Source organism: Salminus brasiliensis, chromosome 13, assembly GCF_030463535.1.
Source record: "Salminus brasiliensis chromosome 13, fSalBra1.hap2, whole genome shotgun sequence".
In the NCBI taxonomy this organism is placed as follows: domain Eukaryota; kingdom Metazoa; phylum Chordata; class Actinopteri; order Characiformes; family Bryconidae; genus Salminus; species Salminus brasiliensis.
Window position 1 is genome coordinate 2,800,364 of NC_132890.1, and position 63,226 is coordinate 2,863,589.

At 42.0% G+C, this 63,226-nt stretch overlaps 4 protein-coding genes across 4 annotated transcripts in view; 2 read left to right on the forward strand and 2 right to left on the reverse strand.

Annotated features, from left to right (window-relative positions):
* ddx11 (DEAD/H (Asp-Glu-Ala-Asp/His) box helicase 11) overlaps window positions 1-7,518 on the reverse strand; it is a 15,065-nt gene extending 7,547 nt beyond the window's left edge. Inside the window, exons 1-17 of the mRNA XM_072695199.1 lie at window positions 7,438-7,518; window positions 6,537-6,782; window positions 6,326-6,412; window positions 6,099-6,241; window positions 5,965-6,019; window positions 5,483-5,590; window positions 4,049-4,136; window positions 3,627-3,832; window positions 2,794-2,946; window positions 2,020-2,066; window positions 1,780-1,859; window positions 1,634-1,675; window positions 1,468-1,535; window positions 1,087-1,125; window positions 852-978; window positions 201-329; window positions 9-121 (exon numbers count right to left, since the gene is read on the reverse strand). Of these exons, the coding sequence (XP_072551300.1) occupies window positions 9-121; window positions 201-329; window positions 852-978; window positions 1,087-1,125; window positions 1,468-1,535; window positions 1,634-1,675; window positions 1,780-1,859; window positions 2,020-2,066; window positions 2,794-2,946; window positions 3,627-3,832; window positions 4,049-4,136; window positions 5,483-5,590; window positions 5,965-6,019; window positions 6,099-6,241; window positions 6,326-6,412; window positions 6,537-6,782; window positions 7,438-7,503 (1,797 nt within the window). The 5' untranslated portion in view covers window positions 7,504-7,518. The remainder of the gene's footprint in view (window positions 1-8; window positions 122-200; window positions 330-851; window positions 979-1,086; window positions 1,126-1,467; window positions 1,536-1,633; window positions 1,676-1,779; window positions 1,860-2,019; window positions 2,067-2,793; window positions 2,947-3,626; window positions 3,833-4,048; window positions 4,137-5,482; window positions 5,591-5,964; window positions 6,020-6,098; window positions 6,242-6,325; window positions 6,413-6,536; window positions 6,783-7,437) is intronic.
* A 528-nt stretch (window positions 7,519-8,046) lies between these two features.
* On the forward strand, window positions 8,047-16,633 carry fkbp4 (FKBP prolyl isomerase 4). Its single transcript, XM_072694790.1, has 10 exons — window positions 8,047-8,470; window positions 9,843-9,987; window positions 10,827-10,969; window positions 11,242-11,362; window positions 11,466-11,622; window positions 12,373-12,463; window positions 12,553-12,636; window positions 12,752-12,937; window positions 14,682-14,921; window positions 15,480-16,633. The coding sequence occupies exons 1-10, from the start codon at window positions 8,381-8,383 to the stop codon at window positions 15,561-15,563; spliced, it is 1,341 nt and encodes a 446-aa protein (XP_072550891.1). The 5' UTR covers window positions 8,047-8,380; the 3' UTR covers window positions 15,564-16,633.
* Window positions 16,634-20,462: 3,829 nt separating this feature from the next.
* Window positions 20,463-52,578, forward strand: b4galnt3b (beta-1,4-N-acetyl-galactosaminyl transferase 3b). Its single transcript, XM_072695383.1, has 20 exons — window positions 20,463-20,755; window positions 30,578-30,633; window positions 32,004-32,087; window positions 33,810-33,905; window positions 34,003-34,093; window positions 34,177-34,277; window positions 34,870-34,937; window positions 36,768-36,846; window positions 38,435-38,501; window positions 39,147-39,290; window positions 40,587-40,696; window positions 41,008-41,108; window positions 42,965-43,032; window positions 44,271-45,687; window positions 46,532-46,791; window positions 47,720-47,873; window positions 48,380-48,452; window positions 48,540-48,693; window positions 49,390-49,516; window positions 50,085-52,578. The coding sequence occupies exons 1-20, from the start codon at window positions 20,623-20,625 to the stop codon at window positions 50,191-50,193; spliced, it is 3,492 nt and encodes a 1,163-aa protein (XP_072551484.1). The 5' UTR covers window positions 20,463-20,622; the 3' UTR covers window positions 50,194-52,578.
* Window positions 52,579-55,124: 2,546 nt separating this feature from the next.
* tnni1c (troponin I, skeletal, slow c) lies at window positions 55,125-59,173 on the reverse strand. The gene is made up of 6 exons (XM_072694846.1): window positions 59,153-59,173; window positions 58,892-58,933; window positions 58,111-58,242; window positions 57,199-57,288; window positions 55,760-55,942; window positions 55,125-55,223 (listed from the first exon to the last, which is right to left on the reverse strand). The coding sequence occupies exons 1-6, from the start codon at window positions 59,171-59,173 to the stop codon at window positions 55,125-55,127; spliced, it is 567 nt and encodes a 188-aa protein (XP_072550947.1).
* Between the last annotated feature and the right edge of the window lie 4,053 nt (window positions 59,174-63,226).

Consider the following 63,226-nt stretch of genomic DNA (forward strand, 5'->3'; position numbering starts at 1 on the left):
ATACTCACAGGTTGCATCGTTCCCCCGGCGATAATGACAGCCCTGCATTCTTGGACAACCTTCGCAAAGTGAACTGCAGCATTCAGCATGAGGAACTTCAGACTGCCCTGAGCCAGACAAGCTGAGAGAGAGAGAGAGAGAATTATAGAATTTCCCTCAATGTGTAAGTGTGAATTCACGTGTACATGTGTGCAGATCACCTTGTTTGTCCATCACCACTCTCCCATCTTTGTTGGAGCTAGTGAGAGCAAAAAGGAAGCTTTCAACCAGCATCATGGGGGATGCCATAGAAGGTCTGTCGTCTACTGCTGCCTGCTGTTCTGGAGGAGCTACAACAGACACGCACAACAGAAGGGATACAAGTGACCATCAGCCCAACTTCTGGAGAGCCAGAATTCTACTTAGTTCCAACCTAAGCTCTCCACAGCTACTTTATATGAATGTATGTTTCTTCACATGTGGATTAGGTGTTCCAGAGCTTTGGGTTCGAAGCTGGTCTCAGCAGGAAGATGGATCTCCAGGCGGCAAATGAGAGACACTCTTAAAAATGAAGGTGCTTTAAATGGTTCTCTGAGCTCTGAAACACAGAAGACTCACCTCTGGCTTCATGAAGAACTTGGAGGAGAGACGAGTGTGAGTGGGAAGAGCCTTTTAAGCCTTTTAGGTCTAAAGAACCCTCGCATCAAGGTTCTTTGCACTCACATGCATCTCTACTTGTTTCATGGAACAAAAAGTGGTTCCTTTATTGCACTGATCAAAGAACTCTTTGAAGAACCTTATTTGTAAGAGTGTATGTGGTGCTCAGTGAGAGAGTGTCACGCAACATATCAGAGTTGGAAGGGTAACAGTACCTGCGGGTTTGGTCTGGAGGCTCTGGAGGAAGCGTCCAAGGCCTTCAGTATGGCGATTCTCCTTGTTCACAGCGCTTGAGTGTGTGCTTACACCACTCCCTTCATACTTCTCTACAAAACCACACAGCTACACACACACACACACACACACACACACACACACACAAAGCTCAACAGTGTCCAGTTTGCAGTGACCGTGTTTGAGAATGTGTGATAATGCCTCTCTACCACTCACCTTCCTGCTGATCATGCTCTTCTCAAAGTATTTCTGAACCTTCATCAGAGAGACAATTAGAAAAAGAGATCAATACATATGTATATTGCAGATTTTCAGCATAGAACAAAGTTTATTTATTTATTTGTTTACTAGAAATATCTAAAATAAAGGGTGTGACCACAGAGTTTTGGTTCTGTCGTCAAAAACAGATTCATTTTTTTTATATTTCAATATTTTAAAGATTATACTGGCCACGTACATGGTCATATATGGTACACCTGGCAGTGAAATGCTTAGGCGGCTGCCTGATCATATAAAACAAGATTAAAAACAAGATAAAAAGTTGTTAATTTTAGATTTGGAGGTTTGGCGTGACAGTAATGTACATGGCTGCTGTACCTTGAATAGGTTTATATTGTCAATCTGGGCTCTGAATAGGAAGTCATTGATGGTCAGCAGTTCAGTTCCTGTAGTAAAGACAAATACGTCAAATAAGTCAAACGTCAAATGAAATACTATTAAAAAAAAATAATGAAAGTAACATACATAGGTAATAGATAATTACCTGACTGAGTGCTCTGAGTAACAGGATTCAGGGCCACTTTCCCTGTAGTCAGAAATCACATGCATTAGCATCACAGCAAATGCACACCCACACTCTCTCACCTAGTCTAATACCCTCAAAAAACACACACGCCACACACAGCTGACCTCCAAGAGTCCGCACAAGCCCCTCGAGCACAAACAGGATCTGTTTGATGTACATCAGATTCTTGGCCTTCAGGCGGCTCCTGGAAGAGATGGGAACAGTGCGGTGCAGTTTCTTTCAATAATACAAATATAAAACTAATAATAAAATAAATAATACAAAATACAAATAAACATCTGTATCTGTGTGGGTTTTGCTAGAACAGTGAGTAAGTGTTAAAACGTCAGAGGGATTTAGTTTACCTGTAACGCTCACAGTACTGGGAGAGCTGCGAGTGAGCCCTGCAGAGCTGAAGCACAAGAGACGTCAAACCAAATGAACCAAGTGCTGGAGTTTATCTGTGCTTATCAGAACTGCACGATGTATCAGTACTGTGATGATGTTGCTGTTTTATTATGTTATATATTATATATAAATGAATTGGTGAGTCAGTCATGTGATTAAAGGCTACATCCCGTCTTTCAGCAGCAGTGAGAGAGTTTTACTGTAGAAGCTCCAGATCTCATCAGAACAGATAAACCAGCTGAACATAAATCCAGTAAAAAGGAGAAACAAGAGCTTCTCATTCTGAAGAAAGAAAATAGTGAGATCTTGTCGGTGAGCTAGTCTGAAGAACAGAGCTCGGTTCCTCCAGGGTTCTCCTGGGCGCCCCCCAGTCCAGCCAGCACAGCGTGGAGGATGTGTTCAACTCCATCAGCAGCAGCAGCAGCAGCAGCAGCTCACCTGATTTACCATCATTAAGCCCTGATTTACCACCAAACCAGGTGTTGATCTGAGGAGAACTATAAATAATACTAGACTCTGTGAGAGAGGAGAACTTTGGAGATGTTCTAATGATGAACACGGTGATGGAGAACCACCACCACTTTCTGTAGGAGTGTTATTATTAGTGTTTATTCTAATATCAGTGATTTAAAGAAAAGCAGATGTGGTGTGGCTTGGATTACACAAATACTGTGATACATAAAACACCGTTTCCTACTGAAGACTGTTAAGGTTAGTGTTTGCATGTCTACCTGTGCTCCATTGACCTCAGCACTGTGTAGGGCTGTGATTGTATCCGTTAGGTTGTGAGCCTCATCAATAATGACAATCTGGTCCTTCAGTTTGATTCCTGATGCTTTGCGAGTGGCTGCATGCAGCAGCGACTGATATGGCAGCACCACCACCTGAGACACAGTGACAGAGAATCACATTTAAAGAAAATACAGAAGGTCAGAATATTAGGAGATGGGCATAATGGTCCTTTGGTGATTTACGTATACAAGAACATGAGTTTAGGAGAGTGGGTATAGCACTATAGCACTAGCAATAGTACCACTAACTGCACTAGTTTCTAATCCCCGTCCTCCACCCTTAGTCTGCCTTTGCCAATTCCAACCCACTAATTAACACAATGCTACCAGCATGCAGGGAGGGGAAAATCTAGCAAGGGCTTTATCCAGGTCACCTGAAGTCAGCCTGCAGTTTTTGAGCAACTATGTAACTAACCATTCCTTCCAGCCAGAGAGAGCAAGGCTCACTTGGAGTCCCAGCAATGTTTGCGGGGAGCTCATTGATGCTCATGGAGGTCTCACCCACCTCATGACTTACAGGACTTACAGGATCTGCTGCTAACGTTAGTCTTGGTGCCAGAGACCACAGCAGGACACGTTCAGAGGTCTTGTGGAGTCCATGCCTTAGATATTAATATTAGGTACTAATGTTATGGCTGATCGGCTTACACACACAGCGCATGCAGACAATCAATAAAGTTTATCTCCTACACCTCTTCATTGATGGTAATAAACAACAACAATAAAGGTCAATAAACCATTCTGAGCGTGTCAGCGCATACACCTGTGTGTACCTGGGCTGCGGGAATAGCCAGCCGTGTGCTGTAATATGGGCAGGTGTGTGTGTCTCGGCCGTGCTGCAGGAGCTGCTCGATATCTCGCACTTTCACCAGCACCTCATCTCGCATTGCCATCATCTTCTCGTAGCCTGTAAAGGGGCAGGTTGCCTTGGCGACGCCGCGACGGCGCTTTGGCTCCGAGTCTGGCTTGCTCAGCTTGTCTGGGGACAGAGGTCAGAGGTCACCATCTTTCTGCGGGATCTGTGCAGCCACCCTTCTGATCATCACCCACATAATTTGTCTTTCTGGCTGTGTGTGGTCTGTCTGCTTTTAATGATGACCAGTAGGTGTTGCAGTTATAGTGTGTGTGTGTGTGTGTGTGTGTGTGTGTGTGTGAGAGAGAGAGAGAACAGTATGCTCCGTTTAAGATTTCTGACCATGTTTGTTTTTTTGCAGCTCCATACAGCGGTCATTGATCAGCTGAACACTGCCCAGCCGTGCCACATCTGGATTAACACACAGATTCTGAAGACACAGAGAAGAACACATGAATAATGATATAATTAAGTAATAATTTTTACGATAATAATAAAAAAATTAGGACACCCCATGAACACCTTTGTTCTTTCTGAACATATTTAAACATCTGGACGTTTGATCTTCATGTGATCAGCACTGAGAGATGGAGGTAATCTAACTAAACTCACACACCTGAAGAAACGTCTTTAATCATCATTTATAAAATAATGAAATTAATAGAAATATAATTTTCTTATAAGAACCCCCCACACACACACACACACACATTTATTACTTCTTCAAATGTGTAGAATTAGACTCAGCTGCAGAACATCAGCTGCAGATGATCAGAACATGGTTGGAGAGGATTATTCTGGAGGAGTCTGGAGTCTTATTTAAACCTCAGATGTTTAGTCTGGTCTGATCTTGATTGATGGTTGAAGTGAGGGGTGAAGAAGATCACCATGGCCAGATCCCATCATGACTTTTTAGGACTGTTGGAGTCTTCTTTACTCATCTTGTGGTTCTGCTGTTGGACTGAACTTGCTAGGATGGTCTGATCTGGTCATGCTGGTCAGCTGTTCCACTTGTAATTGATTTAGTGGACAGTGGAACAGCGTCTGATCTCTAACAGTTCTGAGATCTTTTTAAACCCCTTCCCAGACTCCTCTGCAGCTCCACCCTTCTTTCTGGAGGCCTCAGAGAGCTCTCTGGATCTGGTCATGATGGTGATCTTCTTCACCCCTCACTTCAACCATCAATCAAGATCAGACCAGACTAAACGTCTGAGGGTTAAATAAGACTCCAGACTCCTCCAGAATAATCCTCTCCAACCATGTTCTGATCATCTGCAGCTGATGTTCTGCTCCTGAGTCTGATTCCACACATTTGATGGAGTAATAAATGTGTGTGTGTGTGTGTGTGTGTGTGTGTGTGGGGGGGGGGGTGAACTTTTTTCTCATAAGAAAATTATATTTCTATTAATTCCATTTTATAAATGAGGATAAATAAAGATGTTTTTTCAGGTGTGTGAGTTTAGTCAGATTACCTCCATCTCTCAGTGCTGATCACATGAAGATCAAACATCCAGATGTTTTCAGGGTGCGCCCAATTTTTTCCCACATGACTGTATATGCTCAATTTCCCCAGAATGTAGAACTACTAGGCCATAATGTAGCAATAATGCAACATCAAAGCACACATCAATTACCAAGCAGGTCTGATCAATGGTGAGTGCCCTACAGTGTCCTTTTTCCTCCAGTCTTTTATGATCCAACAGCCTAAAAGCATATCTAACGGTCACTTAGTAAAGTAATCATGTGCAGGGTGTATATGTGAGCATGGGGTAGCACCTGTCGAGAGCCCAGATTGACCAAGCTGACTGTGCACCCATATGGGCTCTTCTGCACCTCATGCACAAACTGGGCCAGCTGGGAGTGTGTGCGGCTGCAGTAGTAGATCTGAAAAGACACACAAACATGTTACACTGCATGTAAAGACACACACACACACACACACACACACACACACACACACACACAGCATCCATCCAATATTTTAAAGCAGCAGTATGTAAAAAATGGTATTTTTGCTCCTGGGCTCCCCCTACAGTTTGGGAGTGTAATTCCCTTCCACTCCACTGCTGCAAATACAAATCAGGCTCTGAGCGCCCCCTCGTGGACAGCTATACACTTCTATGCATTTCTGGACAAGCTGATAGCCACAGAAGCTTTCATGTGCACTAAGGCTGTAGAGTAACCCTACAGTAATTTTACACTAACACTATTCTGGACTATTCTGGAGGTCTCATGCAGTTCATGTCACAAAAACACACCTTAGTGATATGCTCTTCCTCTAGATCATCATCATCATCGTCATCATCACAGATCCTGGAGGAATGCAGAAAGCATGAGCATTACAGGGCTGACAAACATCACAACACAGATGAAGGTGTATGTGAACACCTGCCTGGGTTTGGGTGTGGCTTCATCATCGCTTTCATAATCTGCAACAATAAGCCCCTCCTCTTCCTCCTCATGTGATTTTTCCTCCGAGCTAAGCTCCTGCTTACTGAGCTGCAGCAACTTCTCCGTCTCCTTATCCTCACTGGTCTACGTACAGAAGGACAAGCACAGTTTTCACAGCGCGAACACACACAGACGCACGCCAAGCAAACCACGAAGAAGTCGACAAACCCTTCTTTTCATAGCATATTTCAGCTGAGCATTGTGTCTGATCATCTCCAGCCTTTCTTCTCTCCTCTTCCGCTTCATCTCTTCATCCTAGGAAAGTAAAAAAAATAAAATAATAAATCAACACTGGACCTCACAGGTGCGTGACAAACAGGACACCTGACCCCATCCTGTACTGGACTCAGCTTTCCTCTCTTACCTTTTATTTAATTACCTTTAATTTATTCACCATCTCTCTCTCTGCTCTTTTCTGCACAAACTCAGACACCCAGTCCGGCTCTGCCGCAGCTCCCTTGCTCCCTTTGTCGTCCTCGTCCTCCTGGCCACTCTTCTGGACTCCTCCTCCTCCTCCTCCTTCACCTTCTCCATCCTGCAGAAGTCTGGCAGCCTCCTCCTTTTTCTTCTCCTCATTGTCTCTCAGCCAAGTCAGAGCTCCACAGATCAGACTGAGAGACTTGCCCTGCAAAACAGACAACTTAATGAAATGTCTAAATACGGGTATCCCAATCCCACCATCCAATTCAACCATACCGGGGGTCCCAAAGTCAGACTAAGCAGTGGGCTTTCCCTCATCTAGTTAATAATCTCATCATGTGTTGGGTCAAATGTGCAGATCATGGTGTATCCTTTGGGATTCCCTGGTCTACAAGAAGGTCCTTCACAGTTCAAAACAACAACAGTGAATTGGATGTGCTGCACATTACAGACTGTACACCACGTTTCACCCCCATATTCATTTACATTTGACACTCATTTCATATTTTTAAGAGATTCTTTGACATTATAAGCCAGAAACAAGCTGTTTACACACGCGTCCCCATAACAGACTACAAATATCTGTCGCGTTGTTACGTCACTCACCTATAAATCTGAAAGACGCGCCGACACAAGTTATGGGTATTGTAGTTCTACTGATATGTTAACCATTTCCAAGACAAATAGCTCATCAAAACAGTACGCTATGACATTGCAGCTGTAGATATAATATCTGTATGGTTGCAAAATGATGGTTTCACAAATGTTCGCAGCTTTAAACGAAGTTTAATTCGCTACCGATATGTCCCACAGGCAACCAGCAGATGGCGTAGTTCTGCGCTTTCCCTCCCCATACTGACCGTGCCGGTGGGGCTCTCGAAAATGCCCACTTTGCGCTGCTCCAGTGCGGCATACAGCGCCTCCATAAAGCTCTCCTGGATCGTGTAGGGTTTAAACGGGAACGGGAAGCGACTGCTGTGACCCCCGTCCTCCATCTCAAAGGCTATGCCGCTAGAAATAACGTTATATCTAGCTAACAGGGCGGAAATCTCATTAACAAGCTTTCCACACTTGAGTTGAACATTTATTATAAATAGAACTAAGTGAAAACTACGATATATTGTAAACCCTATATTAACCACAACCCTAAACCGACGTTTTACTGAAGAAAACAACGAAATCCTCCTTGAACGATCCCGCCACGGACGCTTCCGAGCCAATAGCCATAAGACCCCGTTTACTCGGCTTTAGGGATAGTCAACAAATTACAACCCGCTTTCTCACTGTCGTATTGAAACACAACAAAATTTAATTTCGCACATTACTAACTTACATTACTACGTAAAGCAGGACACTACAAGCATTTATCAAGCTTCTCGAGTATCTCCCTCCACAAAGCTCCCTCACTACCGGCTTGTTTTTTCTTGCTAATTTGTTGACGGTGCCTTAGTCCACGTTGCGCCTCGTCCCTCCTCTTCGAGCTGCTCTGGAAAGTTCGCTGCCCTTCCTTGCGAATCTGCCGATAATCGGTGCTCGCTTTAAAGCCACAGCTTGTTGCTGAAGTTCCCCAGAAGCCACGAGGTTGAGATATCTCCAAATAACAGCTTCGTAGACGCTGAATTTGAGATTTACCAGCCATAAACTTACTAGCTACACCTTACTTGACGCTGCGACGCGGCTTTGGGGAATAGCGGCCATCTGACTCTGCAGCAGCCCGGGATCGCGGTACACTACCTCGGTGTGTGGGACAGCCGTGGATTCGCCTTAACCCAGAAGATCTTTGGAAGACGTTGAGAGGCAAATATGACTGCAGAAGAAGTTGCGAATGATGCAAACAGCATCCCAATGGAGGGAGAGGACATAACTCCTAAGAAAGATGGAGGGGTTTTGAAGGTATTGGTGGTTTTTAGCAGTGCTGAACGCGATTCTTTAACATATTTGGACGCTTTCTGAACTTTTAGGACGGATCCGAGGCTGTGGAGGTGGTGGATATTATGAATGAGCTCGAAAAAGTGCCTTTACAGTAGAGCTGGCAAATCCAGTTCCAGAAAGTTCGAATCCACGCCAGGATTTTGTCCCAACCGCTTGGGCGGCTCTGCTGCAGCAGAGCCGCCCAAGCGGTTGGGACAAAATCCTGGCGTGGATTCGAACTTTCTGGAACTGGATTTGCTGGATTTGGAGGCGCTCGCTAGCTACATAGGTTAGCTCGCCTGTTTAGCGTAAGCAGGTGATCTACAGATCATTATTCCTCCCATTCCCTTATTTAAAACATTTCTAAGCAAATAAACATCACATACTGTCTGTTTTACAGGCGTAGAGCTGTTCAGTTAGCCGAAGTGTCACAACACAGTGATATGACTTGCCTAACGTGACTTGTCAGATAAGCTAAGCTAGGTAGCTGGCTAGTAGCTACACGACGTGTCCAAATATTTATGGACACCCTTTCTAATGACTACATTCAGAGAAGAAGTGCTGCCAATAGAATAGGACCCCCTGGAGCAGATAAGCACCATGCTGCCTAATAATGCCAGGTGAGGGCTATAGAGGGGTATAAAGCCCCCCAGCATTGAGCTGTGGTGCTCTTGAATGATGGTGGAGTAGTTTTGGGATGAGTTGGGGATGCTGAGGTGGGGTGGTGATCATCAGTCCAACATCCTGACCTCACTAATGCAGTTGTAGCTGACCGCAATCAAATCCTCACAGCAATGTTGCTCCAAAATCTAGCAGAAAACCAGACCACGTTCTTCCCTGGACAGTAGAGAGTGAGTTCCTCCAAGAAAAGCAGGAGAAACTCTTTGAATAGCTCTTTGAAAAGAAACAATGCATGAGCAGGTGTCCCAATACTTTTGTCAATTTCAGTTAGCTAGCATAGACCAGTCTAATAGTCATATCAAGAGGTTCAGGGTGGTGTTTTATGTTCTAGAAATGAGATGAGAACATCCACAGATCTAATAATGGACCAGCTGCTCATGAAGCTCGGTCCTGAAGTGAGTTTGGCCGGCACGTTGCTCGGGTGCGGGTTTCATGCTTCCAGAATTTGCTAGAGGGTTCCTGAAAGGTTCCCTTCAGCTGAAGGAACTACTCAACTAGTAGCCTTGGCTTAGGATTACTATCACACTGATCATTTTGATTATACAGCATATTCAAGAAAGGACCCTGACCTAGAACTAGTACTGGTTCTGATTTTAGAGCATTTTTAAGTGTAGCATGCTGTGGGTTCTGTGCATCGTGTTCATTGTCTTCTGGATCTTCTGTCTTGTTCTAGTTGGTGAGAAAGGAGGGCACGGGTACGGAGCTGCCGATGACCGGAGATAAGGTGTTTGTGCACTACGTTGGTACGCTTTTGGATGGCACACAGTTTGACTCCAGCCGTGACCGTGGAGAGAGGTTCTCCTTCGAGTTGGGCAAAGGTGGGTGGATGTTTGACAGATGTTTGACAGATGTTTCTTGTTGTTTGACAGAACAAGTAATACTAGCCAAAGTAGCTGGAATAGCTCCTAAATATCACTCTTCTATAGGTAAAGGTAAAGGTGCACGTATTTGTCACTGTACAGTGTGGACTGTACAGCGAAATGTGTCCTCCGCATTTAACCCATCTGGTAGTGAACACACACTCACACACACACACATGTGTTAGGGGCAGTGAGTATACAAACACACCCAGAGCGGTGGGCAGCCAACTCCAGCGCCCGGGGAGCAGAGAGGGTAAAGGGCCTTGCTCAAGGGCCCAACAGTGGCAGCTTGCCGAGCCCGGGAATCGAACCCACAACCCTGTTATCGATGGCCCGGCGCTCTAACCGCTTAGCCACCACTGCCCCTTAGCCACCACTGCCCCTTTGCTGACACCGAGGTGCAAATGCACACACACAGGTTGTCCAGTCCCTGTAGAGAAGAAGTACTGCCAATAGAATAGGACTCTCTCTGGAGCAGATCCACATCATGACCCTACTGGCACCATGCTGCCTAATACCAGGCGTGGGCTATAGAGGGGTATAAAGCCCCCCAGCATTGAGGAGCTGTGGAAGAACTGTGTTCTCTGGAATGATGGATAGTGCTCCATGTCCCAACCTTGCTGATGCAATCAAATCCTCACAGCAATGCTCCTCCAAAGTCTAGTAGAAAGCCAGTTACTCCAGCAGAAGCAGGATACACTCTGTTTATAATATCATTGATTTCAGAAGGGGTGATGAGCAGGCGTCCCAATACTTTTGTCTCATATAGTGTGTCTGCCTTGTATCTGGTCCTGCAGGTCAGGTGATTAAAGCATGGGATATTGGTGTTGCCACGATGCGCATCGGTGAGATCTGTCAGTTGATCTGCAAACCAGAGTACGCCTATGGAGCTGCTGGCAGCCCACCCAAAATCCCACCCAACACTGCCCTCGTATTCCAGGTAGAGTCTAATTGTGCACCAGCATGATGTTGCTCCCACGCAGAACCTTATATCTCCACAATGGTCTTTTTTTTTGTTTGTTTGTTTTTTTAACCTGGGAAGTCAATTTGGAGCATTTCTATTGGTCGTCATGAAATTTAGACAGAATGTAAAGAATAAGGGTCAGATTCAATATGATAAAGTGAAAAATGACAGAATTGGAGATACGCGGTTTTTGCGTGCCGGTGACACGGCAGCATCGATTGCTTATTGAGCTCGTCTTTGTGTGACAGGTCGAGTTGTTTGAGTTTCATGGTGAAGACATCACTGATGATGAAGACGGTGGAATTGTCCGTAGAATCATGACCAAAGGAGAAGGATACACTAAACCCAATGAAGGAGCGTCCGTGGAAGGTAAGCCCACACACAGTCGCCGGAGGGGACACGATACCGCTGGTAGCCCTTCCTAGTTTTTCACCTCACGCTCTCTCACACTCACTCTCTCTCTCTCTCTCAGTGCACGTGGAGGGCCAGCATGAGGGTCGCGTGTTCGATGATCGGGAGCTGAAGTTTGAGGTGGGAGATGGAGAGAATTTTGACCTGCCGCCAGGTGTGGAGAAAGCCCTGCAGGCTATGGAACAGGGAGAGGAGTCTCTATTCACCATCAAGCCGAAGTGCGTGCACCCGTCAGCACACACACCTCCGTTGATGATCAGTGAAGTTGTTTATTTACGCCTTGCTTTCACACAAGGACTCGCTTGTTATAGTCTGTAATGAGCGTAGACTCGTTTTAGACATGCTGAAGTCTAAAACTTGCAGTACTTTTGGGATGAGGTGGGAAGTTGGGTATGATGTGGGGTGGTTATCATTCATCCAGCATCCTGACCTCACTGATGCTTGTCACTTGTCGCTGACTGCAGTCAAATCCTCACAGCGATGCTACTCCCAAATCTAGTGAAAAGCCTTCTTCTCTGGACCGTAGAGACAGGAGAAATTCTTTTTAATACTCTTGATTGCAAAAGAAACAATGCATGAACAGGTGTCCCAATACTTTTGTCAATTTCAGTTAGCTAGCATATACCAGTCTAATAGTCATATCAAGAGGTTCAGGGTGGTGTTTTATGTTCTAGAAATGAGATGAGAACATCCACAGATCTAATAATGGACCCGCTGCTCATGAAGCTCGGTCCTGAAGTGAGTTTGGCCGGCACGTTGCTCGGGTGCGGGTTTCATGCTTCCAGAATTTGCTAGAGGGTTCCTGAAAGGTTCCCTTCAGCTGAAGGAACTACTCAACTGGTAGTAATACTAAGCTAAGGCTGTCACACTGATCATCTTGATTATGCAACATATGTAAGACAGGACCCTGACCTAGAACTAGTACTGATGAACTCGTAGTGATCAAATATTTTAATATTCATTTTCAGGTATGGATTTGGGAGCGCTGGATATGCCAAATTCAGCATTCCACCCGGTGCTACGCTGCAGTACAAAATCAAACTGACCGCTTTTGAGAAGGTGAATTTCACTCTGCCTCAGAATCCGCAGTACTGCTAAACGTATGTGCACTTAAATGTGGTGTTTACTGTGTTTCTATTCCCTTCCAGGCGAAAGAGTCTTGGGAAATGAACACTAGTGAGAAGCTGGAGCAGAGTGCCATCGTCAAAGAGAAAGGAACCCAGTATTTTAAAGTAAGAGTGCAAGAGGCTGTAATGGAGCTCTGAGATATTTTAGGAGGTTTTTGCTGTAATTGGGTTTTTTATTTTTTTGTTTTTTTTTCCTCACCCAAACTGCGTCTCTCTGCAGGACGGCAAGTATAAGCAGGCAGCAGTGCAGTATAAGCGCATTGTGTCCTGGCTGGAGCACGAGTCCAGCCTGCAGGGGGAGGACGAAGAGAAGGCCAAAGCTCTGCGGTTGGCAGCTCACCTCAACCTGTCCATGTGCTACCTAAAACTACAAGAGCCCAGCCCTGCCCTCGAGAACTGTGACAAGGTATAGAAGCTTTTTTTTTTCTGCTGTTGTTGAACACATTCATTTACATTTTATTTATTATAGTGTTTGATATGTAATAAAATTGTTAATACAGTGGGGTTATGCTTCAGGCAGCAGATTTATTTATGTACTTATTTTAGTTTTTGCTTATAATAATGGAACATGGGGGATATATATAAAATAAATAGTGTGTGTATAATACATTATATATTAATATATAATTATATATTAAATGTGTATATATAATGTAAATATGTGTGTGTATATATATATATATATATATATATATATATATATATATAAAAACATATTTACATTATATATACACATTTAATATATAATTATATATTAAATATGTGTATATATAATGTAAATATGTGTTTTTATATATATATATATATGTATATATGTATATATCACACACACACTTATACACAATATATATATATATATATATATATATATATATATATATATATATATATATGATAAATATGTTAGAGCTAGATATGACTATTTTATTGTATTGTGACAATTTGGTTATTAAGGATATTGTATTTATTGTATCTAATAAACACTGATCAGCTGCAGGTTTCATTAATAACAGTGTAATAAAAAAAGAGTTCAGCAGATATTGAGTAAAAATCGCTGTACTCAGAATGGAAGAGTATCTGAGTAGTAGTTTTTGATAATCTGTCTGTATTGATAAATTTATTCTGTGATTACAAGTACAGGATAAATTTTGTGCCTTTTGTCTGTCTTTAAATGTCTTTAAAATGTCTTTAAATATCGCCCAGCTCTACTAATATATATATATATATGTGTGTGTGTGTGTGTGTGTGTGTGTGTGTGTGTGTGTGTAATATAAAAAATATATATTAATTATAATTTTATATAATAATTAGTGTGTGTGTACAAAAAGATCATTACAACATCTTGTGTTTTATCTTCACTGCTGTGATAAACCACTTTAAACCACTTCAAACTACAAGATAACATCTAATCTAGTTATTTAGTCCAGATAATATTTTATTATACACTTTATTATTGATTAGCTGGCTGACATTTGTGCATCCGTAAACGAACGGATGGTGGGGGGCTTGGGGGCCAGGTCTTCAAAGCTGAGCCCTATACACTATCCCCTACATGCGAGATCCAGATCACTGTCAAAGGCAACAGAATTCAAACAAGATCGTGAACCATTTCGGACACATCGCCACATGTGGGACGCCAGAGTGCATCGCATAAACCGGACTGATGCTATGGATTATGGGTATTCAACACTTGTTTAGTGTGCATTGTTTGGAAACTACATTACAGTGCACTGTGGGGTTGTTGCAGGGCGCTGAAAATTCAGCAGTATGTTTTTGGTCACCACTACAAAAGAGTGGAACCCTGATATAGTGCACTATAAAGTGAACAGGGCACGGTTTCGGACACAGAAGTGGGTCTGCTTTTGCTGGTTCTGTCAGCAGTGTAGGTTATCATGGTGTCAGATTGGTTGTAGCTAATGCACATAGACTTGCTCATATTATGGGTCTTAGATTCATGTTTCTGGCAGTTTCTAAAACTAGACGCTCGCAGATGTCTGAGTGTTTTTAATCATTCAGATCAGTGACTGAACATGGAAGAATTTGTTATTTTGCGATTCAGCAGATGTGATATTTTAATGCACCTGTGCTCTCGCGCTCTCTCTCTCTCGCTCTCTCTCTCGCTCTCTCTCTCGCTCTCATTCTCTTTTCAGGCGCTGGATCTGAACGCGAATAACGAGAAGGCTCTGTTCAGGCGGGGTGAGGCTCTTTTCGCGATGAAGGAATTTGAAAAGGCGAAAGATGACTTTCAGCGCGTCATCCAGCTCTACCCATCCAACAAGGCCGCGAAGAGCCAAGTGCTGCTGTGCCAGAAACACATCAAGGAGCAACACGAGAAGGACAAGCGTCTGTACGCGAACATGTTCCAGAAGTTTGCAGAGAGGGATGCTAAAGTAAGTGCGTCTGTGGGTGTGACGTTAGTGTGGAATCTTTTATAAAACAAAAAAAATAAAGATTAACTATATAAGGTAAAGGTTCAGTATGTCCAAATGTTTGTGGACACCACATTCTAACACATGCACACACACACAGCTTGTCTAGTCCCTGTAGAGAAGTACTGTCAATAGAACAGGACTCTCTGGAGCAGATGAGTATGAACCTATTGGCACCATGCTGCCTAATGCAAGGCGTGGGCTAGTAGAGGGGGTCCCCCTAGCATTGAGGAGCAGTGCAAGAACTGTGCTCTCTGGAATGATGGTGGAGCAGCTCCTTCCAGTACTTTTGAGATGAGTTGGGGAGCTGGGGATGATGAAGTGCAATCAAATCCTTAGTAGAAAGCCTTCTAGCCTGGACAGTAGATTTTAGTTACTCCAACAAAAGCAGTTTTTTATTACCCTTGATCTCAAACGGAACATTAAATGAGCAGGTGTCCCAATACTTTTGTCCATGCAATGCCTTGTTTAAAGTAATTGCAAGTAATTGATATGATTTTTTTATTTTTTGTCTTGCAGAAAGAAGCAGATCAGGCAAAGAAAGACCCTGACAGTTCAATGGAGATCGAGGAGAACGGAGCTCAGGAGCAAACTGCAGCATAAGAGTGTGTTGACTCGGGTGTGCTTGTGTGTATATTTCATTTTTTTTAAAGGGTTGTTTTTTTTGTTTGTTTTTGTACCTGCTATGAATCGTTCCTCAGAGATTGGTGCGCGAGTATGCTTGTGAATCCGAATGTCTGATCCTGATGTAGAATATCATTTGCTTTGACCCTTTCTCTGGCAGAGTCTGCATTGGAACTGTTTGTAAATGTGTTTGTGAGGCAGCTAGTTGGCCCAGCTGTGTACTGTGCTGCTGCTCCGTGGCGTGAGAAAGGGTTTAGGATTGAAGGTTGTAAATGCTGACTGCAGCACTACTCATCCAATAGCCAATACTGCAGCCTCCGATACCGGCCTGACGCCGATGCTGATGCTAAATGATATACGGGAGCATCGTTACGTAGCGCTGCTGTACTGTTTAGATCGTTTTCCGTTTCTGCTGGTTAACCTAAAATGCATGGAAACCTACGGCAGGGCAACGAGACTGTTTATTTGTTTATTTGTTTGTTTATTGGGTATTCATGATCTGTATGGTTTGTATACATTTGATAGCTCTGTATTTCTATCACTGTTCACTGTCCATAGAGTTGTTAAGCTGTATGATTTTTGCATTCTCATATTTGGACATGCGGTTCAGGTGAAGCTCCTGACTCTCCCGAGCACTCGATGATGGGACAACCCTACACGCAGGAGCTCTTCCCCCGAGGAGAACTTGGGAGGGACTGCTCTACTGGTTCCTCTGAGCGCGTAGCACGTTTACACTATGTTTTGAAGGCCATGTGAGGAGAACCTCCAGTCAGCTTCAACATTTCGCTCTACGCAGTTCCATCGAGTGCATCGAGTCGACCTGGACCAGCTTCTTCTGGAAATGAAAAACCTTCTTAAATGTATGGACCAGACTGGAATTGACCATATAACCATGCCTCTCAGCAGTCCTGTATGGTAAACATGTCCCTGCTGGCCACAGGTTGTGTGGAAATGCATTAGGAGAAAAGAGGGCGAGGGACACAGGGATGACTAGTTCTCATCAAGTGTCACTGTTGCTCCACAATGTTGAATTAAAGGATACAAGCTGACTAATCTGGTCTTCGAGTCTTACTTCTGGCTCAGCGTGAGGGAGGATATGGTGTAGCTTGTCTTGTGGATCGTTGAGAAGATCCTGAAAATAATCCAAGAACTTATGTTTGATGTTTCACCTTGTAAAGTAACTCTTAGTAGTCATTTTAATTAAGCTCACCCATTAAGACCACCTTCTTTCACCACTGACCATACAGGAGCACTCTGTAGTTCTATAATCCCAGACTATCCATCTGTTTCTCTGTAGACTCTGTTATTAGCCTCTGTTCACCCTGTTTGTTCAATGCTCAGGACCCCATAGGACCCCACTAACCAGGTTAGTGTCTGTTGAGCTGATTGGAGTGGATCAGGCACGCCTGCCAGCATCGTCCAGTGAGCTCCACTGATGAAGGTCTAGAGGATGACCAACACAAGCTGCAGTGTGCAGAGCTTCTGTCTCTGACTTGGGTGGACCAGCTAGGTAGGAGTGTCTAATAATAGAGTGGACAGTGAGTGGACAGACAGACACAGTGTTTAAGCACTCCAGCAGCCCTGCTGTGTCTGATCCACTCTTACCACCACCTGCTGCACAATACACTCTCCACCACCACCATGTCAGTCAGTGTCACTGCAGTGCTGAGAATGAGTGACCCACCACCCAATTACTACAGTCTGCTCAGTGAGGTCCTGACCATTGAAGATCAAGCAGGGTGAAAGGAGGCTGATAAACAGATGGACACAGTCTGGAGTTACAGAACTGCACAGTGCTCCTATATGGGAAGTGGAGTTGATAGAATTGATTTCTGCTATTAGCTGTAATGACCTGCCTTGTCCACGAGAGGGAGCCAGAGGGTGTGGTGAATGGGCTGTTCTGCAGTAGTTCAACATCATCAGAAATCATATTCAGCTAAATTCCACACTGCAGAAGCACAATGGAGCTGATTGAATTTCTAAATCAATCAGTAGGAAGTTGAATGAAGATTAATTGATTGATTTATTATTTATTTTATTTATTAATTAATAAATTGTTATTTATTTATTTATTAAGTAAATGCAGTAAAAATATATATTTATATTACATTATATTACTGTTGGATCTGCTTCTATTACTACTACTACTATTACGAATATACTAATACTAATAACAATTGATAATACTAAAAGACTAATAATAATAATAATAATAATGATACTGGTACTAATACTAATTAACACTACTAATGATAATAAAACAATTGCTACTACTAATATTAATGCTGATATTAATAAAGAAAATCTGTTTCTACTACTACTAATAATAATAATAAAATAATTGCTACTACTACTAATAAACATACTGGTACTAATAATAAAACTATTGCTGCCACTACTAGATTAATAATAATAATAATAATAATAATAATAATAATATCAGTACTGATATTAATAAAAACTTGCTACTACTAATACTTATAATTATTATAAAACAATTGTTACCACTAGACTACTACTAATAATAATATTAATACTGATACTAATAATAAAAATGTTAGTCTACTACTAGACTACTATTATTATTAATAATCATCATCATCACCATCATCATCATCATTTCTGAAAACATTTACTGAAAGGTCATTAAACGTATTTTGCTTTGCTGGCTGTAGGCTGCGCTCTCCCTTGTCTGATTAATTGTATTATCAAATAATTGCAATCACTGAATAATAACTGTGTTAAGATCCTGTTTAGTGTGAGTGCTTTTCCTCACACCTGCTGCAGACTGATGTCACCCAGTAACACCGTAGCAGAGCAACAGGTCCCCTGGTAACAGCAGCGCAGCAGCCCTCTGGATAAAATTACACACACGCGTATATAGAGATACAGCCAGAGAGAGAAACGAGGCCCCGAGCCCATAAGCAAATCCCTCCGTTTCTGCTTCAAATCTCTGTGCGTGTCTGAATATTCAGGGCATTTGCACAGGCAAAATGTGTTTGCACAGTCTTGAACATGCAAATTGTCTTAGTATGATGATTTGACTACACTTGCCACATCATCTCAGGGCCCGGGGCCTGTGATTGGTTCCCCAGGCCTGCTCCTACACTGCACACAGGATCCAGTGGGTGTGGTAAATGTGCCAAATTGGTGCTCATACAGAATATTGGTTTATGCAAAGATCCCGAGTATAATGTTGTTTCTTCTTGGACAGACAGTTAAAGAAACATGTCAACATGGGAGTTTCTTATGAAATATAGTTTATTAATATGTTATTAGAGGCTTTTAAACTGTACCGCTTGAATACTGTGATGAATTTTTCCAAAGCTAAAACGGACTGCTTTCCCCATGGTGTAAAACAAGGCAGCAAATTGCTACAAGATACAAAGCTTTTGTGTGACATCATGCATGATTATTTATTATTATTATTATTATATTTATTATTATTTATATTGTTATTGTTGCTTTATGGCTAAAATATATGTTGCATATTTGAAAATGACCCGTTTCACACACTGATCTCACTGTCAACTGTGCTTTCAAGTGTTGACCACACTTCTACACTCTGGACAAAAGTATTGGGACACACCTCTTAATCATTGAATTCAGGTGTCTGATTCAGTCCCATTCAGCCGCAGGTGTATAAACTCCAGCCTCTAGCCCTGCAGTCTGCCTTTCTTCCACACATCAGTGAAAGAACGGGAGGTTCTGAAGAGCTCACTGAACTCCAGCGTGGTTCTGTATGTAATAGGAGACACCGCTGCACCAACAACAACAAGTCAGCTGGAGAAATTTAGACCTTCCCTCCTAGATCTTCCTCCATCAGCTGTGAGTGGTGTTATTATTGAACAGTGGAAGAGTTTAGGAGGAACAGCTCACAGAGAGCAGCTCAATGATCACGTAAAGGAGGCAGTGGTGGCTCAGCGGTTAGAGCGCCGGGATATCGATAACAGGGTTGTGGGTTCGATTCCCGGGCTCGGCAAGCTGCCACTGTTGGGCCCTTGAGCAAGGCCCTTTACCCTCTCTGCTCCCCGGGCGCTGGAGTTGGCTGCCCACCGCTCTGGGTGTGTGTGTGTACTCACTGCCCCTAACACGTGTGTGTGAGTGTGTGTTCACTACCAGATGGGTTAAATGCGGAGGACACATTTCGCTGTACAGTCCACACTGTACAGTGACGAATACGTGCACCTTTATCCTTTTATCCTTTTTTAAGTTACAGAGCGGGGTCAGGGCCGAGTGCTGCAAAGGGAGACCAGCTCCATATTAATTAAGCCCAAATTGGGTAGCGACAGGCCTAAGGTGTTGTTGCCCTCGCTGAGCTCTGAGCATATATATATATATATGGCTATAGCAGACAGTGGAGTCCCGTCCCATCCCCATGCCCCTTAAGGCTACTTAAGCCACGCCCCCTGCTCAGTTTGTACTGCGCATGGTGCGAATTGGGTAGCGATGCCCAGTAACACACACAGTCAACCAGTCAAACACACACACACACACACACACATACAGTGACAATGAGCACGCATGCCCGGAGGGGTGGGCAGCCATTGCTGCAACGCCCGGGAAGCAGGGAGGGTGAGGGGCTTTGCTAGATAGTAGATCTTTGAGTATACTCTTTAGTATTTCCAATTATTTGGCAACTTAGCCACGCCCACAATCAGCTTCACTTTGGATCAATCGATTTTCACTAATAAAGTCAACAACACGTTGCATTCACACTCCCCCCGCCCCAACGACCACCCTATTAAAAACATAGGGCTACGCCTTTAAGTACCTGGCCCTGCTCTTGGGGGGCGTGGCGAACCTGTAAACCACACCCCTCCAGCAAAGGGGCTTCACCTCTGCAGCAGTCCTCCGCTTAGTCCTAGCGTGTGTTAGGGTGTGTTGTGGTGGTCCTGGGCTGCAGGATGGTGCGCTTCCCAGCGGGAGACACACACGTTCGTGGCCGCCTGGCGTGGACGTGACACTCGCTGCGCGCCCCGCTGATAGCCGGACTTCCCTGCGGAGAGACGGAGCGCTGAGAACGGCGGCGCTCAGGATGCTGCTGCTGCCCTTCTTCCCCCTGAGGAAGATCAGGCGGAACGGAGGGTACCTGCTGTTCGGGGCGGTGCTGGTGGTCGCGGCTCTCGCCACCTATCTGGAGTTCGTGGCCAGACGTTCGTGGAGAAGCAGTGAGTTCAGTTCAGCACTTTACTGCCAACTACTTTCCTGAGCACACACACACACACACACACACACACACACACACACACACGTATTTACATACACACTTCCCTGCAGCACATCAGCACCGGCTTCTGCTGGTAGATGGTCTGAGATGGTCTAAGCTGGTCTTTGATGGTGAAGCTGATCATCCAACTAATCCATCAGACTCAAACATACCTAGAACTGGTCAACCAGTATAACCAGTATAACCAGTTTGAGCTGGCCAGCCACTGTTTTTTTTTTTTTCAGTAGTGGGTGAGTCCAGTAAGTGGTTCTGGACACAGCTGGAGGTCATGGCAGCAGTGAGGTTCTCTGTTTAGGAGTTTTAGGAGGTCTGTTTGCATCGCAGACAGTGTGGGAAGCCTGAAGGCTGGCTTGGTTCTACAGGTGGGGTTCTCCGTACCACGCCCAGAATGTACTGAGTTATTGTACTGGGCCATAAAACCCTGTGGGGGCGAATGGACAGGGATATAATACAGTAATAACTCATATCAGCATGGTTCTCGCTTCTGAGGTGTAAATGTTGATATATTTATATATATATACCCCCACCGGATAACTACGTGTGTGTCCTCTGTTTTGAAAACAAAAGTATGGCAGCCTAGCATTTGCATAATTTTTAAAAGATATTTATCAGCACACATTCCACCAGGTATGTATGTATAACTATATTACATTTCTATTATATTATATCTTACATATCATATATTATTCTTATATATTATACATTTCTGTTGCACAATTCATAAATTCCTCAATACATGAAAAACAACAGTAATTTGTATATCGTAAAATATATTTACAAAAATATATTATAATATATTAATATATAATATTTATATATGGGACTGTATTATAGGTGCATTCAGTATATTCGGTATTCCTAGAGGTGTAACCAGTACACAGTGTTATTTATAAAAAACATAAAAACAAATAAAAACATAGCTAAATGTAAGTTACAAGTATGTATTTTGCATATAGTACACCACACACACATTTATGTGTATATGTATATATATATGTTTTTATATATATATATATCACAGTATTACAATAAATAAATACATGTCAAAAAACTATATATATAAACATATTTATTATTTATTATATTTATTATTTATATATATATATATATACATATTTATTATTTATTATATATTATATATGTATATAAACATATTTATTATTTATTATATATATTATATATATAAACATATTTATTATTTATTTAATCGGCATACAAAAGCATTGCCTGATACCTGCATTGTATGATACCTGACCTCACTAACGCTCTCATGGCTGAATGCCAGCAAATGTTCACAGAAATGTTCCCAAACAGGTCCTTGCAGACGGGTAGAGGCTGTTACTGCCGCAAAATGAGAACTAACTTCCTGTTATTGCCCAAATAATAGGGCAACTCTAGATAAGCAGGTGTCTGCAAACTTTTGGACAAATACAGTGTATATTACGTAATATTTCCCAGTATATATATCAGGTGTATTTCTCGTGCTTGTGCTGTTGTGTGTCACGGAAGCAAGACAGACATGAAGTGAGGCATAACCAGCGGCTGGACATGTGTTCCCCCTCTGCAGGACCACAGTCTGGTCTGACCAGTTGCTCCAGCTGAGTGTCGGAGTGTCGGCTGCGTATGGAGGCAAGTTTGGGGCGACTGTGTAAAACTCCAGGGATCTTTACTGTCTGATTTCTGGACGGTTCAGAGTGGTTAGATTTGAAATGCAGAAGTTTCTGCAATGCCCTATTAATTGGATGCTAATTGGACGGTAATCATCACCCTAGTAAGAAAGCATGCTGCACTGCTCTTCACCAGTAATGGCTACTGTCGCCACAAACACGTGTAGGTCCCTCTCCTGCTGCCAGGACAGCTCTGACCTGTCAAGGCATGGAGCATTTCTCCTGCTTCCAGCACATAAACATGTTTAACCCTGGCACACCACACTCAATAACAATCACTGAAAGTCAACAACAGCATCATGAATAGTATCATGAGTGTGTGTGTGTGTGTGTGTTGGGGTCTGGTTCACGTCTCTTCGTTGTGGCAGTGAGTCTCTGATGAGGCGCTGATGTCATGTTTGGGTGGCGCACACAGAGCAGCCTGGATCACTGTACTCTGTGGCTGTAGAACCAGCTTGTGTGTATATGTGTGTGTGTGTGCGGTTTGTTCAGTATTTCTGGGTTTGTGAATGTCCAAAAGTATTCAGACACCCCTTGTAGTGAATTTTACACACATTGCTGACACAGGCATTCATTGGCAGACACACACACAGAGGGCTACAAGCCCACCCCCCCCCCCCCCCCCCCCAAACATCAGTTCTTCACTCATGCTCTTGTGGCAGTCAAATCCACACAGCAATGTTCCATCATCCACACTTTGCAAACCTGGTGGGCTCTAGAAAGCAGCTCTAGAACCACAAGAAGTTCTCTTGTTCCACTGTAAGCTGGAATAATGACCGGTAATGGTGCCTAGAGGGCGCCAGAGGGCACTGAGCTAGAACACAGCAGTAAAAACAAAGGATCAGAGCTGGATTGGGCTTAACAGCCAATACCCAACCCATTACAATATGCCTGGTTCTGCCCTGATTTCACTCACAGAGTCTACAGCAGTTAAGCCCCGCCCATTCACACTGACATTCTAATATTTCAGCCTGGGCTGCTTTCTAAAAGCTGATATCGCTAACAAATGGTCTGCAGTGGTCAGTCAGGCTGACCTTACTGGAAAATAAGGCCAGTTTGTAGGAAATTGCAGACGTCCAAATGCTGTATGTCCCAATGTTTGTGGACACCCCTTTCTAATGAATGCATTCAGCTTTTAGCATTCAGCTAGTCTTTGTAAAGAAGTCCAGCCAATAGAATAGGACTCTCTGCAGCAGATAAACTTCATGAACCTATCGGCACCATGCTGCCTAATGCCAAGTGTGGGCTATAGAGGGGTATAAAGCCCCCCAGCATTGAGCTGTGGAGCAGTGGAGCAGCTGTGTTCTCTGAAATGATGGTGGTGGTGCTCCATCTCATGCTTCTGGGATGATTTGGGGAGTTGGGGGTGATGAGGTGGAGTGGTGATCATCAAACATCCTAACCTCACTAACGCTCTCCTGTTGCTGATTGCAATCAAATCCTCATAGCAATGCCCCTCCTCAAAAATCTAGTAGAAAGCTTTCTTCTCTGGACAGTAGAGACAGTTACTCCAACAGAAGCAGGATCAGCTCTATTAATAGCCTTGATTTCAGAAGAAACTGTGAATGAGCAGGTGTCCAAATACTTTTGCCCATACAGTGTATGTGTGAAGAATCTTTTAAAGGTGTAAAGAAGTCGATGTACAAACCTGTGTAGCACCTCTCTGTAGCGCTGATTTTAAGAGTGTGCTGCTTCAATGGCAGCCAACTCCGAGGTCTCAGGGGTTCGAATGTTGTCGGAGATGGTGGTGATAGAAGGGCTCGGCAGGCCTAAATAGTAATTTTTTTTTATCCGCCTTTTGTCCGCAGAATAGAGACAATCCCACCTCCTGGAATGCTGCTAGACTCTTTTGAACTTTATCTGGTGGGAATGGACGCCGTTCTGCGGCGACAGACCCGCTTCCCTGTTGAGCAGTCTTGCGTGGGCAGTGTGGATTGAAGGGTTCCTTTGACTGTAGAAGGAATGGACAGTAATGGACAGTCCGTCACAGCTTGCATTTCTAATGTTTATGCAGCGCTCTACTTGCACCTGCGCACTTCTTCTGGCTCTGGGTTTGTGGCTTCTTGATTGACGCGCTCTATAAATATGACTTCCATGAAGATAATGGCTGTTTTGGTTTGGCTTGTTGGATGTGAGCACAGTCGTGGTTTTTAATGTCAGTCTTTGAGGCCTGAGGTAAGTTGTTTGGTCGACTCGATTCCCCCTAAATGAAACAGGAAGTGTCTGTAACCTTAAAAGGCCTCTCTTTTTACACTTTGATGTGAATCAGCACGTTCCTGTGATCCCACTCCCCCTGGCCCCCCAGATCAGGGTGCGTCTGACTATGTAAATAATCAATAGTGATGGGAGTGTATGAAGATTTCCAGTGATGATTGGGGCTGGTTCTTGTTAGAACTACTAATACCACTTCACTTACTGCCACCGTCGCTTCAGAATTGTATGAAATTTCATGAAATTGCAATTACAGAATTCAAGTGTTCTATTACTTTAATAATAATATAATTATTTAACTTATTTATAGAACTTATTTATAGAAAATAATTATATCATGATATTTAAAGGCATTTTTTACAATATTTATCACAATATTTTGCAAAATGCAAAGACAAATTGCTTTTCAAATACTCTCCCGTGATTTTTACTTAAAATATGTTGCACTGCATTGAATTAAATAAGACCAATAGCACTCTTTGTAACGAAGCGTGCAGATAATCAGTGCTCTTTAAGCACTGCCGATATCCACGATACACTTATAAATGTGTATCACGATAACCCTCACATCCTGGACACCTCCTCTTCCAGACACTCCCCTCGGGTAGAAGACTGCGGTCCATCAAAACCAGCACAACACGTCATGCTAACAGCTTCTTCCCCAGAGCGGTAGCGCTCCTCAACCACAGTGGACACCTCCCACTGTAAACCTCAAAACATACAACTGAGCTGTACCAAACCGGACTGAACAGCTATTTGCACTCTGCTATTTGCACTCTGCTATTTGCACACCTGTACAGATGTTCTCTCTCTTTCTGTAAATATTCAGGTCATCTGTAACTTTCTATATATAATATGTTTCAACTAAATCAGTTTCACATCTCTCAGCTTCTTCAGCTCTTGTTACCCTTAGTACTTTTTACTTTACTTTTTTAATTTATCCCCTGTCCTATTTATTGTTTAGTGTAATTTTCTTTTAGTTCTTTATAGTGAAATAAAGAGATTCTGATTCTGATTCTGAACAAAATTGATCAGGATACGATAAAATATTGTCATATCGCCCAGCTCTACTGTAGAATGATATGAACTGTCCTGGGCTGATTAAGGTGTATCAGGTTAGTGGTGTTATGAGGTAGCTATGTTCGATTTTCACATTTTACAGTTAGCTTTGACTTTCTCTGCGATTAAATCGACGACATGTTTACTATCGGCTCCCATGAAAATTAAGTAAAAGCTGCTTTTTTTAAAACACTAATAATATCACTAATACAGAAAGTGGTGGAGATTCTCCATCACTGTGTTCATCATTAGAACATCTCCAAAGTTCTCCTCATGGAGTCTAGTATTATTTAGAGTTCTCCTCAGATCAACACCTGGTTTGGTGGTAAATCAGGGCTTAATGATGGTAAATCAGATGAGCTGCTGCTGCTGCTGCTGATGATGATGATGATGATGGAGTTGAACACATCCTCCACGCTGTGCTGGCTGGACTGGGGGGCGTCCAGGAGAACCCTGGAGGAACCGAGCTCTGTTCTTCAGACTAGCTCACTGACAAGATCTCACTATTTTCTTTCTTCAGAATGAGAAGCTCTTGTTTCTCCTTTTTACTGGATTTATGTTCAGCTGCTTTATCTGTTCTGATGAAATCTGGAGCTTCTACAGTAGACACTTTACAGTTTTTATTTTAATCAGGGCTTAATGATCTCTAGTGATTATGTTTATAATTGCTGGAAGTGCTCAAAGACCATCTACCTGTTTTTTAACGGACTCCGCATTCCACGGGAGAGCAGCTGTTGACGAATGATCGGGTGGAAATGTGGATGTAAGAGACACGAGAGAGAGAGAGAGGAACTGACACACCACATCAAATACACAAAAACAGTGACAACACAGTGCAAACTCACACACACACACACATCCTGAGAGTCTCCTAATTATACCTGTTTACTTTATAACACAGTCAGTTTTACACACTGGCAACTGAGCAAATACACCTGATGACACACACTCCCACCCACCTCCCGTCTGTTTGTACAGAGCCCATTGAGATGCTCAGTAACTCCTCCCTCCTGGATTTTAGGGTGAGGGGTCGGTTCTGTGGTGTCTCGTTACTGCAGTGTAGGCCAGGCCCCCCTTTACCCTTCTAAAGTAATCCACTGGGGTTCACACAGAGGGAGAGAGAGAAAAGTAGAAAGTATTAAACACTAGTTATTCTGTCATATTTATAAAGGGTGGGTTGTGCATCCATTTGGGGGGGAAATAAATTGACCCCATCTGTCCAAAACTGCAAACGTTATTGTATTTATTCTCTGTTTTACTCTCTGCTGTACAGAATATATACTGCCTGGGTGATCTGCATCTGCATGATCTTAATATATCACACCGTTACATAATTCTATGGGTATATAATGATCTTGGTATATAATTATATGGGTATATGATGCTATTGGTATATGATGCTAAGGCTAATGTAATGATGTTGGTATATGATGGTATGGGTATATAATGATGTCGGTATATGATACTATGTGTATATAATGCTATGAGTATATAATGATATTGGTATACAGTATGATGCTATAGATATATAATGCTATTGGTATATAACTCTATGGGTATATGATGCTATTGGTATATGATGCTAAGGCTAATGTAATGATGTTGGTATATGATGGTATGGGTATATAATGAAATGGTTAAATGACACTATGGGTATATAATGCTTTGAGTATATAATGCTATGAGTATATAATGCTATGAGTATATAATGAAATTGGTATACAGTATGATGCTATGGGTATATAATGAAATTGGTATACAGTATGATGCTATGGGTATATAATGGAATTGGTAAATGACGCTATGGGTATATAATGCTATGAGTATATAATACTATAAGTATATAATGAAATTGGCATACAGTATGATGCTATGGGTATATAATGAAATGGGTAAATGATGCTATGGGTATATAATGAAATGGGTAAATGACACTGGGTATATAATGCTTTGAGTATATAATGCTATAAGTATATAATGCTATGAGTATATAATGAAATTGGTATACAGTATGATGCTATGGGTATATAGTGAAATTGGTATACAGTATGATGCTATGGGTATATAATGGAATTGGTAAATGACACTATGAGTATATAATGCTATGAGTATATAATGCTATAAGTATATAATGAAATTGGTATACAGTATGATGCTATGGGTATATAATGAAATTGGTAAATGATGCTATGGGTATATAATGAAATTGGTAAATGATGCTATGGGTATATAATGGAATTGGTAAATGATGCTTTGAGTATATAATGCTATGAGTATATAATACTATAAGTATATAATGAAATTGCTATACAGTATGATGCTATGGGTATATAATGGAATTGGTAAATGATGCTTTGAGTATATAATGCTATGAGTATATAATACTATAAGTATATAATGAAATTGCTATACAGTATGATGCTATGGGTATATAATGAAATTGGTAAATGATGCTATGGGTATATAATGGTATGAGTATATAATGCTATAAGTATATAATGAAATTGGTATACAGTATGATGCTATGGGTATATAATGAAATTGGTAAATGATGCTATGGGTATATAATGAAATTGGTAAATGATGCTATGGGTAAATAATGATATGGGTATATAATTCTATTGGTATATGATGTTATATATATATTATAAAAAAGTAAAGGTGCATGTATTTGTCACTGTACAGTGAAATGCGTCCTCCGCATTTAACCCATCTGTGGTAGTGAACACACAAACACACACACTAGTGAACTAGGGGCAGTGAGTACACACACACCCAGAGCAGTGGGCAGCCAACTCCAGTGCCCGGGGAGCAGAGAGGGTAAAGGGACTTACTCAAGGGCACAACAGTGGCAGCTTGCTGAGCCCGGGAATCAAACCCACAACCCTGTTATCAATAGCCCGGCGCTCTAACCGCTGAGCCACCACTGCCTAATGATATCAGTATATGATGATAACGGTATAGAATAATATATTGACCAATATTGTAAACAGGTTATTTGAAAATAGAAAAGTGTTTGGGGGATATATACTGTATATCGTATCATATATCTTACTTAGATTCATTTTAGATTAGTTTTAGTGTTTAAAGCCCTCCATATATGAACTGTAATGATCTCTTCTGTAAGTGTGAACATATGGGAAATGATTCCTTTACAATTGAAATTGTTTATTTACACCTTACATAATGAACAGGTTCAGGTGCTGAGATTAGAGGTTTAGTTTCCTAAAGAATCATAATTTAATTGATTTTCGGTTCTACTTTTCTAACGTAGTAAATTAAACATTAACACACACTTTGCATCCTGTACACACACAGATAGAGCAGAGCAAAGCAGAAGCTGCTCAATAGTTATGGAAATAAGGGAGGCTGCATATAAAGGGCATACTGTGTGTGCGCGCGAGTGTGTGAGCGCGCGAGTGTGTGTTGTGTAAGCCTGCCTTGTCTTGACAGCTCCAGAACTTTGAATGACCCTCATTGTCTTTCTCTCCGCCCACTTCAACACACACACATGTACCCTCTCTCTCTCTCTCTCTCTCTCTCTCTCTCACACACACACACACACACACTCATACACACACACTCTCATACACACACACACTCATACACACACTTTCATACACATACACACCGGCCAGTTTTGGTCTGGTGGGTGTGGCGAGCGAAGGTTGGCCTTCTTTGTTTACCCTCCAGACTCACACACAAGACAGGGTTTCAGAGGGGTAGTGCCTCGCAAACATGAAGAAGTGAGCAGAATGTGGCTGCATTCAATAAGTCCATCCATTTCCATGCTCACACACACACACACACTCACACACAAACACACACACACACACACACACACACAATCCCTTCTGTTAGTACAGTCACAGGCACAGGTGTGTGCTGCAACAAGAGTGAGTGTACTGTTACTGTCACTGGAACACACACCGGGACAGTCTATATAAACAAACTCTCCTCCTTTGTAGGGTCCATGTGTGTGTGTCTGTGTGTGTATGTGTGTGTGTGTGTCCATATGTGTGCCATAGGCAATGGCTGTCAACAGCATTTGAAGTGTGTGTGTGTGTGTGTGTGTGTGTGACTGTGCAAACTCTCACAACACACTTCTGAAGACCATGAGGAACAAATTCAGTTTCCTGTTAAATCTGTAATGGAGTCTAATGAGCATTTAAAGGGGAAGTACACAGATTTTTCAAACTTTCTGTAAAATTTAACCATAATAAACAAAGTCATCCAAAGTGATTTGGTGTGAAACAGTGAAATGAGGCACTGTAGAGAAACTTGCGAACTCCGGTTTCAGTTGCGGTGATAGGAACCAGAGGTCGGAAAGTTCACAAGCCATTTTATTTACGATCCAAATGAGGGGGGGGGGGTCGTTACCTTGCCCAATATCCCATGACATCTGGTGCCATTTATTATTATTGTGAAAATCTTTGATTCTGTACATTTTTCAAGAACATGTAATTTTACCTCAACCAACTTTGATTGATTCTGTTTATTTATTAATAATTGAATATTGCAGATAGTTTTATAAATTGGTGGAATGTCCCTTTAAAACACTGCCGCTCTACACCAGTCCTTTTTAGTCCTTTTGGAGAAAGCTTACACTATCAGTAGTAATCCAACACTACCGTCACTGATCTCTCTCTCTCTCTCTCTCTCTCTACCTCTCTACCTCTCCCGCCCTTTTTCTCTCTCTTCCACATGTCCGCTCACCCAACATGGACCAGGTGGTAGTGAGATGTTTGTGGAGTGACAGTAACTAGATCATACAGAGCTCTCTATTTAATATTTAATATCTCCTGATTTTGTCTCTTTCTCTTCAGAAGATGATCTCCAGCAGGAACAGACAACCTACAGAGCTTCAGCCATAAGGAGAGAGGTGAAAACTCGCACAGACACAGACAGCGCTCACCCCGTCATTGGGAACAGACATGCTTTCTTAGCCCCTAATTTCACTAATTAGTACACTTTTTGGACAAAAGTATTGGGACATCTACTCGTTCATCATTTCTTCTGCAATGAAGTCTATTAAAAAGAGTTTCTCCTGCTTCTGATGAAGTAACTGTGGCTTTCTACTAGATTTTGGAGGAGTTTGAGGTGAGGATTTGATTGTATTTAGCAACGAGAACATTAGTGTTGAGAGTAGAATGTTGGATAATAATGATGACCACGCTACATTATCCTCAGCTCACCAACTCATCCCTTTCAAAAGTACTGGATGGAGCTCCACCATCACCATTATCCCAGAGAACTCGGGGGAATGCTTGGGGGCTTTATACCCCTCTAGCCCACGCCTGGCACAAGCAGGACAAACTCTTTTTAATATCCTTAAAGAAACAATGCATGAGCAGGTGTCCCAATACTTTTGCCCACATGATGAATGTTGGTCCAGTGAGCCGTCACCGGTGCCATAAACCAGCCAATCAGCAAATCTTTGTTTATTTTTTTCACAAGGCCTTCATAAAACAAAAAAACGCAGAATAACAGGGTGGTAAACAGGCTTGTTAAATGACAGCTCAGCATTTCCTGAGGCTTATTTTGTGACTATTGTACAGTAACCACTCATGCACACATGTACCGGCCCTTTAAGGTGGATAATTAGTGAAATCTTCTGGGAGCTAGGCCGTGGTGAACTCCCTTTATGAACACAGTAGTAATGCAAATGTTCGTTTTCACCCATGAGCAGATGTCGGCCCATGAGTCAGATGGGTGACGTATGGGGAGAAAAACAACAAAGCATTTTAGATTGGGTGGGGCCAGTGTGTGTAATGTGGGACAGTCCATAAAATGTTTGCAGTCTAATCATCTTGTTTGAGTTTGGGTCATTTGGGTCATCGGGTGTGTTTATAAAAAGCAGACCTATTCCAGCAGCTAGGAAAGTAGTCGTTATACTACCATTAGCAACAGCACTTTATGGATAGTGCCGAGACCACACACTTACTCACACATAAGAGCTCCGTCGTCTGTGCTTTATATGGTTTTATAGATGGCTTGTGAGGGCAATCACTTTAGGTCGTAGAGGCACATCTAAGCTGGGCTTGAATACATATGCAGGAGGTAATTAGCACATGCAGGTTTACCAGCTGTGTAGATCTTGCTCTCACCACAGGATGGGGCAGTGGGATGTAGCGACTGTGCCCCCAGTTTGCTGTGGATCAGTATAAGAATTATAATGTAGTGAAGAACCTGAGCAAAGCTGTGGTGCAGCAGACGTGTAACCCTGAAACTGAGTCTGTGTGTCTGTTGTAGCTTCACAGAGACCAAGCTCCTGAAGTTCATGAAGAGGAAAATGACTGGGCGTCCAGATACACTCCTCAGCCCTGGAAGCCTGAGGTAACATTCATAAAATATAAAATATAGTAAATAAAACAACATAAAATATAGTTTATCGTTTGTATATATATAATGAATGTAATATGATATATAAAGCCAGGGTCTGATCTTAGGACCAGCCTGGCTACAGCAGCCCGGAGGCTGCTACAGAGGGTTAAGAGCCTTGCCCAAGGGGTAGATATGCAGACCTGGGTATCGAACCCACAGCCTTTTGACCGATCACAGTTCTTCCTTAATGATTAATCAATGCAATTAAGTGATCCAGTATAAAGAATTCTGGTCTGGTCTACTATATTCTGGAGGAGCACTGCTGTGAGAATTTGATTGATTGCATCAATCGATTGATTGCACTCTTGCAGCGACAAGAGTGTTAGTGAAGTCAGGATGCTGAATGAACACCACCCACCTCATCCCCCAAAAAAGTATTGGATAAAATACCTCCATCATTTCAGAAAACACAGCTCAATGCTGTGGGGGGCTATAAACCCTTTTAGCCCACGTCTGGCTGTGTAGTGTGCAGTAGTTCTGTTGGCAGTACCTCTCTACAAGGACCAGCTAAGCTGTGTGGGCGCATTTGCACATCATCATCTGTGTCAGCAATGGATGCACCTTAAAGTAGCCAAATGCATTCATTAGATGGGGTGTCCACAAACATTTGGACACATAGTGTAGTATTGTATGTGGAACTGTGTTGATTAAAGGGTTCAGAGTTGTTTTAATACATGACCGATACAACAGTATATGGTGGATATGGTGTTGGACATCTCCACTTTGCAAATCGTCAGAGCGAAGCTTCATTTCTACCCTTTAAAAAGCCACTCAGATAGTGAAAGGTGCTCCAGGTTTGTGTTGGATCAGATTAGGCTACTAATTAGGTTGTTTGTGTGAATCCGGCACTGTAATGTGATGCCTGTTGAAAGGGAGCCTTCTCAGCCTAGAAAGTAACTAGGGAGGACAGGATCCTGTGGAGTTTCTTGCCAGATTGTAAAGAGATCCAGGTAAATGCAGAATTGCAGTGCTCACCTGATTCGTTCAGGGCTGTTGAGATGCTGGAGAATGAAACACAGCTCCATGTATCACTATAACCTATTTACACTATACGTCCAAATATTTGTGGACAGCCTTTCTAATGAAGCCTTTAGCTACTTTCAGTTGCACACACACACAGCTTGGCTAATCCTTGTAGAGACACATTGCCAATAGAATAGGACTCTCTGGAGCAGATCAGCACGAACCTATTGGCACCATGCTGCCTAATGCCAGTCGTGGGCTATAGAGGGGTATAAAGCCCCCCCTCCAGCACTGAGCTGTGGAGCAGTGTAGGAACTGTGCTCTCTGGAATGATGGTGGTGGGGAGTTCTATCCAATACTTTTGGGATTTGGAGTTGGGGAGTTGGGGATGATGGGGTAGGGTAGTGATCATCATCCAACATCCTGACCTCACTACTGCGCTTGTTGCTGAATGCAATCAAATCCTCACAGCAGTGCTGCTCCATAGAAAGCCGTCTTCCTCCCTGGACAGTAGAAAGTAGACAGTTACTCCAACAAAAGCAGGTTCAACTCTTTTTTAATACTCTTTAATAAACAAGGAATGAGCAGGTGTCCCAATACTTTTGTCAATTGAGTGTCACAGCACTTGTAACAGCAGCATCGCACTGGGCTGTGTAGTTTTGGCGCGGATGGCATGATTAAACATATTCCTCTCTGTTCTCTTTGTTTCAGTATAAAGGACAGGCTAATCTTCATGTATTTGAGGACTGGTGCGGCAGCTCTGTCACGCAGCTCAGGAAAAACCTGCACTACCCCCTGTACCCTCATGTGAGTGCACGCATGCACAATAACACAAATATGGGACTCTTTAAAACTTGGAACTTCAGCACATCCTCCTTCTTTTGCCATCTTTCTGTTTCTGCAGTCACGTAGCACCGTGAGGAAGCTGGCTGTGGCCCCCAGCTGGACTAACTATGGTCTCAGGATCTTCGGCTACATCCACCCGTATACTGACGGTCAGTGAGACACGTCCACACACAGGCGTGAGTTATGGTACGAGTTGCTCTGGTCATCATTCTGTTTGCGTTGTGTTTTTCAGGTGAGTTCGTTTTCGCAGTGGCCTCTGATGATAACTGTGAGTTCTGGCTAAGTCGGGATCACTGTCCACACAACCTGAAGCTCAGAGCCTACGTTGGCAAGGTTTGTGAGGCTGGAGGGATGTGTGGGTATTTAGGGAAGGCACTGTCTTTTTACGTGGATATGAGTGAGCAGATTGTACATATTCAATCATATACAATTGCAGCGTAGCACTGAGCCACGTACGCTACATGTCCAAATGTTTACGGACACCCCTTTTAATGAATGCATTCACCTACTTTAAGGTGCACCCATTGCTGACATAGATGTGCCAATGAACGCACACACACACACACACACAGCTTGTCTAGTTCCTGTAGAGAAGCACTGCCAATAAAATTCCTATTGGCACCATGCTGCCTAATGCCAGGCGTGGGCTATAGAGGGGTATAAAGCCCCCCAGCATTGAGCTGTGAAGCACTGGAGAATGCTTATGTTGCTGAATGCAATCAAATCCTCACAGCAATGCTCCAGCTCCAAAATCTAGTAAAAAAGCCTTCTTCTCTGGACAGTTGAGACAGTTACTTCAACAAAAGCAGAATCTTAAGCTTAAGCTTAGCAGACAAAGCAACAAATAAGCAGGTGTCCAAATACTTTTGTCTTTACGTTTTAGTGTATTTGGCTATCAAATGAGAGTGTGTTCTATGAATTTCAGACTGGTAAAGAATGGACTGCACCAGGAGAATATGGGAAATATGCCAGCCAGATATCTCAGCCAGTCCAGTGAGTATTATGAACAGATGCCAACTTTCATTACTGACCCACTAAAAAAAATCTATGATTTTGAACTTATGAGCGTGTCTGTTCTCCTCCTGTTTCTCTAACTTCCTACTGATTTCCATCTCTACCTTCAGTTTCTTCCTCTACCATCAGAGTTCTCTTCCCTTCCACAGTTACACAGGTGCTTCTCATGCTGCAGCTATAGAAGAGTAGTTTAAGGGATGTCCTGATACAGTGTTTTACCATAATGCTGAGAATTGGCTGATTCTGATTAGATCTCAGTGTTTTCGTAGATTTAGGTGAGATATCGTCATTGTCTCGTGACAACCCTATATTGGAGCTTTCGTAGATTTTCACTTTTTAACATAATTTTCACATTGACATTAAAACTGCGTGATGAATGGACCAATAGAAATGCTCGAAAATGACTTAAATGGATAAAAAACTATTACATTGTCTTCTATTAAAACATATGAAGGTGTTTTGGCTGTTTTGGAGATTTTGGAAGGTTTGTGTGAAAACCAAGAAGCTAAAATTGATGTAACTTCATTCAGTCATTCTTCTGACCCTGTGTCAGTTCCCGGGGTACTGGAACACCGGTTACCCTCTATGTTGTTGTTTTTTGGTATTATGGTCTATGCAAGTCTATCATGGATCCTAAATCTGGCCTGGATAAGGTCTCAAGTGAAAGAAGGCAATCATATCAACACTACCCATGTGAGATTTCAAACTCAGTCCAAAGTCCAGGATCACGCCTCAGGCTTAACCTGTTATTCAGTAACAGTGGGAGGTATAGCATAGGCATAACTAGTATCTGCAGCTTTATTGGTTATAATAAATTAAATAAAATGTTCTAGATTTACCCCAGTGGCAGGATATACAAGGAAATCTAAATAGGGCCAAGAATTGATCCATGTGGAACACCTTAATGAATATTACTAGCACTGTGTTGCACATACACTATATGGACTAAAGTATTGGGACACCTACACATGGATTTTTGATTTATGACGTCTCATCTGGAGCTGGTCACCCTTTGCGGCTCTAACAGCAGGTCTTGAGACTTTTCTGCACTATGCTTTGAGCTCAGCACTCGCGCTCTGTAACTTTACATGGTCATTGAGCTGCTCTCCGTGAGCTGTTCCTCCTAAACTCTTCCACTGTTCAATAATAACACCACTCACAGCTGATGGAGGAAGATCTAGGAGGGAAGGTCTAAATTTCTCCAGCTGACTTGTTGTTGTTGGTGCAGCGGTGTCTCCTATTACATACAGAACCACGCTGGAGCTCAGTGAGCTCTTCAGAACCTCCCGTTCTTTCACTGATGTGTGTAAGAGAGACAGACTGCAGGGCTAGGGGCTGGAGTTTATACACCTGAGGCTGAATGGGACTGAATCAGACACCTGAATTCAATGATTAAGAGGTGTGTCCCAATACTTTTGTCCATAGAGTGTAGAAGTGTGGTCAACACTTGAAAGCATAGTTGACAGTGAAATCAGTGTATGAGATCAGTGAAACTTAAACCCACTAAATGTAAACACACACACACACACACACACACACACACTCTGCTTCTGTTAGGACATGCACAGACACGCCACTATTCTTTAGGAGGCCACAGGCCGCTTTGCAGAAGCTGATAACACAGCAGGAAGAAAACCGAAAGGCAGCTTTTGAGCTTTAAAATGAAGCACTTCATTTCACTGTATGGTTTCATGCAGTGAACCATTGCGAGAATGCTCCACAGAAACCACTGCTTTGCCAGTACTGGCTCGGTATGCTGGGCTGGTGGGTGGGGTAATGATGGAGGCTGCTTTCCCCTGTTTCCTGCAGACTGCAGCAGCAGATGAGATATTACTTTGAGCTCATCCACAAGCAGGACAATCATGGAACGGACCATGTGGAGGTGGCGGTGAGTGGTGGCGGTGTTTCTTGTTGTCATGTAAAGCCCAACCAACTTAAACGGGAGCAGTAACTGATTCCAGAGCAGTGTTTTGAGTCAACTCAACCTAGTTCAGTCTGAATTCTCCTAACTCACATTTTTTACTTCAGCATCTCAGATTGATCAGCAATCCATACTGAGCTGAGCCTCAAAATCATCTGTAAACGAGCTGCAGCAGAAACTGATTAAACTCTGTGTAGGATGTAGTCTGTGGCTCCGCCCCCTCAATCTGTTTAGAGGTTCGAGCGCCCACTATCACATGGAATAAGGGAGTACTTCCTCTTCGCAGACTCCTGGCCATAGAGGGCTGTGGTTTTGATGATCCTGGCTCTATTCTATCAAGCAGGCAGTTAGACAGTTGCTCCACTCCAGAGCTGTGAAGCCGTGTTTAGCTACTATGCTGCTGTTAAATGGAACAGAGAGCATTAGAAGAGCCCCAACACTGGACTGTTATAACCCTTAACACTTATTAAGGTGTTATTAAGGTGTATTACTCAGTAAGTACAGGGACGTCTGGACAATCTGGTGGAGCAGTTTTCTGGTAATAGAAGTCAGCCTTTCTATCCTAACACATAGTCAGCCTAATCCTAATTTCCAATATCCTAATTTTTAAGTTTAATTAAATGTTTATACATGTACATATATAGAGTTCTTTTAATTATACATTTGTCCAAATTAAAACTTGTGTATTTATGACACCTACATGTTATCTTAAGCTTTATCAACTCTTCGGATGTCTTAAAAGGTTTGCTAGCACAGATAAGCCAAGGATTGAGTAACAGTTTAAAGGGTTGATTGCTCTTCCATACTGAAGGTGCTGAAAATCACTCGAGGACATGTTATCCTAAGCTTTAACAACACCTATAGGTTAAAATTTTGCTAGCATGGGTATCCCAAAGACTGATTAACAGGCTGTTCAGTTACGACTGCTATCCAGTGGATGAAAGCATGTTATTTATTTATTTGTTTATTTAATTATTTCTTTTTATTGATTATGTTCTTGTTTTATCTGTTTCTATAAATCACTTTGAATTGCCACACTGCATGAAGGTTTGCCATTTCTGTGTCTGAGAAAGAAGGGAAGGTCAATTCCCTCAGAACTGTGTTTTGCGTTGTGTAATTTCAAAGCTCTGGACCGGCCCTACGGTCTAACTGCTCATCACCAAGTGTGAGGAGGTCATCTAGAAGTTCAAATCCCAGCAAAGGCTCAGCCTTAGCCCTGCACTGTCACAAGCCTCCCAGTCTGGTGACGTCATGTGATGAGGGGGCGCTCTTAACTGCAGGTGGGAATAAACAGTAAGCAGACTGAGGGGGCGGAGCCACAGGCTCAACATCTTCCACAGTATTGAATCAGTTTCAGCTGCAGCTTTTATTTACTGAGGATTATATTTTAACAGGGATGCGATTACAAGTGATTAGAAAATGTGAGTCAGGAGAATTTTAGACTGAACTAGGTGGAGTTAACTCAAACCACTGATCTGGAATCAGTCACTGCATCAGTTTCACAGTGTGTTCTGAACTGGATCATTATGTAAATTTGCTCTTTTATGTCCAACAGTGGCGGCTCAATCAGGCTGGAACGAAGTTTACAGTTATTGGCTCCCAGTCCCTCTCTCTCTATACCAGTACGTTATCTAAGCTGTGTCTGTCTGTGTGTCTGTCTGTGTGTCTGTCTGTATGTCTGTCTGTGTGTCTGTCTGTGTGTCTGCATAAGCGTTATTTTGAGCAGCGTTAGCTGTAGTGTGGAATACTGGAATAGCCATCCAGCCCACGCCCCATGCTGCGCTGGCACCCTGAAATAGCTGAAATGATAGGTTCGAATGTCTTCCAGTGTGTGAGTGTCCTGGCCTTCCTATTCCTGCACTGTGGGAGTGTTTCATGTGTGTGAACTCACTTTCAGGAGCATAAGTGCGTGCTTCTGTGTGTGGCGTAAATGTGGGACAGGGGTTGAGGGTGTGTACATGCATACGTTTATTTGTGCTGGGAAGTGGAGTGAAGACAGGTTTCTGTGTGTGTATGTGTGTGTGTGAGAGAGTGTGTGTGTATGCGTTTGTATGCAGGGGTATATTTAGCTGCAGCATGTAAGCATTGATCTCAAAGGGGCTTAAAGGGGAGGTTCGTACCGCAGCAGCATTAAACAAGGCTCCTTTCAGTGTGGGGAGAGTGAGAAAGTGTGGGAGAGGAGCTGTGCAGCAGATAAGCGCTCAGACGCAGATCAGACGGAGATCAGACCTTCTGCAGCGTAACGTAAATGTGTGTGTTTGTTCCAGACGAGTCCTCTCTTAAGATGGACTACGTCAGTCACATTCCTCAGACTCCTGCCAGTAATAAAGATCCCTCCCGAGATGCTGCCCCGAGCCCTCCCCACGGGGCAGATATGCTGAGAGAAGATCCTCGTGACATCTTTTATCAGGGTGAGATTGCGGCCTCAGTCATGCTACTGCTCTCAAATACACCTCACAATCACCTTAACACACACACACACAGACACACACACAGACACACACAGAGATACAAACTTGACTCACCAGATACAGAACTGGAACAGTTTGCTCCCGGCTCTGTGGTTTCAGGATCTTGTAGTCACATGTTTCTGTCCGGGTGTTCTTCCTTAGTGAAACGATCAGCTGTCATTAAGGATTAGGGCATTAGGGTGAAGATCTGTAGTTGAATACATATTCATATTAGTTTATATTTGTCTGATATTTCAATATAGTCTTTGATTGTTTATTTACTGAACCTCCAATTTATCCATTTTACTGCATTTGGAATCCTACAGAAATAAATGCATGCATAAAAAAGTATTTGGACACCTGCTCATTTACTGTTTCTTTCAAAATCAAGGCTATTAAAAAGTGTCGCTCCTGCTTTTGTTGGAGTAACTGTCTCTGCTGTCCAGGGAGGAAGGCTTTCTACTAGACAGTCAGTATAGCCTTGCTGTGAGGATTTGATTTCATTCAACATCCAACAGGCCAGGATGTTGGATGATGATCACTATCCCAACGCATCCCAAGAGAGTCCTATTCTATTGGCAGTGTGTGTAGGTGTGTGTTCAGTTGCACATCTGTGTCAGCAGCAATGGGTGCAACCTAAAATAGCTGAATGCTTTCATTAGAAGGGGTGTCCACAAACATTTGGACATATAGTAGACAAAATGTTTTAGCCCCAAAGTCTGAGTGTAAGGCTGCTTATCTGCTCAGTAAATCACTGATATTAGAATAAACTCTAATAATATCACTCCTACAGAAAGTGGTGGTGGTTCTCCATCACTGTGTTGATCATTAGAACATCTCCTCTCTCATGGAGTCTAGTATTATTTAGAGTTCTCCTCAGATCAACACCTGGTTTGGTGGTAAATCAGGGCTTAATGATGGTAAATCAGGTGAGCTGCTGCTGCTGCTGCTGCTGCTGATGATGATGGAGTTGGACACATCCTCCACGCTGTGCTGGCTGGACTGGGGTTGGGGGGGTATCTGTTCTGTTGATCTCACCTATTTGAGAATGTCATTAAACTCAGTGTTATAGTGTTATGATAACTGATTATTAGTTGATGACTCAGTCATTTCAGAATCAGTTTATTTAATAATTAAGTTAATGATTAACAAATGGGTCAAAAGGTTAGTTGTATTTAATATAGTGTGGCTTTAAGGTAGTGTCTCATCTAATGTATGCATATATGTGTGTGTGTGTGTGTGTGTGTTTCTTTGCAGTGCCATTGCTGGACAAGTCACGTTTGTGGGGGGTTTTGCCGGAATGTACCTATGAACCCAGTTACACCCTTAAAGGGTACATGTTACAGCGCTATCAGGGCCTGCAGTTTGTAAGTGCTTGCTGTATTTGTTCTGTAAACACCTATTCAGAGAAACACAGACATTCCCATGCACGTCCCATGCAGTGGATATGGCTGTTGCAACATCTGCCCTCTGTACTTCGTATGGGGAGGGTTGGTTTCTCTCGAGGAGCGAGGGCTGTTTAGGGTGTGTTTGGTGGAACAATGGAAGTGTGGTCATGTGTGTTGAGTTCAGTGGGGCGCTAGGGTTTTCCCTCAGACCCTCCACAAGACCACAGCCTTTGGTTTTTTGTTGGAGTGCATGTCTGATTGTGTCTGATTGATCTGTGTCTGTATTGCAGGTGCGTCTCTTGTATGTTTACCCTAATGACTACACTCGCCTCACTCACATGGAGAATGAAAACACATGCTTCTATCAGGAAAAGCCGCAGTACTTAGAGAGGTAAGAGTGCAAACACGAGGCTGCATTGTCGCATTGCACTCATGAGTAACATCATCAAGTGGCCTTTGCAGAGTGAGTGTGTAAACATGGCTGATATATAGGAGCTGATTCCTGTCGGCCGGGAAAAGCCAGATTTACATTAACATATTAGTTATTGATTTGTTTATTAGTAATATTACATCACACTGTAAAATATGTCTGTAAACATTGAAAAACTGTCAAACCATGACAGTAGAAAACTCATATACAGTTTCTGTAACACCATAAATACATATCTGAGTCTAAACACTCATTTTGACGTCTCATTCATGATAAAAAAAAACATTTTTCCAATGATAAACAGTCCTGCACTGTGTTTAAAACAGACATATTCCATAATATATGTGTTTTTATATATATATATATATATATATGTATATATATATATATATATATATATATATATATATATATATATATATATATATATATATATATATATATATATATATATGTGTGTGTGTTAAATAACAACTGACATTTTGGGTTGTTTTCTATTTTTTTAAAAACTTTAAAAACACTTGAAAAACCCAAACTGAACTGAAGTGGATTTTTCTATGGAGCTCAGTCCGCTGTGCTGCTTCTGTAACATGCAGTGGGTTTGAATGTACAACATTTTGAAGTCAAATTTGGCATCATCTGTTTGCATGTTGGTCACGTCTCCATCCTCCTCATGCACCGTCAGAGTGTAGTCGTTCCTCCCAGGCTACCCTCTCTTGGGTGTGTATGCATGTATACCTTACACACCTGGTTTGGTGGTAAATCAGGGCTTAATGATGGTAAATCTGCTGCTGCTGCTGATGATGATGGTGATGATGGAGTTGAACACATCCTCCACGCTGTGCTGGCCGGACTGGGGGGTGTCCAGGAGTGCTCACGTTATTTTGTTATTATTAGGGCTGTCAAATTAACATGTTAACTTTGATTAATTAATCAAAAAAAAATATTAGCATTAAAAATTGCTTAATTTTTTAAATATATATTTTTATCATATAATTTTAATACTTTTGCCTCTGTTCATCGTGGAATGGAATCTAAATTGAAGCAGTCGAGGTTTGATTGAAGTTTAGGCATCCAGCTTTAAAAACAACACTGCATTAACTGGAATTACAACCATTCTTACATAACCCCCCCCCCTTTTCACAGGCTCAAAGTAATTGGACAGTTGACTGATTAGCTGTTTAACAATGGCCTGTTTCCTCCATTATTCCATGTCAAATAAGCAGGAGAAGGTTCTGGAGCTGATTTCATGGGTTGACTTTGAATTTGGTTGAATTTGGTTGAATTTGGTTGACAGGGTCCTCTGAATATACGTTCCTAAAAGGTGATGATACAAGAGACCGAGACCTTTCAGAGAGAGAGCAGAAACTTTTGGAGTTTCCAAATCAACAATGTCGTCCATTTGTAAGAACACAAATATGTACATATGTAAGGTTTTATATGGAAATCATATTAATATGTCTCCTCTTCTACTTTTAGGTACCAGTGTGGTGGCAGTGGTTTAGTATCTACACTAGTATCTCCATGTGATTAATGAACTATGATCCGTACTGGGTTCCAGCCCTTCAGGCCCAGGGCTGGACTCGGACACTACGCCATAGACACACTTTTATGTGTGGACGTTTGTATTAGTTACAGTGTACGTGCAGCAGGGGGCACTGTGAGGCAATAAATGTGAGGAAAAAAACAAACAACAAACCAAATCAAAGCAGAATCCACTGTAGTGTAATATTTTGTCTATCAGATCAGATCAGGTTGGGTGTTGTTCTGAACACATCATTCCTCTACAGTATAACTGTGAGTGTTTGTCTCCACAGATTCGGCTTCTCCAGCTATATGAATCTGGATCAGCCAGATGGCGACACCATTGACCCCAGTTACAGAGGTACTGCAACCACGCACCCTGTGTTGTTACACTGTGTGAATTTCCCCAAATCTCTGAATATTAATTTAAGAAAATTAAATGAACTTAAACCCCTAAAATCTGATAATGGATATATGTCTCAGCGGCTGTAACATTCAACAGCATTCAGAAATGAACATATTATGTGGGATATTTATATTTATATTTAAATATTATATTTATATTTTTTATAATCAATATTTTGGTGTTGGAGTTTGGATTATGAATGTGGAATGATTTTTGATGATTTAAACTCTAAATGCTCAAATTTTGATAATTAAGTGCAGTTATTTGAATATAAACCAAATATATTTGTAACTGTGTGGGCAGATTATATATTATTAGGTGAAAATTAACAAATCCTGTACATGAAACATATAAATATGCAATTTGTTGGACATTTGAAAGCACAATTTCCACTGATTTGCTGAATTTAATATATTGGAAGAAATTAAATATAACATAATTAATGTGTCTTAACCTTTGTACAATCCACATCCTTTTTAGTATGTTGAACTCAGCATATTAACAGTAAAATATGATATTATGTTATTATAACATATATTATGTTTGGAGAAATGTTGGTCCTGTTTTATATTCTGATCTTTAATAACTGTGTAATTAAACATTATCATTATAGATACAATAACAATAAGACTATGTGATATATTCGTTGTTACAGATGAATTACAGTGATGCAGCTTCTGTTATTACACAGATTTATCAACAAGTGCATCTATCAATGATATTATAAATTAATTCAATATGCACTGTATGTCCAAATGTTTGTGGACACCCCTTCTAATGAATACACTCACATACACACAGCTTGTCTAGTCCTTGTAGAGAAGTACTGCCAATAGAATAGGACTCTCTGGAGCAGATCAATTAAACGTGAATCTATTAGCACCATGCTGTTTAATGCCAGGCGTGGGCTATAGAGGGGTATAAAGCCCCCCAGCATTGAGGAGCTGTGGAGCAGTGGAAAAACTGTGTCCTCAAGAATGACGGTGGTGCTCCATCCAGTATGTTTGGGTTAGTTGAGTTGATGGGGTGGTGATCATCATCATCCAGCATTCTGACCTCTCTAGTGCTCTTGTAACTAAATGCAATCAAATCCTCACAGCAATGCTCATATAGTCAAAATCTAGTAGAAGGCCTTTTACCCTGGACAGTAGAGACAGTTACTCCAACAAAACTCCTTTTTACCTCATCCTCAGATGAAGACAGGATGGGATGGAGGCAGAAACTGGACGCGGAAGACTACAGACGACTGGAGCGAGACGAGGAAGAGGAGGAGGAAGAGGAAGAGGAGGATGAGAAAAGAGCTGGTCTGCCAGGGCATGGCAAAAGTGACCACACACTGCAGAGGCAGAGGAAACTATTCTCTACCTCCCTGACCAATGGAAGCAGGAAGAGGAGGCCGAGAGATACCCGAGAGATGACCAGAGCGTTGGGGCCACAGCAGGAGAACTCACAACATCTGAGGAGCAGGGCAGCAGAAAATCAACCGCAAGAACCAGCAGGACTCCAAATCCACAACAAAGTGTCCAAAAAGCCTGGACAACAGTCCTCAATCATACTGCGGACAGGACAGGTCAAGAGGTCAGATGGGCATGATCAGTCTCTCAACAGGAAACGTATAGAAGACCTCCAACCTCAGGGACCTTCACTTAGCAATGGCAGTCTAATAGAAACCCAGCCTGCTGCTGGCAAAGCTCAGGACTTTAAGGCGGTACTGGTGGAGGCTGAAGATAGGCCTGCTGAAGGAGCGATATTGGAGGACTTTGCAAGTAATAAAATACGTGCAGGAAATTCAGAGCGGTCCAGAGACAGGCTGAACAAAGACAAAAGGGCTGAACGGTCAGTGTTGAGTGGACAGGCCAGTAGATTGAATAGTAGTACGGTGGTTCTTGCTGGAAATGCAAGCAAAGCAGCAAAGGTGGAAAGAGTCCAAACAAAGGAGAACATCCCAAAGGAGCTTACATCTCGGCCAAGGAGGAAGACCAGTGCGGCCTCTCTGGATGGTCCCAAAGAAAGGTCAGAAAGTCAGGAGAAGGACAGGACTACCGATGCGTCACATCGTAAGGACACTGTGCCTCATAAGTTAAAAGATGATTCCACCAGCCGAAGCAAGTTAGATGGGTTAGAGCATGAAGAACATCATTACGTCATTCTTCAGGACGCAAAGCAGGTTAATGCTAAAGAGATGGCGAACAGGTCCCATTCACCCAACTCCAGCCTGGGCCAGAAACAGATGGTGGGCATTGTAGCTCCGCCCACCAAGGAAACAAACAATGCCTGGAGGAGAGCTGGAAGAATGGAGGGGGAGAAAAATGAAGCTGCACCTGAAGGAGAGAAGAGGCTGAGCAAAGACAAGGGAGAGGATGAAGGTCTGGACGATTGGATGCCCTATGGAGACTTTGGGTTGGGAGATGACATCTTTATCAGGATCGGCTTTGACCCCGAGGTGAACTGGGCTCAGACGTTTCAGGTGAAGCAGATGGATTTTCAGACCCTGCGATCTGACTCCATAGATCTAGCCTGTAATGTGTCCGGCAATCTGCTGATCGACCAATCAGAGGCCGTGGCTGTAGTGCAGGCTTTAATGGAAAAACTCAATGAGAAATTCCCAAGGTAAGGAGAGAGTGTGTGTGTGTGTGTGTGTGTGTGTGTGTATTCAGCTTAAAAAAATTTTAACTTTCAAATGGAATATTATTCATAATGGATACTAAATACTTCTTAGTGGATACTGAATAATTCATAGTGGATACTGAATCACCCATGGTGAATACTGAATAATTCATAGTAGATACTGAATAATTCATAGTGGATACTGAATAATTCATAGTAGATACTGAATAATTCATAGTGGATACTGAATAATTCATAGTCAATACTAAATAATTCATAGTAGATACTGAATAATTCATAGTCAATACTAAATAATTCATAGTGGATACTGAATAATTCATAGTGGATACTAAATAATTAATAGTAGATACTAAATAATTCATAGTAGATACTAAATAATTCTTAGTGGGTACTGAATAATTCATAGTGGATACTGAATAATTCATAGTAGATACTGAACAATTCATAGTGAATACTGGATAATTCACAGTGGATATTGAGTAATTAATATAGTGGGTACTGAATATTATTATTATTGTTGTCCTTTTTGTTAATACTATTATTATTAGTAGTAGTAGTAATATTGTTATTGTTAATATTATTGTTATTGCTATTCTTATTAATACTAATGTTAATAATAATAATAATAATAATAATAATAATAATAATAATAATTATGTGTGTATGAGTTAATGCACATATAGTTTACATGTATGGGAACATTGATTAAAAATAAGGAAAAATATCAGAACAAATAAATCAAAAACAAACAATTGGGAATGTTGATCACATTTGGTGTGTGTGTGTGTGTATGTGTGTATGTGTGTGTGTGTGTGTGTGTGTATAGTCAGTTCTCTCTTCAGCAAATAGTGAATGTAGAGAAGCGGCCTGATGTAACTCGGGGCAGTCGGTACCTGCTGGAGTTGGATCTGTTGGACAGGTCAGGCAGCAGAGTCCGTCTGGCTCAGTACATCTACGTCCTGCAAAATCATGACGAGGGCCGAGGCTGGGGCGTCCGCAAGCAGAGAAAGAACCCAAAGCTGCTCCTCTGTAACCCTCACAACTTCCAGTGGAACCCCACAGCTACTGTCCACTTCATCATTCCAGGTCAGATACGCTCATTACCACACACTGTCTCCCTATTGCTCTCTCTCTCTCTCTCTCTCTCTCTGTAGATCAATGTTTTAAAGTAGATACAGAAGAAGATGATGAAGGTTTATAATCTAACCCCTAGAAAGCTACAGTAAATAACAAAGTAAATCATATTAAAATAAGTTGGGAATAAATCAATAAGAACATGAGAGGTACAGTGTTTAAATAATCCAGTTATCAAATTAGTATAATTAAATATTGTAGAGAAATGTAATAAATGTGGGATACACAGGCATAAATAATATAAGCCAGCTGTCTAAAATAAAGCAGCTTTCTGTATTTTCTTTTACATTTACGGCATTTAGCAGACGCTCTTATCCAGAGCGACTTACATGGTTACTTGTATTACAGAGGTGGGCCAGTGTAGTGTTAGGAGTCTTGCCCAAGGACTCTTATAGATGTAGCGCAGCACAATCACCCAGACTGGGATTCGAACCCCAGCCTCCCACATAGTGTGGTAGCTCAGTGGCAGGTAGTGGTGTTATCTGTTGCGCCACACCAACCAGCAAAGTCTATATTTGTGAACTTTTATATATGATGTGAATTTATTATTTTTATATAGTAACTTATCTTTACTTTGCTTCATTAAGAATTGTACTTATTTACTAATTATTGGATTACATATTGACACATTTTGTCCTTAATTTAATTTAATTTAAATACAATTCTGTGTAACTATAATTTACGTTTTGGATAAAAATATTATTATTATTATTATTATTATTATTATTACTATTATTAATGGCATTAATTAAATAAATAACTTCTAAGGGTTAGAAATACAGGTCATAATACAGAGCACAAGTTTAAGGATTGTTGTCTTAAATGCATTTAAATGTGTGTGTATATATATGTATATGTGTGTGTGTGTGTGTGTGTGTAGTGAAGAACCAGGCTCGCTGGGTGCAGCAGTTCATAGTGGATATGGAGGAGCTGTATAGAGCCACTGGAGACAAGAACTTCAACATCATCATCACTGACTATTCCAGCACAGATATGGACATAAAGCAAGCCCTGGAAAACTCTCAGCTCCCCAGGTACAAACACACACTGACACACACTGACACACACTGACACACACTGTCAACGTCATCTCCAGAGACACACTTCTGCACATCATTCCAGTTTATTTACTGTTTAACGTCGTGCAAAAAAACATGAAAGGCATAAAATGTGGCCTGTGCAAAAGTAATGGCACATTACATACATCATGTATATCTCCCAATACATCCAATCAGAACATTAACAGAACTTGTTTATTTATTTATGTATTTGGTCATTTGTTTATTATATTATATATTATATTATATTAAGTGTAAAACGTTCCATACACTTCAAACATCACACTTCATCAAGTATCATGTGACCAGTTGGGCCCAAACTCATAAAACTGTATGTATAGCACATGTAGGTCCTAAGTATTAAATAGACACTCTTGTTTTTGCCTCTTTTCTGTTGTTGTTGTTGTTGTGTGTGTGTGTGTGTGTGTGTGTGTGTGTGTTAATGTGTGTGTGTGTTAATGTATGTGTGTGTACTCTCTCAGATATCAGTATCTCAGACTAGAAGGAAACTTTCAGAGATCAGCAGGGCTACAGGCTGGAATAGACCTGATCACAGTGAGTGCGCTCTTGGTGTAAATACACAGATAATCCCACCGTGATTAAAGAGCCGGTCTGAATAAACGCCTTCTTCATCCCCCTCAGGATAAACACAGCATTTTGTTTCTGTGTGATCTACACATCCATTTCCCACTGGGGTTCATAGACTCAGTGAGGAGACACTGTGTTGAAGGACGAATGGCCTTTGCTCCGATAGTGATGAGGCTTAACTGTGGTGCTACTCCTCAAGAACCTGACGGTACACACACTACTCTCTCTCTCTCTCATGTTTCTTAACTCATTAACCATCCCTGAACCCACCAGTGGACCCAGCCGTGTATTACATACCCCTATATCTGAAGAATAAGTGAGCTTGTTTGCGTTGGAGTCACTGTAGTTGATAATAGAAGAACCCCTAAAGTGTAACATGGCTGGAATTTAAGGGGTTAAAAGTTGGGGCGGGGGTGGGGGGGGCATTTATTATGCATTTATTAATTATTGAACTAGTTTTGACATATAAACAGTAAGTGTGGGACTTTGTTTGGGGTGAAAACTGCTCAGATGCGGTTTTACAAGCCTATTTACCACCCTGTTATTGTACTTTCGAATGCAATATGCTGATTTTTGTTTTTATGATGGGCTTGTGTGGGGGGGCGGCAAATGCACTGCTCTGATTGGCTGGCTTACAGCACTGCAGTGGTTCACATCATGTATCATGTAGCAGAGCAGAGTTAGGTAATTACAGTGAGGGGGGAGTTACCCACTGTCTTTCAATATTGCCAAAGCAAAAACAACAATAATAACAACAAAATTACAGAATTACAGAATTAAATAAATAAAAATAACAATAATTAAAATAAAGGTTTTTTTTTTTTTACAAAAGGATATATATATATATATATATATATTATACCTGCCCCCCTCTTTATCCAGTGTTGTTTTCTACTCTCTGCAGGCTACTGGGAAGTAAACGGCTTTGGTTTGCTGGGAATTTATAAATCAGACTTGGACTCTATTGGTGGCATGAACACCAAAGACTTCACTGACCGCTGGGGAGGAGAGGACTGGGAACTACTGGACAGGTAGGACTAGTAGTAAGCTACTGCTGGAATCTGATACAATTATGATGATGGTACATTTAGTGAATGCACCAGAAGTATTACGCACATTTCTATATCAATCAGCCATAACATTAAAACCACTGGTAGGTGAAGTGTGCCAATGGCTCCTGTGAAGAAGTGGGGTCCACATAATAACCAAATTGTGCAATAGCAATGTGGCTGGGTCAGAACATCTACTGTTTCCAGTATCCAGTAATCAGGTGACAGGGTCATGGGTTCCCAGGGCTCATTGATGCTTGCTAGCTTACAGGACTTGGGTCTGGATCTGCTGCTAACGTTAGTCCTGGTGCCAGATACCACAGCAGGACACCTTCAGAGGTCTTGTGGAGTGTCGACAGGTCAGAGCTGTTTTGGTAGCACACAGCGGGCCTACACTAGGCGGGTGGTTTTAATGTTATGGCTGATCTGAGTGTAATTATAACCAGAGTATTATTATACGCAGTTATGAACCAAGCAAGTTTGTTCATGTGTAATTGCTTGTGTCTGGACGTGGCCGACGGAACGAATGATGCATTGCTCCCGTCTTTAGGATCCTGGAGGCGGGGTTGGAAGTGGAGCGGCTGTACGTGAGGAATTTCTTCCATTACCACCACTCCAGGCGTGGCATGTGGAACCGCCGGGTAGTCCGCAATACGTAACGATGGCATCCCCACCATTGTCAGGACAGCAGTCACTGTGGCACTTTATCCAGCCTTTGCTCGGCTTGCCAGCTTTGATTGGCACACTGTGGGCCGCGAGGCATTCCAGAGGTTTGGCCGGCTGGGAAGAAGAGACGTGCAGGAGATAACTCAGGAAGATGCTCCTGGTACTATAAGACAGTTTAACAGTTTTAACAGTTTAACTGGTGGCTTGTTTTGAGGGACTGTATCTACACTATAGGTCCAAATGTTTGTGGACACCCCTAACAAATGATTGCATTCAGCTACCTTAAGTTTCACCCACTGAATAGGACTCTCTGGAGCAGATAAACATCATGACTCTATTGGCACCATGCTGCCTAATGCCAGGCGTGGGCTATAGAGGGCTATAAAGCCCCCCAGCATTGAGGAGCTGTGGAGCAGTGGAAGAACTGTGTTCTCAGGAATGATGGTTCGTGCTCCGTTGGTCATTGGTGATGAGGCGGGGTGGTGATCATCGTCCACTATCCTGACCTCACTACCAAACGCTCTTGTCGCTGAATGCAATCAAATCCTCACAGCAATGCTCCTCTAGGAGAAACTCTTTTTTAATACCCTTGATTTCAGAAGAAACACTGGACAAGTAGGGGTGTCCCAATACTTTTGTCCATTCCGCGCATTTCATTTGAGTGAGTATATATTGAAGTCGGATGGATTTCAACGCACTGTACTGTGTACTGCGGCCCGGCTTTGTACAGAACCTCTCTAAGGGTCTCTGGCGTGGCTGCCCGAGTGAATTCCTGGGGAACTACCGGCCTAATTTTAAAGGAACCACTCACTATACTATCTAATTCACGTTACGTTCCCATAATACACGATAATACACCCGATGGAGCTAGCTGAGGTTTGGAAGGAGGACCAAACCTGAAGCTCTGCCTCCTTTCATATCCTGTGATGGTGTTTTCACACCCCCCCCCTCCCTCTTATAGAAGCATATAGTCCCAAAATCCTCCTTGCTGTTACTCAGGGCTAACTCTCAGTCCTACCTCCGTTCTTGATGAGGAGTCTGGCCTTTTGGAAGCTGCCCTGAACTCCAGCCTAAAGTTCTCAGAGTTCTCGCCACTCCTCCCACACTACAATTATACCATGGAGCATGTACTGACTGACGGACTACGCTTTGGCATAAGGGGATAAATGTGTTGTTGTGATTATTATTTTTTGGGGGGGAGGCGGAACAGGCCTTCAGAACACTCCTACCTCTAAAGTTCACATTCTTGACCTTGTTGATGTGAGATTAGGGCTGGAACTAAACTCCACAGGCCGCTTTTGTCTCCCTACAGAACCTTTTTAATGGAAAATGATTTGTAAAATGATACAGTTCGTCCACCCAACCTTTGCGATATCCGAAGGGTCTGTGATGCTGTTAAACGGCCTCCAAAAGTGGCTCAGCTGGACCGTCCAGTGGGTGTTCAGCTGGACCGTGATCAAACCAAAAGAGGTGCAATGGTCCTGTGCCTTCAGCCTGCAGGCCTTAACCCAGGTTTAGCTGTGGCTCTATCAGCACGGCCTCTACAACAGCATGCCTTAGATGTTTCGAGAGGAGCAGGAGACTCTGCTGTTGTTCACATTTCAAGGAGGAGTGCAGGCAGCCGTGTTGTTCCAGATGTTTCATCGTGAAGAATCACGAATCACGAGAAGATTCAGGAGATGGGGTTCGGGTTACTTTTCTGTCTCAGACTGTTTCATTATAAGTGCTTTACTGACTGTAGGAGGAAAAAGTGATTGCTGAATAATCAGATAGCGCCCTGTCCTGGGGGTAGTCCAGGATCGAGGGACCCACCTTGATCCTGAGCAGGAAGTGGCTGGATGGATGGATGGATGGATGACTAAGGAAATCCGACTCAGGAAATTTGCTGAATGCTATACTAGCTTAAAAGTGCCTTTTACAGAGACATGCAAGGACATCTAGGTTATCCATCTTCCAACATCTGCAGATTCTGCATAATTCTGCTCACTCTGAAGCTTCACTGCAGTTTATTTGCTTGATTTAACCAATTGCAAAAACCTTGTATCTCCATTTTGCATGAATCTGGGAGTTGTTCTTTATATTGTTTATCAGAGTCTCATGATTAATGGACCAATAGAAATGCTCCAAAAGGACTAAAATCTTTTTACATGGACTTTACATGTTGTTTACTTGCCATTTTGGAGATACAAGGTTTTACAGGACAGGGATGATTGTATATGCGGTGTAATTTCTCCTAACTACAGGAAACATAATAATACCTATACGCTTGGTAAATTGTCAAGTGACAGCTTTAGGCCAATGAAGTGTCCTTTGTGCTTTGATGTTAAGCAGCTAGTTTGTTATATTGTATAGATTTTTTAAATAGGAAATAAAAAATGTCCACTGGAGAGTTTATGGTTATTAAAATCTTTGGTAAAAAATTGGTACTTCTGTTTTTTTTTCTGGGTGTTTTTCCAAATTTGTAAATATATATATACACACACAACTCTGGAAAAAATATTTTTCTTTATTAAATCTGCATCTCTTTATTATATTAAATCTGCATCTCTACGTGTCTGGCAGCCGTTTTTTATTAATTTCATCAAACAGAGCTGAGTTATCTGAATCTGCAGACTATGAACGGCATAAAGTCCCAACAGAAATGTGAGAGACTAGTGGAGAGCCGGCCGAGACAGGAGAGCTGTGATTGGCCGTCGAGGTTATTTCAGCATAGTGATTTCTGAATGCTCTCAGAGTTCAGATATTAGTACTGTGTTTAAATCTGAATAATAACTTCTTTACTTTATAATTATTATCATCATTTATCTGCATTATTTGAGCAGCTGTTTTTGAGCAGTTGTCATTTCTGCAAATAAATAAATAAATGCTCTAAATTGTAAATATTTTATTTGGAATTTGGGGGAAGTGTTGTCCATGGTTTATGAAATACAGCACAAATGTTCATTTCCCTAAAACACACTGCCTATAAACAGTAAAACTAGAGAAACTGACCATGTAGGGTGGTCTCTCTCTCTCTCTCTCTCTCTCTCTATATATATATATATATATATATACACCATAAATCAGAGCCTATGACATACCTCTTGCAGTTACACCCACATACATGCCGGTCACACTCTGACCCAGTTTAGACGTGCAGTTACTCCTCCTGTCCTTGAACAGAAGCGATTGAGAAGATGACTCGCACACTTGGACTATTTCAGATGATAGGTCACTTCAGCTGGCATTGGAGTGACCTCACACCTCTGTTATGTTGTTAAAGCCAAATGTGTATATTATTTTATTTAATGTATTAAATTAATTCAATTATTTAATTATTAAAATACTGTCATTTTACTTTTGAACATGTTTGTCTTTACCACAGGAACTGAACTGCTGACCATCAATGACTTCCTAATCAGAGCCTAGATAGATATTGATATTTGATGCAAAACCTCATATCTCTAAAACAGCAACTTTACAGCAGAAGAAAAAACCTTCCTTCAACTTTCAATGGAAGTCAATGTAAAACGATTGTATTCAGGTCGTTTTGGAGCTTTCCTATTGGTCCATTCATCATGCATTTTCTTAGACAATTTAAAGAAGAACAGCCAGATTTACATTACGTCAAAAAATCATGGGTGATCATGGGTGTTGTGGGTGTTGTGCCCCCACAACACCCCTGATCATTCAAGGCATGGACTCCACAAGACCTCTGAAGGTGACCTGCTGTGGTATCTGGTGCTCCAAGATTAACGTTAGCAGCAGATCCTGTAAGTCCTGTAGGTTGTGAGGCGGGGCCCCCATAGGCACTCTATTATCGGTTCACTTTTGGAGTGTTCCACCAAGAACCCCCCAAAAGACCTGATGCCTGATGTTTTGGAGATGTTCTGACCCAGTCATCCTCTAGAACATCTCAGTTTGGTTCTTGTTCAACACCTTCATCGCCTTCAAGAACTAACTGTTTACCTGCTGCCTAGTATGTAGATCCCACCCGGTGACAAGAGGTGAAGATAATCAAAGTTTTTCACTATAACACCCATCAGTGGTGTTAATGTTATGGCTGATTGCAATGCGGAATCTGTGTGTGGGGGTGAGTTGCTTGTCCTGATTGACTCTGTTTGTGGATAATTGACTGTGTATAGAAATGGGCAGAGACATTTACATTTACATTTAAGGCATTTAGCAGACGCTCTTATCCAGAGCGACTTACAAAAGTGCTTCACTATTTACCCAAGAAAACCTCAGCTAGTTTAAATAGACTAAAAATTCAAAGATCCTCTAATCTTAGACTCTACTAAACACAAGTCAATAAGAAGACCACTCTGCTATTCGCCCAAGTACTCTCAGAAGAGGAGGGTCTTCAGTCTGGGTTTGAAGACAGCGAGCGTTGGACTCTGCTGTTCGGACACCCAGGGGAAGTTCGTTCCACTACTTCGGTGCAGGACAGAAAAAAGCCTGGACGCTCGTCTTCCAAGGATTTTGAGGGATGGCGGGTCGAGCCAAGCCGTACTTGAAGCTCGAAGCTCCAATAGCTACATTGACTATGGATGCATGTTCTGAGATGCAGTGTGTGTGTGTCTTTAAATATCACAAACACTTATTTGGCATCAAAAAGTTTATTTACTGCTTTACCAGAAGGTGCACTTACACTAAAAATGACATTCTGTTAACTGTGCGATAAGTTCAAGTGATTAAGATCCCATTAAAACTCACCATAAACCACATCATGAAAATAATATTGGTTTATGATGGAGAAGAAATGCTAACTGACCTTAAGTGGTAAAAAGCAAGTCCTCAGATTCATGAGGAAACTATCGTCTCCCAGGTCCAACTCTGGCCACTTCAGGATCAAGTTTCAGTATCGGTTCCTACTCTTTCATGTATGTCTCTTCATACACATGCACACACTCCTATATACAAAACTGGCTCCTATATACACTCCTCACTGTCCTCCAGCAGCGTCAAACATCTTCTTCCTGCCCTCCATGCCGGACATGGCCTCCACATTCTTACGCCAGTCGCCTACCTCACTGTTCAGAACCTGCAGAGCATATGCACACATCAGTTGGTCAGACATGACATGGGAAAACTCAACACTTTGGAAGATATCAGGTTTTATACAGCAACCAAGTCGTCATATCTATATTGGTTTCCAGTTCTCCCCAGTTTAGCCATTGCCAGTTCCCACCCTACACCCTCAGAGTCACAGGAACCAGCATCTTCTCCAACTGCAGCAGATGCAACAGCACCGGACAGCTGAACGCGCTGGGGAAGGAATTCCAACTGCCAGTTGCGTTAAATCAGCTGACAGATGGCCAGTATCGGCCATCCCACCCATCCAGAGAGGGCAAGGCCAGCTATGCAGTCTTGGGCTGAAGGCCACAGACTCCAGTCCTCATGGGCCTCAGCCATGCAGACCTCATCTCATGCATGTAATTCATTGTTAGACGCTCCAAGACACTGATCTCAGCCAGGCTGTGGACCAGCCTTAGACATGCCTGGCTTAGATGGTTGCAGGACTTCATGGCTTTCCTCAGTGTTATTTAGATGTTCGCAGGTGTGTGTTGATGTAAATACCTTCTCTTGTTTAATGTCCTCCTTCTTCACTGACTTGAGGTTAGCTCTAAGGTCCATAGAGCCCTTGTGCTTGGAACCCAGCAGCGCCCTCATCATTTCGTCAGCGGACACTCGGACCTTCCTCAGAGCAGGCTTCTTAAACTTACCCCCGAGGTCCTGCACTTTCAGCTTCAGCTCGTGAATCTGTAACACGGCAGGCACTGGACATCAATTTGACATATGGCTCGTAACGTCAGACAGACACTGTCTGATTTTGGTTGGAAATCAAAGGCACATCCATCAAAGAACAACATTGGGTTGACATTTAGCTCCAACATTAGATAGATGTTGAATTTTGGTTGGAAATCAAAGTAACATGTCCATGAAAAACGTAACACTGGGTTGACATCAAGCTACAACGCTAGATAAACGTTCAATTCTGGTTGGAAATCAAAGTCACGTCCATCAAAAAACAACACTGGGTTGACATCAAGCTCCAACATTAAATAGACATTGAATTTTCTAAATAGATGTTAGATAGATGTTGAATTTTGGTTGGAAATCAAAGTCACGTCCATCAAAAAACTATGTTGGGTTCACTACAAGCTCCAACGTCAGATAGATGTTCAATTGTGGTTAGAAATCAAAGTCACATCCATCAAAGAACAACATTGAGTTGACATCAAGTTCCAACATTAAATAGAAGTTGAATTTTCTAAGTAGACGTTAGATAGATGTTGAATTTAGGTTGAAAATCAAAGTCACGTCCATCAAAGAACAACATTGGGTTGACATCAAGTTTCAACATTGGCTGGACGCTAAATTTTGTATGGAAATCAAAGTCACGTCTATCAAAAAACTATGTTAGGTTGACATCAAGCACCAACGTTAGATAGATGTTGAATTTTGGTTGGAAATCAATGTCACGTCCAACAAAGAACAACAGTGGGATGACATCAAGCTCCAACATTAAATAGACGTTAAATGTTCTAAATAGACGTTAGATAGATGTTGAATTTTGGTTGGAAATCAAAGTCACGTCGAACAAAAACAAACACTGGGTTGACATCAAGCTCCAACGTCAGACAGACGTTGAACTTTGATTACTTAACACTGTGACTTAAAACCAACAACATATCATAACAACATCTAAGAAGGTTGGAAATTCACATTGTGTGGATGTTAACATTATAATAAAGTTTAGCAGATTTTAACGTCATTATGTCGTCAACACGTGATGTTTGGACGTCAGATTTTGGCTTCCTAACATCACAACTTAAAACCAACAAATATCTACGTCAGCTGTCGTCTCAGTTCTACGTCATTTTGCCGATGGCTTTAGTCGCTGGTTGTTGTCCTAAAATTAAATTTTGGTCATGATCAACATTAAACCAGGCGGCCAGCTGGGACAGATTACAAATGTGCGAAACTGCAAATCCTGACGTTTCCTTTATACTCACTTCTTTGTTGTTCTTGTTGATTTTGGCTTCAAAGTCATACCTCTCCTCATCCACCACATCGATTTTAGCATGAAGCTGCTTGCACAGTTTCTGCAAACACAGACAAACACACACACGATTGTTGTCGGGCATTTTTAAAACTTGGACCTGTATTTAACCTTTGTTAACACTTAACGAAAAATAGATCAAAGAAAATTACAAAATTATTACAAAATGGCTTAGAACTCATTCTCTTTATGTACATCAAAGTTAAGAACATCTTAAAAGTTTGTATTTCCTTCATTGACCGTTAGCTATTTTTCGTAAAGGTGCCATAGAATGAATTTATTGAGTATTTAAGATGTTGTTTGACATGGAAATAATAAGTGTGTGACTTAGATACGGTTTACAAGCGTATTTACCACTCTGTTATGTTCCCTCAAAATATATAAACGTGATCATTTTCATGTTGCAGAGGCTTAAAGAACAAACAATGAAGGCCTTTTCCTTGATTGACTGGTTGATGTCACTGTGACAGCTCACATGAGCCACATAGCATAGCATAGCTTTGTTTTTGGCACTGTAACAAGTGGTGCTACTATCTTCTGGGGGTCGCCTCAGTGTCCAGTTGGTGCAGTATGTGGTTAGCTAGCCAATGAGATTGTAGTAGGGTCAGCTAAAGTTAGCTTTTAGCCTAGCGACTGCCTAGCACCCATTTACTCCCCTGGCCTCCCCACACTGCTCTCTCCCAGCCTTCACACAGAGAGCCGCCGCGGCACGTCCTCCTAAGGCCCTTCTCCTAACAGTGCTTCCCCCCGGCAGCTAGTGTTAGCTTTTAACGTTTTCTCTGGAAGTAGCCGTTGCATTCGGCCTTTCGCTGGGTGGCTGGGTGTATTAGCAGGTTCAGCATTAGCAGGTCCTACAGGCTCTTACCTGTAGTTCGTCCATGGCAAGGCCAGACATCTGTAGAGGTGGGAGTTTCTCCCCCAGGTAGCGAACCTTCTCCTCATCACGGACCACCTTCTCCTGCTCCAGATCCTCCATCGCTCTCTGGAGCAGAAGAATCTAACAAAACAATAACAACAACAAACCCTCACAAACAACTTCCATAGAGATAAATCTAAAAAACTATATGGACAAAAGTATTCGGACACCTGCTCATTCATTGTTTCTTCGGAAATCAAGGCTATTAAAAAAAATATTCTTGTGCTTTTGTTGGAGTAACTGTCTCTACTGTCCAGGGAAGAAGGCTTTCTACCAGATTTTGGAGAAGGAACATTGCTGTGAGGATTTGATTGCATTCAGCAAAGAGCATTAGTGAAGTCAGGCTGTTGGATGATGATCACCACCCCACCTCATCATCCCCAACACATCCCAAAAGTACTGGATGGAGCTCCACCACCATCATCATTCCAGAGAACACAGTTCTTCCACTGCTCCACAGCTCCTCAATGCTGGGGGGCTTTATACCCCTCTATAGCCCACGCCTGGCATTAGGCAGCATGGTGCGAATACTTTCTATTTTATGACAGTACTAGTCTTTACAGAGACTAGACAAGCTGTGTGTGTGCCTTTGCACACCTGTGTCAGCAATGGGTGCAACTTAAAGGAGCTGAATGCATTCATTAGGAGGGGTGTCCACAAACATTTGGACATACAGTGTACCTACTGTAAATAGAATGCGGGAGAAAGAGGAGATGTAAAAACAGCTCACCTTCAGAGAGAGCTTTCTGGACGCTGAGATCTTGGACTTCGGCTGCAAAACAGAAACATGGTCAGCATTTCAGTTTCAGTTTGTTTTTAATACAAAATTAATATTTTTAATATATTAATTTTATATTAGAATTATTTTTGCAGGTGAATGGAGTTGATAGGTGGGGTAATATGAATGTGTTTAACAGAACAATATCTTCTATCCAGAGTAACTGAAGCTTTTTAAGGACACTTCAGTGTGTCGGGTATGGAGTACCTTGGCCTGAGGGCCTCGAGGGGCCATTGGTGAAGGGGCGTCCTGTATAGATGAAAAAGAAAACACCATAAACACTTTATTGTGCAAAAGTTTGGGCACCATAAAATCATGTACACAATTTTAAACACAATTTCTATTTTTTAATAAATTTAATTTTTGTTTGATGTGAATTATTACTCTTAGAAAATCACAATGTTTAATTAAGCCAATGTGTACAAACATTGGAATATGAGTTGTCTGGCCAAATTATTATTATTATAAAACATTATGTTGATTTTCTAAGTGAAAAAATGATCACTTCTGTTTATTTGTTGAATTTAGAATATTGGAAAAACACATAATATATAAAAAAGTGACAGAACTGTTACAGATACCATGTTTTTATGTTTCAGTGTTTTTTTCTATTATGTTAAATACACTCAAAATAATAAACAGAACTTGTGCAATTGAGTAAATGATTATTTTTAATATTTAAAAATAAAGAGATGTAAAAATGTTAAGACTTACACTGTAGAAGATTTAACAGGGTGTGGACAGGGACAAAGGGACAAGAGAGAGATTACATTATTAAAAATGTTAGTATTAAAAAAATTAGTCAACTAAATATCTTTACTAATAACATTCTAATATCATTCATGTAGATACATAAGAAATAAATATTGCAGCTGTCATAAAATCTCCAAAATGAAAAAGAAACTTTTAATGGAAGTCAATGTAAATCGATTAAATTCCAAGTAATTTTGGAATAAGCAGCATGAAGAGCATTTCCATTGGTCCATTCATCAATTTGACACAATATTAAGAACAACTGCCAGATTTACATTAAGTAAAAAAGTGAAAACAGCAAATAATGAAGATACGATGATTTGGTGTGACTCAAAGAAGACTACAGTTATATGTAAATAATACTCACTCATCTGCCATTGTGAAGCCTGTAGTCAGGACAACAGACAAAGACTGATATCAGTGTGATGATCAACAGTTTACTAAGGAGTTTACTGCTAAATAACCCGATATAAATACAAATAATAATAATTAAAAACACTATAATAATAAAATAATAAAAAAAGCCCCAAAATGATCTAAAAAGCCGTCCTCAGAGAAGCACACAGACCTACAGCTACTGCTCAACTGTGTCTACAATACAGCTACAGTGCAAAACAGCAGTGGCCTAGAAGTGAGCCTCTCTGCAGAGATCCGTGTAAAGGAATGGAGAGAAGAGGACAGGGTACAGTACCTGAGGTGGTCAGTCTGCGCTACTAAAGGACAGGCCCAGAGACAATGGGTTTTATGTGTGACAGATGGCAGGTAAATAATTATAGCACACAGACACAGGAATGCAAACAATCAGGCCAGCTGCCCTCACTGTCACAAAGGCTGCTGAACGTGTGAATGTGTGTGTGAGTGTGTGTGTGTGTGTGTGTGTGTGTGTGTGTGTGTGTGTGTTGGTCACACAAGGACAAAGTAAAACAAAGTCAGCCATAAATCTTTGCTCCATTACCTCACTCAAAACTTCATACATTATACACAAGAGTGTCTAAACACACAGCGGACCCGTCGAGGACGTAAAGGCCGAAATGACAGTAGGGCTCACACACACACACACACACACACACACACACACACACACAAACACTGATTTTACACAGAAATGCTCTGAGAATAGTGGGGCAGCCTGAATGTGCTAAAGCTGGACACAACCAGAAAAGCTGTAAGTAAGGTCATGAAGTCCACAGCTTGTTGCAGGTAGAAGACGCCTCTATTGCTGTCATATTAAACCCCCTGATGTCCTCATTTTGAGGGGAAATTCTGCACCATCAGAAGATAGCAGTGGCTCTTTACGCTCTACAGTGTCTGATATTAATAGAAAAAGCAGTTTGAGTGACGGCGGCTGGCCTTAAGTCTGCTAAAAAACGAACAACAGCAAGCTTCAGACATCAGACGTGGTGTCCTGGACGGCTGCTGATGGTCAGGGTCAGGTTATGGAGGCCTGCTGTTTGAACACAGCGAGTAACTCTCACCACGATGCATCTCGAGGGCGCTGTTCAGACTGCCTGCCCGATTTCCAGATTTCTGGCATATCTAGATTGTATCCAGATGCCGTCGTTTTTTGTACAGATGCATCTGGGGGGCTTTATACCCCTCTATAACTCACATCTGGCATTAGGCAGCATGGTGCCAGTAGGTTCATGATGTTAATCTGCTCCAGAGAGTCCTATTCTATTGGCAGTACTTTTTCTCTACAGGCACTAGACAGGCTGTGTGTGTGTGTGAGAGAGAGAGAGAGAGAGAGAGAGAGAGAGAGAGAGCATTTGCACATCACTGTCAGCAATGGGTGCAACTTCAAATAGCTGAATGCATTCATTAGATAGAAGGGGTGTCCACAAACATTTGGACATGTAGTGTATATAGAACAAACACAGCTAGTTACACACTCCGCAGTGTGTTTGCATAAATAAACATCAGCTCACACTCTCACAATCAGTAGTGTGTGTGTTTGTAAGGTTTTATAGTTCACATTTTTAAAAAAGGATATCGAAAATAGCAACTTTTCAGGAGGACGAAAAAACCTTCTTAACTTTCAATGGAAGTCAATGTAAAAATATTTTATTCCAAGTCAGTTTGGAGCATTTCTATTGGTCCGTTCAGCATGAAATTCTGGCACAATGGAAATGACAACTGCCAGATTCGCATTATGTCAAAAAGTGAAAGAAAATGGAGATACGAGGTTTTAGCTTGACAGTGCCGGTATATGCTAAATGCACTGGGTGTCAGTTAGACTAATATAGTTTGCAGACACAAAGCTGTATAGGCTATTTATTCAGTAACCTTTCCATAGTCAGCGGAGAGGTATGCCTGTGCCCCAGACTATGCGGCATTGTGCCACTGTGACTGTCCATCACTGGAGCGCCGACAGAGCGAAGGGACACTCTGCCAAAGCCTCTGACGGTAATAGTGATCTCCCTCAGGCCTCTCTGAGCAATTCTGACAGTATTAGCGCATTTCCACCTATACCTCAACAATGTAAATACCCTATGGGTCTAAAACGCACATACACACCACACACACCGCACACACCGCACAAGGGCACACAGTGGCGCAATGCGAAATGTGTGTCAAGCATGTCAGGTGTGAGCTTTATATAACCTGCGATCAGCTTATGTAAGTGATAGAAATAGGTGGACGTCAGGACAGGACAGGTGTGTATGTGTGTGTTTGGGTAGCTGGGAAGAAGGATAGCTGAAAATAGACCAGGCAGCTGTGTGTCAGTGTGTGTGTGTGTGCTAATAGTAATGCAGTTGTAGAGTTGTCTGTCTCCTGGTTGAAATTCAGAAGGATTAGTCTTTAAACCTCTGACTTTCCGTGTGTGCTGCTGTGAGGCGACCATTAGTGTAAACGTATTAGGTGTGAAAACCAGCCCAGTGAGACTGCAGGTGTCGGGAATTTCAGCCCAGGATCAAATAATCATCCCTGGCTCACTTCAGCTAATTCCCATCTCAGGCTCAGCATAAGCCTTTTGGCACAGCAGCGTCACTGACCTCACTCTTCTCTCCTGGCTGCTGCTACAGTGGAAGACCTCTGAAGACCTCTGAAGACCTCAGAAGACCTTGCAGAAGGTTTCTTGTGTTGCCATGTTGGTGTTTTTGAGGTTGGTCATGCCGAGGAACACTCAAACATTTCCACCCCAAGTGAAATTCATCATCAAGAGATGTTTTTAGCTCAGAGAGACAAAGTCAATATCTGTGATGGACTGAGGACCCCAGTCTAGAACATTAGGCCCATCCACATGAACACGGCCTTTCTTTATATTACACAATACAGCAGACTGTCTGGAATTGTGTAGGCTCTGACCTGTCAATGCATCAACTCCACAAGACCTCTGGAGGTATCTTGTAGTATCTGGCACCAAGACTGACGTTTGCAGAGGATCCTTTATCCCTCCTGTTATGTTCAACTGGGTGAAATTGACCCGGTCCATGTTTATTCATTCAACAGTAGAACGTCTGTCTCCATAAAAGTTCAAATAATATTGATTTAACCCTAAAATCACCTCCACGTCTTATTACACACAAGGTGTAA

Coding starts and splice junctions, on each gene's coding strand:
- fkbp4 (XM_072694790.1), top strand. CDS start 8,381: ATGACTGCAGAAGAAGTTGCGAATGATGCAAACAGCATCCCAATGGAG. Junction 11,623..12,372: donor CTATTCACCATCAAGCCGAA/GTGCGTGCACCC, acceptor ATTCATTTTCAG/GTATGGATTTGGGAGCGCTG. Junction 12,464..12,552: donor AACTGACCGCTTTTGAGAAG/GTGAATTTCACT, acceptor ATTCCCTTCCAG/GCGAAAGAGTCTTGGGAAAT.
- b4galnt3b (XM_072695383.1), top strand. CDS start 20,623: ATGCTGCTGCTGCCCTTCTTCCCCCTGAGGAAGATCAGGCGGAACGGA. Junction 36,847..38,434: donor CGGACCATGTGGAGGTGGCG/GTGAGTGGTGGC, acceptor TATGTCCAACAG/TGGCGGCTCAATCAGGCTGG. Junction 40,697..41,007: donor GCTATCAGGGCCTGCAGTTT/GTAAGTGCTTGC, acceptor TCTGTATTGCAG/GTGCGTCTCTTGTATGTTTA.
- tnni1c (XM_072694846.1), bottom strand. CDS start 59,173: ATGGCCCCTCGAGGCCCTCAG. Junction 58,934..59,152: donor TGGCCCCTCGAGGCCCTCAG/GCCAAGGTACTC, acceptor TCTGTTTTGCAG/CCGAAGTCCAAGATCTCAGC. Junction 58,243..58,891: donor CCAGAAAGCTCTCTCTGAAG/GTGAGCTGTTTT, acceptor TTGTTTTGTTAG/ATTCTTCTGCTCCAGAGAGC.